At 38.4% G+C, this 68,492-nt stretch overlaps 8 protein-coding genes, 1 long non-coding RNA gene, 1 other non-coding gene and 2 pseudogenes across 17 annotated transcripts in view; 8 read left to right on the top strand and 4 right to left on the bottom strand.

Annotated features, from left to right (window-relative positions):
* LOC133745015 (uncharacterized) overlaps nt 1-7,462 on the top strand; it is a 9,329-nt gene extending 1,867 nt beyond the window's left edge. Inside the window, exons 3-8 of the mRNA XM_062173020.1 lie at nt 11-1,101; nt 3,470-3,527; nt 4,178-5,047; nt 5,845-5,886; nt 6,043-7,091; nt 7,273-7,462. Coding sequence (XP_062029004.1) covers nt 11-1,101; nt 3,470-3,527; nt 4,178-5,047; nt 5,845-5,886; nt 6,043-7,091; nt 7,273-7,395 — 3,233 coding nt within the window. The 3' untranslated portion in view covers nt 7,396-7,462. The remainder of the gene's footprint in view (nt 1-10; nt 1,102-3,469; nt 3,528-4,177; nt 5,048-5,844; nt 5,887-6,042; nt 7,092-7,272) is intronic.
* A 4,747-nt stretch (nt 7,463-12,209) lies between these two features.
* LOC133742307 (LEAF RUST 10 DISEASE-RESISTANCE LOCUS RECEPTOR-LIKE PROTEIN KINASE-like 2.5) lies at nt 12,210-13,373 on the top strand. The gene has a single exon (XM_062169976.1). The coding sequence runs from the start codon at nt 12,335-12,337 to the stop codon at nt 13,265-13,267; it is 933 nt and encodes a 310-aa protein (XP_062025960.1). The 5' UTR covers nt 12,210-12,334; the 3' UTR covers nt 13,268-13,373.
* A 1,925-nt stretch (nt 13,374-15,298) lies between these two features.
* LOC133745013 (uncharacterized) lies at nt 15,299-16,310 on the bottom strand. The gene is made up of 3 exons (XM_062173018.1): nt 16,163-16,310; nt 15,490-16,051; nt 15,299-15,347 (listed from the first exon to the last, which is right to left on the bottom strand). Exons 1-3 carry the CDS (start codon nt 16,308-16,310, stop codon nt 15,299-15,301), a joined length of 759 nt encoding a protein of 252 aa, XP_062029002.1.
* Nucleotides 16,311-21,701: 5,391 nt separating this feature from the next.
* Nucleotides 21,702-24,511, top strand: LOC133742308 (uncharacterized). 6 transcript variants are annotated; one of them, XR_009862499.1, is made up of 4 exons: nt 21,702-22,814; nt 22,980-23,063; nt 23,197-23,280; nt 24,088-24,511. It is a non-coding gene; the product is annotated as an uncharacterized LOC133742308 (long non-coding RNA). The 6 variants fall into 6 exon arrangements; XR_009862500.1 differs by having other exon boundaries at nt 22,969-23,063; XR_009862503.1 differs by having other exon boundaries at nt 23,202-24,511.
* A 383-nt stretch (nt 24,512-24,894) lies between these two features.
* LOC133745012 (LEAF RUST 10 DISEASE-RESISTANCE LOCUS RECEPTOR-LIKE PROTEIN KINASE-like 1.2) lies at nt 24,895-29,418 on the bottom strand. The gene is made up of 4 exons (XM_062173017.1): nt 28,132-29,418; nt 26,393-26,428; nt 26,021-26,281; nt 24,895-25,919 (listed from the first exon to the last, which is right to left on the bottom strand). Exons 1-4 carry the CDS (start codon nt 28,889-28,891, stop codon nt 24,988-24,990), a joined length of 1,989 nt encoding a protein of 662 aa, XP_062029001.1. The 5' UTR covers nt 28,892-29,418; the 3' UTR covers nt 24,895-24,987.
* On the top strand, nt 28,730-32,115 carry LOC133742305 (PR5-like receptor kinase; annotated as a pseudogene).
* Nucleotides 32,116-32,664: 549 nt separating this feature from the next.
* Nucleotides 32,665-39,698, bottom strand: LOC133744109 (LEAF RUST 10 DISEASE-RESISTANCE LOCUS RECEPTOR-LIKE PROTEIN KINASE-like 1.2). 3 transcript variants are annotated; one of them, XM_062172240.1, is made up of 4 exons: nt 38,895-39,698; nt 34,175-34,210; nt 33,803-34,063; nt 32,665-33,702 (listed from the first exon to the last, which is right to left on the bottom strand). In XM_062172240.1, exons 1-4 carry the CDS (start codon nt 39,667-39,669, stop codon nt 32,771-32,773), a joined length of 2,004 nt encoding a protein of 667 aa, XP_062028224.1. In that variant the 5' UTR covers nt 39,670-39,698; the 3' UTR covers nt 32,665-32,770. The 3 variants fall into 3 exon arrangements, with proteins under 3 accessions (XP_062028224.1, XP_062028223.1, XP_062028225.1); XM_062172239.1 differs by lacking the exon at nt 38,895-39,698 and adding an exon at nt 36,524-38,519; XM_062172241.1 differs by lacking the exon at nt 38,895-39,698 and adding an exon at nt 34,402-36,497.
* Nucleotides 39,699-40,996: 1,298 nt separating this feature from the next.
* Nucleotides 40,997-43,699, top strand: LOC133706534 (endoglucanase 25-like; annotated as a pseudogene).
* Nucleotides 43,700-47,467: 3,768 nt separating this feature from the next.
* Nucleotides 47,468-51,452, top strand: LOC133745290 (uncharacterized). Its single transcript, XM_062173347.1, has 6 exons — nt 47,468-48,343; nt 48,751-48,956; nt 49,383-49,674; nt 49,768-49,853; nt 49,929-50,020; nt 50,815-51,452. Exons 1-6 carry the CDS (start codon nt 48,059-48,061, stop codon nt 51,057-51,059), a joined length of 1,206 nt encoding a protein of 401 aa, XP_062029331.1. The 5' UTR covers nt 47,468-48,058; the 3' UTR covers nt 51,060-51,452.
* Nucleotides 51,453-51,958: 506 nt separating this feature from the next.
* LOC133706690 (kinesin-like protein NACK1) lies at nt 51,959-57,068 on the top strand. Its single transcript, XM_062132234.1, has 15 exons — nt 51,959-52,092; nt 52,479-52,785; nt 52,889-52,978; nt 53,075-53,175; nt 53,317-53,433; nt 53,534-53,615; nt 53,705-53,772; nt 53,875-53,934; nt 54,026-54,150; nt 54,340-54,538; nt 54,630-54,749; nt 54,831-54,923; nt 55,056-56,021; nt 56,115-56,440; nt 56,550-57,068. Exons 2-15 carry the CDS (start codon nt 52,518-52,520, stop codon nt 56,875-56,877), a joined length of 2,943 nt encoding a protein of 980 aa, XP_061988218.1. The 5' UTR covers nt 51,959-52,092; nt 52,479-52,517; the 3' UTR covers nt 56,878-57,068.
* Nucleotides 57,069-57,194: 126 nt separating this feature from the next.
* On the bottom strand, nt 57,195-57,268 carry TRNAV-AAC (transfer RNA valine (anticodon AAC)). Its single transcript has one exon. It is a non-coding gene; the product is annotated as a tRNA-Val (tRNA).
* A 608-nt stretch (nt 57,269-57,876) lies between these two features.
* Nucleotides 57,877-61,059, top strand: LOC133706536 (3-oxoacyl-[acyl-carrier-protein] synthase I, chloroplastic-like). The gene is made up of 8 exons (XM_062132076.1): nt 57,877-58,281; nt 58,843-59,201; nt 59,292-59,723; nt 59,854-60,027; nt 60,113-60,229; nt 60,388-60,489; nt 60,570-60,636; nt 60,763-61,059. Exons 1-8 carry the CDS (start codon nt 58,131-58,133, stop codon nt 60,828-60,830), a joined length of 1,470 nt encoding a protein of 489 aa, XP_061988060.1. The 5' UTR covers nt 57,877-58,130; the 3' UTR covers nt 60,831-61,059.
* The last annotated feature ends 7,433 nt before the right edge of the window (nt 61,060-68,492 follow it).

Here is a 68,492-nt window from a genome sequence, read left to right as displayed (position 1 = left end):
CTGCTGCCAGGTGTTTTTTCTGCAGGAACTATGATCGTCTTTTTTATTGGCTTCGGTGTAAAACAAAGTATTTCAGGGAATAATGAAAAGCACAATGAAGATGTCGAGGCCTTCATTCAGAAAATTGGACCTCTAGCAGTAAAAAGATACAAGTTCTCAGATGTCAGAAAAATGACCAACTCATTTGAAGTTAAATTGGGTCAAGGTGGATATGGTGATGTGTACAAAGGTAAGCTATTGAACAATTGTCATGTGGCTGTGAAGGTTCTTAAAGAATCCAAAGGGAATGGAGAGGACTTTGTCAATGAGGTTGCAAGCATTAGTAGAACTTCCCATGTTAATGTGGTCACTCTTTTGGGGTATTGCTTTGAAGGTAAGAAAAAAGCGCTCATATATGAGTTCATGCCCAATGGATCACTTGAGAAGTTCATATACAAAGACAGTAATCCTTCAAAAATCACTCCACACTTGGAATTGGAAAAACTCTTCCAAATTGCTATCGGGATAGCTCGAGGGCTTGAGTACTTGCACCGTGGGTGTAACACAAGAATTTTGCACTTTGACATAAAGCCACATAATATCCTTTTGGATGAGAACTTTTGCCCAAAGATTTCTGACTTTGGTCTTTCTAAACTTTGTACAAGGAAGGAGAGTTATATATCAATGTTGGAAGCTAGAGGGACAATAGGGTACATAGCTCCAGAAGTTTTCTGCAGAAACTTTGGAGGAGTATCTGTGAAGTCCGATGTTTATAGTTATGGAATGATGATTCTGGAGATGGTTGGAGGAAGAAAGAATGTTGAAGCTCGAGTAAGCCACACCAGTGAAATTTATTTTCCAGATTGGGTTTATGAGCAACTTGAGCAGGGGAGCAATTTCGGTTTGCTCAATGCAGTGACCGAAGAGGAAAAGGAAGTCGCGAGGAAGATGATCCTAGTGGGATTGTGGTGCATACAGACAAGGCCATCTGATAGGCCATCCATGAGTAAAGTGATTGAAATGTTGGAAGGAAGCATTGAAGCCTTGCAAATGCCACCAAAGCCAGTCCTATCTGCTCCTGTAAGAACATCACCAGAATCTTCCTCCTTATCAGTAGTATCTGTTCTCGATTAATGGATGTATATGTCTTTCATAGTTCAATTCCTTGTTTTTAAAGATCTTTCAAGAAATCTTTTCCCTTCACATTTTTCTTGATGCTCAGAGCTCTATCCTGTTTTGTACTTTTGATTCCGTACAGCAATTTACAACGAACAAAATCTGAAAGCATGGTTTGCTAGTTTGCTACTGTAGAAACTAGAAACATGTCCAAGGTTACTGTCATACATTTTAAGGGAAAACAAGCCTTTAGCAACATAAATAAAAGAAAGATTATAATATGTCACCTGCTAAGAAATTTTCTTTGATAGTAGATGAAAAGAAGAAGACATTGTCTTCGTAGATAAATCAGACGAAAAAGTTTACCCAGTGCTATTATTTGGTGTGGAAGACATACTAACCCAATTTAATGTCCCATAATCTGGTGAAGGTGGCAGAGAACCACTCTTTAGCAAAACAATAGCATCAGCTGATATACAATTTCCTCTGCCTTTTCTTTACTAAAACCATTGCTCTGGATCCTCTTTAGTTCAATTTCCGCCTCTGTTTAAAAATGCCTACACGATTCAAAACTTGTTTCCTTCTCAAATATTTCTTGGTGAACCAAATTACATTGGATTTTATACGACAACTTGCAACACAAGTTAGGGCGAACTTGAACTATAAAGCCCAGTCCAGTTTTTCACATTCCAGTCCAGGTTTGGGCCATAAAAATACAACACAAACGAAAAATACAATGGGCCAACACCACATTCATAGCCCAAAAGTAGACGACAAGATAAAGGACAGCTGAGCAACACAAAGCAAAATACCAGTTTCCGGCGAACCACGCACGCGCCGCCTCGCTGCAGGGGACGAAGCGAGGCCCATTGTACGTTAAGCAATGACCATCTCAACTCTCAACTTACACTAGGCCTCTTTTCTCATCTGTTCTCGGAATTCAATGAGCTCCGCTTGCTTAATTGTTCTGTGAATTCTATTTCTTACAGTTCTCGAAAGGTAAACCATCAAATTTCATTAATATGATTCTTTTGTTTTCAATAGAGGATTCGCCTCATAGCAGATAACAAATTAGATTTTTTTTTTGGGATAATTTAATTTGATTAATGATGAAAATACGTGTTTGAATTTTGATCATTTCTGGTCAATCTTCCACTAGCTTTAAGCTTGATGGAGTAGGAGGAAATTGTTAAGAACTTCCAACACTCGATTAGCTTGAGACTCCAGTCTAAGAGCAAGTCCACCGGAGGTCATAGTCATAGTCATAGTCAAGAAAAACCTGACTACATGACCTTCAGATGGATTTTGCTCCTTCCACCGTTGGTTTTTTGACTGGGCAAAACTCACCCTTTCTTGACTACAGCCAAGAAATAAGTCAAGTTCATGACTTTTTCCTTGCCCAGCCAAGGCTTGTGCCAGCTCGACCCACACCCAAACGTGGGTGACAGGAGGAGGAGAGAGAAGAGGTCAGGCGACCTCGGGGGCAGCAGCAGTAGAAACTGAAGCAGCAACAGCAAGCATACCCGCCTGGGGTTGCTTCGATCTCCACCTGGGGGCAGCGTCTGGGCGGGCAGAGGCGACGAAGCGGCCGGACGAGGTGAGGCGACCTCGGGGGGGCCGAGTCCTTGGCCGGAGGACGGAGAAAAATCCGGGTCGGGTCGGACCTTCGTCTGGTGCAGCTGCGAGAGAGAGAACCGGGGGGGGGGGGGGAAATGAAAAACTGAAAATTTAAGATCCTTTTAAACAAAATAGAATCTTTTTTTTTTTGCTATTTATGGAAAATTTTCAGATTTCAAAAATTCATAATAAATTCATACGAACTCCGAATATTGCGTTCCACGTATGCACGAGACCGTATCGACGATCTCTATAACTTTCATGAAGGAAGTTTTCCCAAATTATGTATGTGTAAAAAGTCGATTTTCGAGACCCCCTAAAATTATATAATAATGAATAGTGTTGACCGGGCAAGAAAAACAACGGGTGTAAACCCATGTCCAGTGGCAGTGAATAGTAACTTGACTGGTCGAATTATTGACTTCTCGACTTTGCCTTTTCTTAACTACGGGTGCACTTGCTCTAAGAGCTTGGAGTCTCAACACACCAAAAGTCAGCTGCATTATCATTAGTTGATTTTTATTTTTGATGAGAGTAAACATTACTATTATTCTTATGAGAAATGAGAATCAGCGTTATCATTATAAAGGTATTTTTTTTTTTTTGGCGGAAATCATTATAAAGGTATTTGAAGTACTTGGGTCAAATTTGAATTTGAAGACTGACGTGTCAATCGTCAATTTTGACAAATTTTTGCTCCAATCGATATGTTATATTTAAATACTATTTTATTATTTTTCAAAATATTTTATAATAGAAAGAAGATCTGAGAAAATCCCGAGCGCAGAAGATGAAGCGCAGCTGCAGCGCAAGAGGTATGCTTTCCTTTGTTCACTCTACTGCTTCTCCTTTGTTCTCGTCAACAATTTTATGGGTTTGTATCATTCTCAATCCAGAGAAACCCATCGAAATCGACCCGAAATCGAACCCATCGAAATCGACCCAAAATCCTCACTGCTTCTCCTCTGCCTTCTTCTGTTATCCCTTGCAATCAAATATTGTGTCAACTCGTCAAATTGAAACATTATCCAGCAGGCATCTCTTTGAAACATTATCCAGCTGCACTTCATTCGATCCCTGAGTGTTGCTTGAGAAGATGCAGTACCAGAAAACGAAAGAGAAAGAAAGCTCTGCAGGGGAAGAAGAGAGAGAGAAGGAAGAAAGAGGAATAATGATAAAGAAAGAAAGACAGATTGAATTGGACCTGTCAAATTTGACAGTAAATTTGAGAACTGTCAACCACGTGGGATCCATGTGGATTTGACCAATGGGCTGGAAAGGATTTCATCAGCCATTTCTTAACGTTTTATTGTCCATCTGTCATTTGACGGAGATGGTCTTAGTCTCTTAATAATTGACACGTTCCTTTTTTCTCATTTCCATGAAATTTGCTTGCTATTCTTGTTCAACCAATTGATAGTCAGCCTGTATGACTTTGTAGCACGATACTTTCCATGTATTTGAGCTCTTTGTTATCAACAATATCATTCACTCATCAAACACATATCTTTTCTCCATTTTCTTCTACCAATGACTATGTTTAAGCCTCATCATCTCTTCCGAAGAGCACCCCTCTTCTTCTTCTTCTTCTTCATCTTTTATTTGTTCAGGTTACCATCTCTTCACTGCGAAGACGATCCCCAATATTACACACGGTGCAACCAACCTTTCAATTGTGGTAACCTCACAGACATATCCTACCCTTTCTGGGGAGGACCCAATCGCCCCAAAGAGTGCGGTCGCTTAGGCTTCGAGCTCACCAACTGCGAAGACGAAATTCAATTCCCTCACATAGTAATAGAAAAGCTAGAATTTCATGTGTCCAACATCAACAGCCAAGAGCTCTTTCACACCATGACAATCGCTCGCTCCGACCTCTTGGATAGTCCTTGTACTGACCAACTCGTCAACACCACTCTCGACTACAACCGTTTCTCTTATGTCCAAACTGTTCGCAACCTCACCTTGTACTACGGCTGCCTCCCTCAAAACGAATCGGTCTTCAACAATTTTACGTGCACAGCTAAGGATAGAAATATTTCGTACTACGTGGATGATTCACTCTCAAGGGTTGATGTTCTGGGCCAACCCACATGTTCTACCAAAATCTTAGTCCCCATTTTTTGGGAGGGCTTTGATGTTTTGCCAGACAATGCAACGGAAGAAGTGGAAAAAGTTTTGAAGCGAGGGTTTCAGGTTGAGTACAGCGCGGATTGGGATCTCTGTAGGTTATGCATGAACTCTAATGGCACCTGTGGATCGAACTCAACGACGGATTCGTTTCTGTGCCTCTGCGGGGATCAACCTCACAGTTCTACTTGTCCAATATCTCATGGTACGCATATATGTTTGTTACTTATCTTCTTAGAATATGCTCAGTTAAGAAGTTCCAATTTCAAGTCTTCATCCAATTTCCTAAGTCTGACTCCTTACCAGAATCAATCTCAGTCTCCCCAATTTCATGTGTATGAGCCATGCCGAGAAGACAAGCTCATAAGTTTTAATTCAATGTCTTGTTTGGCCAACAAGTTTACGCACTTGTGAATGGCATGAATTTTTACGCTTCTTCTCTGTTTTTCCATCTGTCTCTTGAACATCCACCTCAATGAATCTCCTCCAAAGCTACTTAATATCTCTACATATATATGTGTTAAAACAATCATCTTCATAACTGTAGCCAATCAAACCTTTCCTGTACTCAAACTGCAAACCCACGCGAGCCTTAAACATGTCGAAATGATCCAAATATCTGCTACTCTTTTTGGATTTCTGATCAATAACAACCGTTTTGTGGAGTTGCAGCAACTGAGACAAGTGGTGGTTGCTGTGAATACAATAACAAGGAATTTGTCTCATTTTGCAGCAATAGCTCAAAACCTATGATATCGATGATGTTTCTGTAGACTGTAGTAACATTTTCACTTTTAGTAGTTCCTCGAAATTTGTAGAAATATTGAAATAATAGTAAAGATTCCTCGTTTCTTATGTAGTAGTATTTTGTTTAGACAGCTGTCTTTTCTCTAGTTATTTAGTAAGATCAGTGGATATCTTCAAAGATTATATTCCTTAACTTTATTTAAGGTTGTATACTTACATATTCTAAGAATGCTGCTTCTTTGATTACTCTTGCAGGCACCAAGTTCAACTGGGGAATAAAGATTGTCATAGGCGTAGGTAATATCAGCAATCCCCTTTTACTTCATCTGTTTGCTGTTTTACAATCTCATCTAATTATCAATTGCAAGTTTGCAACTTATTTCTTGAGAATACATGAAATTGTTCAACGAATCACCATTAATGACTGAAACATCTCGTTTTTTCTGCTGCCAGCTGCGACTATTGCAGGATCTTGTATTTTATTGTTTGTTATTCTCTTCCGTTGGACTTCACTGATTAGGGGAAATGACAATGAAGATGCTGAGGCCTTCATTCAGAACATTGGACCTCTAGCAGTAAAAAGATACAAATTTTCGGTTGTAAGGAAAATGACCAACTCATTTAAAGATAAACTGGGTCAAGGCGGTTATGGTGATGTGTACGAAGGGAAGCTATTGAATGGTTGTCGTGTGGCTGTGAAGGTTCTTAAAGAATCCAAAGGGAATGGAGAGGACTTTGTTAATGAGGTTGCCAGCATTAGTAGAACTTCCCATGTTAATGTGGTCACTCTTTTGGGGTATTGCTTTGAAGGTAAGAAAAAAGCGCTCATATATGAGTTCATGCCCAATGGATCACTTGAGAAGTTCATATACAAAGACAGTAATCTCTTGACAACCACTCCACACTTGGAATTGGAAAAACTCTTCCAAATTGCTATCGGGATAGCTCGAGGGCTTGAGTACTTGCACCGTGGGTGCAACACACGAATCTTGCACTTTGACATTAAACCACATAATATCCTTTTGGATGAAGATTTTTGCCCAAAGATTTCTGACTTTGGTCTTTCTAAACTTTGTACGAGGAAGGAAAGTATTATATCAATGTTGGAAGCTAGAGGGACAATAGGGTACATAGCTCCAGAAGTGTTCTCCAGAAACTTTGGAAGAGTGTCTGCTAAGTCTGATGTCTATAGTTATGGAATGATGATTCTGGAGATGGTTGGACGAAGAAAGAATGTTGAAGCTCGAGTAAGCCGCACCAGTGCCAGTGAAATTTATTTTCCAGATTGGGTTTATGAGCATCTTGAGCAGGGCAGCAATTTTGGATTGCTCAGTGCCGCGACCGAAGAGGAAAAGGAACTTGCGAGGAAGATGATCTTAGTGGGATTGTGGTGCATACAGACAAAGCCATCAGATAGGCCATCCATGAGTAAAGTGATTGAAATGTTGGAAGGAAGCACTGAAGCCTTGCAAATACCACCAAAGCCTGTCCTATCTTCTCCTGTAAGATCACCACCAGAATCTTCCACCTTATCAGTAGTATCTGTTCTAGATTAATGGATGCATATGACTTTCATAGTTTAATTCCTTGTTTCTAAAGATCATTCAAGAAAGCTTTTCATTTCACATTTTTCTTGATGCGCAGAGCTCTATCCTTTTTTATACTTTCGATGTTCTTGTGTAGGTACAGCAATTCACCACAAACAAATCTGAAAGCATTGTTTTGCTACTGTACATAAACATACACAAGCAGTGTAATGTACAGGATCTTATCAGAACCTCCAACACTGTAGACTGCATTTTTTAAACTTTTGCATTGAAGATACAAATGGTAGGATAATAGGACAATCAATTGTCCTGAATTGGTGGTTTCAGTTATGTGTACTTTTTAATTTTAGTTCAACCGGCTTGCTTACTTCAATAAGAAAAGAAGCCCTGTGCCCGGAGATGGGTTATAGCTTCAGTTATAACAATCACTGCATCCAAGTTTAAAGCTTAGCAAAAGTCGACCCCATCAATCGTACTATAGTCTACTTCGACAAAGGGAAATACAGGACAATCAAAGATGCTTCTTGTAGTCAAGTCTGTCATTCAATGTCCCAGATGAGAGAATATGAAACATTTCAATTGCAATGTAGTCTGTTTTGCAGGTTCTGTTCTGGTTGTCTACCTTGGTTGTGTTCTGAATTGTTTACTCTTCTGGATGAATTCAGAAGAGATCCGATTCCTTTTGAAGAGATCCGATTCCTTTTATATATGTAATATGGTAATCCTTGTAATATTATGGGTTTGCTTTATAAACTGTCTACTTGGTCAAGTAGAAGCTTTCACTCTTTACAATCAGGGCAATTAACCACAAAAGAATAGTCTTTTCCTTTCAAATCACAGTTTCCTTTGATGAAAGGGAAAAAACATGCTAGGAGGATTCGTGGTAAAACCCTGAACTGTTCAAAATGGGTCAATGCTACAGCCCAACTGAAAAAGCAAACAGAACCAAACGAAAGGTAAAACACCGCCACCACATTCCGACGAGCCATAAGGATGACAGAAGGAAATTACAAATCTTCAGTAGCGCCCGGGACATTAGATAACGTTGCGAGTACAAGGTAACCATTCAATTTGATTGGCCACAAAAGTAGTCTTTTTTTTGGTAGGATTCTCTGTTAAAGATGCATATACTTTGCTTACTTCAAAGATGAATGGGTACTCATTTTGTGTAATCTGCAACAAGATTTTTATGAATTGTTTGATACATTCATACATATCAGTACGATTCAAGTCCTCGACTTTGTTTTCTTGCTCGGTTGCTTATTTTCCTGCTTAAGCTTGGAGTAATTAAGAAAGAAACATTAATATTACATGCTTAAATTGTGATTTAGAGGTAGCTAGCTATATCTCACACAAGCAAAACCAGAACTGTCAAAATCTATGTTCTATGGCTTATTCTCTGACTCAGAGGTGAAATCCTTGGGATCTGCACTCCATTTCAATTCTGGTTTCGTTTCTTATTCAAGTCACAAATCGATTTATCATTCCTTCCTCAGAGATCAGAATATAAGCAACTTCAGGGAAAAATAGTACTAACATACAAAGTAAAGATTAAACCACCGTCTCGTTTCTGATACGGCAACTGAAGCTGACATAAAGGTGGTCGTCGGGCCTGATCTAGGATCAGTCAAAGTCTTTATAGTCTTTTTTGGTTTTGCTGTGAAGTCTTTATAGTCTTTCTGCGACAATATCACTGAGAAAAAGTTATTTCTTTATTTCCTTTAATTCCTCGAGGAAATTTCCAAGAACTCTGTTTAATTAATTAGTTGGTCCTACTCCTACCTCTTAGTCCAGATTCCACACTGTATAAAGAAGAAGTATCTAATTTGGTTTCTAAAGGCTGTTAAGTATATACATCATAGCCAATAATAATGAATATACAATACAGGCACTGCAAGTTAATATTCCTGAAACCATGTCATCTGCTCGTTTGTACCTCATTGTAGCTCTTCTCTCACTCTTGTTCTTCAACTTCCATGGAAGCAATGCCAACTTTTCAGCCTCAACAAATTGCCCCAAATACAATTGTAGTAAAGGCCCTGATTTTCACTACCCTTTTTGGAAAATTGAAGACTCCACCGCCGATCAATATTGTGGTTACCCTGATTTTGGTCTCAACTGCTCAGAGTCCGGAGAGCCAATACTGAGTCTCCCAAATAATGACTCCTACTGTGTGAAAGACATAAACTTTTTTGATTCCACCATCACCCTTGTTGCATCGACGTCGACTATCAACAATGCCCTAGGGCAAGACACAATATTAGTGTAGGCACGCTCCCATTGGATTTCTCCCCATTGGATGTACATGTGAACCTGAGCTTCTACTTCAACTGCTATTTCTTTCCTGATCCTGCTGTGCCTTCCATAACCTGCTTGGGAATATCTGGTACCAAAAAGTCTTATGTTTTCAAGGAGGGAGAGGAACCAGATGGGTTTGATTGGTCGGAAAAATGTGAGGAGAATGTGGTGGTGACTGTGAAAAAAACAGAGGAGATTACTAGTAGTATTGACGAGTTGTTTAATGCATTTGGAGCGGCCATGAACAATGGGTTTGTGCTTCATTGGGGCCGGGCTAAGGACTGTCGCTCCTGCGAGACTGGTGATGGGTTTTGTGGCTACAACTCAATTAAAGCTGAGTCTCTGTGCTTTTGCAGAGATGGTTATACCAGAAAAAATGGCTTCTGCAAGAAGAAAGGTATGCTTACTTTCGATCTTTTAACTTTTCAATTAAGTAACATGTTCTTAATCCTGCTTTAGCTTTTCAATCTTTGATATTCTGCTTGGGCCACTTTTTGGTTTCTGTTCTTGTTTGGGTCTTCTTGATGGGCTTGGGTATGTTAGTTGGGCTAGATGGCTTGAGGTCCAATGTGTAGGTCTGTATACCTCTCGTTTGACTAATTTGAGTGTTTATGCAACATTCCAAACTAATTGTCATTAGTAGAACTTTTTTTTTTTTTTTTTTCACAAGGCGCAACCCACCTTACAGCTGTGCTGCTGTGGTAAGCTCACAAACATATCCTACCCTGTCTGCATACTATGGGGACCAGTCACTGTAGAGTGTTCCTCTCCCGAGTCAGACCGAGTGTGTTACTAGCATCCAACTCCCGAATCTGTGGGACGTCAATGCTATTATGAATTTATGACTGAGAATGCAAACAAAGAAGTGGAGGGAATTTTGAAACAGGGGTTTCGGGTTGAGTATGCAGCAGATTGGGAGCTCTGTAGGTCTTGCATGAACTCGAATGGCACGAAGGGTTCCAATTCAACTTCAACAACGGATTATTTTATCTACCTTTGTGGGGATCAACCTTATAATCTAACTTGTCCAATTCACCGTAGTAAGTACATATGTTAATTCCTTCCCTTTAACTTTCCAAAATATCTTCAGGTTAGAAGATTCTATTTTCAAGCATTCATCGAATTTGGTCTCTATGTACAATGTATCCCACTTCACATGTCCGACTCCTTTTCAATCATCTTCACTATGAGCGTATGAGCCATGAGGAGAACACACAATTTTGAGTGTATGAGCCTCAAGGTCTTGTTTGGCCAAAAGGTTCAGGCACTTGTTAGACCTGGCATGAATTTTTCACGCTTCTCTGTTTTTCCATCTGTCTCTTGAACATCGACCTCAATGAATCTTATCCAAAGCAACTTGAAATTGAAAATAATACCTTTCCATGTGTGTTGAAACAATCATCTTCACAACTGTAGCCAATCAGGCCTTTCCTGTACTCAAACTGCAAAGCCACGCGAGTCTTAAACATGTTGAAATGGTCCACATATCTGCTACCCTTTTTGGCTTTCTAATCAATAACAAACCTTCTGTGGAATTCCAGCAACCATGAGACAAATGGTGGTCGCTGTGTATTCACTATTCAGTAACAAAAAAATTTGTCTCTTCTTGCAGCGATTGTTAGGATTGCGGCTCAATATCTAATTCCTTGTATGTTTTGGATTCTTTACTTCTGAAGGCTTTGGGTAAGCAATTCTAGTGGATCTAGGATTTATGGAGTTTTTCCTTAGAAGTAAAGGTTTAGGATTGAAGATCCTATTGGGAGTCGGACTAATCGTGAGGCTATAAATAGTCATTCAGAGTTATTGGTTTGATGTGTGCTTTCAGAGATTGGAAGACACCATTTAGAGAAGATGTGAGTTGAAAGAGACTCATTCTAGGAGGTGCCGTTGTGGGTTGAAAGAGACTCATTCTGGAGGGTGCCATTGTGACATCGTTTAGAGAGATCCGTGTGTGGATCAATTGAGTGTTCTGATAATTTGAGAGATTTTAGAGAGTTGCAAGCTTTGAGAGATCGGGTGTATTTGGGAATTCTCTATTGAGAATTTGAGTTGTGAGGAGAGAGGTTATTTGAGTGGAAGAACCAAAACGGTCTTCAAAAGTTTGTAATCTTCTTCTCGTTTAGTGGATCCACCATCATCATCACCCGGAGACGTAGGTTAACTGTTTGACCGAACCCTGTCAACAATCTTGTGTTTGCCTGCATAGTTTGTGATTACTGTCTTCATTCGGTTTCAGTCTTGGGCTAGGGAATTCGAAAGGTGACCCGAATTTCCTAACAGCGATTATCTCAATATCTGTGATGATCGATGATGTTTCTCTAGTAACATTTTTCACTTATTGTAGTTCTTGAAATTTGTAGAAATAATAGTAAAGATTCCTCATTTTCTATGTTGAAGTATTTTGTTTAAACAGCTATCTTTTTTCTAGTTACTTAGTATAGATGAGAGTGGATATCTTCAAGGCTTATATTCAGTACTTTTATTTAAGGTTTGTATACCTATATATTCTAAGAATGCTGCTTCTTTGATTGCTAACTTTTGCAAACACTAAGTTCAACTGGAAATTGAAGGTTGTCATAGGCGTAGGTAATATCAGCAATCCCCTTTTACTTCAGCTGTTTGGTATTTTACAAATTCATCTAATTATCAATTGCAAGTTTGCAACTTCTTTCTTTCTTGAGAATGCATAAAATTGTTCAACGAATCACCATTAATGCCTGAAACATCTCATTTTTCGGCTGCCAGCCGCTACTATTGCAGGAACTGGTATCTTAGTGTTTGTTATTCTCTTCCGTGGTATTTCACTGATTAGTGAAAATGACAATGAAGATGCCGAGGCCTTCTTTCAGAACATTGGACCTCTAGCAGTAAAAAGATACAAATTTTCGGATGTAAGGAAAATGACCAACTCATTTAAAGATAAACTAGGTCAAGGCGGTTATGGTGATGTGTACGAAGGTAAGCTATTGAATGGTTGTTGTGTGGCTGTGAAGGTTCTTAAAGCATCCAAAGGGAATGGAGAGGACTTTGTTAATGAGGTTGCAAGCATTAGTAGAACTTCCCATGTTAATATTGTCACTCTTTTGGGATATTGCTTTGAAGGTAAGAAAAAAGCGCTCATATATGAGTTCATGCCCAATGGATCACTTGAGAAGTTCATATATACAGACAGTAATCCTTTGAAAACTACTCCACACTTGGAATTGGAAGGACTCTTTCAAATTTCTATCGGGATAGCTCGAGGGCTGGAGTACTTGCACCGTGGGTGCAACACACGAATCCTGCACTTTGACATAAAACCACATAATATCCTTTTGGATGAAAACTTTTTCCCAAAGATTTCTGACTTTGGTCTTTCTAAACTTTGTACAAGGAAGGAGAGCATTATTTCAACGTTGGATGCTAGAGGGACAATAGGGTATATAGCTCCAGAAGTGTTCTCCAGAAACTTTGGAAGAGTGTCTGCCAAGTCCGATGTCTATAGTTATGGAATGATGATTCTGGAGATGGTTGGAGGAAGAAAGAATGTTGAAGCTCGAGTAAGCCGCACCAGTGAAATTTATTTTCCAAATTGGGTTTATGAGCATCTTGAGCAGGGCAGCAATTTCGGGTTGCTCAATGCAGAGACCGAAGAGGAAAAGGAAATCGCGAGGAAGATGATCTTAGTGGGATTGTGGTGCATACAGACAAGGCCATCTGATAGGCCATCCATGACTAAAGTGATTGAAATGTTGGAAGGAAGCATTGAAGCCTTGCAAATGCCACCAAAGCCAGTCCTATCTTCTCCTGTGAGATCACCACCAGAATCTTCCACCTTATCAACATTAAGTTGATATCTTCTCTAGATTACTGGCTGCATATTTGATTATTCACTACCTTGATATGTAAAGTGCATTTAAGTAATAATCTTTTCCCTTGTACATTTATCATTTTGTCAGAGCTCTTATCTCGTCTGGTACTTTTTGTTGTTCATGCGAGAAGTGAAGTAATTTACTTGCACAATATCAGAAGTTAGCTACTGTTCATTTAACAGTGAAATGGCGGCTTTGCCCTTCAATTGCAAGATGCTCTTTTTCCGATTGCTGCTTCTGAGATCTTCTATTTGTTTTGGTGTAGAGAGAGAGAGAGACTGAAAGGCAAAAAAGGAGTGATCGATCTGGATTTGTTTGAGAAAAGGCATAGAGATAGATAGAGACTGTGATAGGACAGGTATTGTTGGAGTTTGGGTAGATTAGAGAGAAGAAGAAGAGGGATCTGAGTTTGGGTTTGTTTTGGGTTGCTCGGTGGAATTGAAGTTTAGTGATCCTGTTGGAAGGGGGTGTGCAAGGAGAAGAGGTAATTGTTTATAGTGATTGATTGCTATACATAAAATTCTTCTTCTTTCTTAATCTGCTGTTTGAGTCTGGCTTACAGTGATTAAATTTATCTTTGTGAGTTGGAATGAATATGTTTTGTAGTATTTAATCATTTTGAACAACAAGTTTTTCTTTTGTTTGCTTCTGGTATGTTTGAATGAATATTTTAAGTTCCATCTCTGGCTTACAGTGATTAAATTTAGGGCTAATTACTGTTTAGTACCCTGTGCTTTTGGTCCAACATCAATTCAGTCCCCCAACTTCCAATTTAATCAAAAACACCCCCACACTATTATTTCTCCATCCAATAGGTCCATTCGCCAAAAATCAGTCAATTTCAGCTGTTTTGGTGCTGACATGGCGATCCAATTCAGCCCAGGTGGGGCCCACATCAAGGCGAATTGACCAAACTGACCCTGGATCTATCACAGCTCCAAGTTCTATTAAGCAGCCCATTTTCCCGCCAAAGAAGACCTAAATACTTGTAAAGTTGTATCCTCCCCCCCAAAATAATGTATTTGCAGAATGGCTTATCAAAGTAATGACATTTGACCTGTAAATGTTCAAAGTAACAACATGTACTTCAAAGGAACAAATCTACATTTTTAACCAACATGCTATTGACTTGAAGCACCAATTCTACATTTGATCTTATAACAACATCAAACTTTCTCTAAATCCAACAAAATAAGCAGCCCAAATGTTTAAAACATCTCAAATTAATGTTTGCATTTCAAATAGCTCTAATCATCCTCCCAAAAAATTAGAGCTAGCAACCTAGGTAGCATACACCAAGGTTGCACAAAAAATGTTAGGGCTTGCTTATCATTCCCCAAACTTCCTCCTACTTTCCCCCGTGCTTGGAATTCTGCCTAATCCTTTGAGATGATCTAGAAGGTGTTGGAGTTTGGCCTTTTGATGCTTTACTTGATGTCGAAGGCCTCGTGGTTGTTGAGGTAGATGTGGCAGCAGCAGCTTTGGTGGACTTGGATTTTGTGGCGGCAGCAGCAGCTTTGGTAGAGTCAGCAGCAGCTTTGGTAGAGTTAGCAGGGGCAGCAGCCGCAGCTTTTCTAGATGCCTTCAATGCAGCCATCTTCTTCTACACTCACAAAAAAATCAGAAACAAGAATATAATTTTCAACACATACATATCAAAAGCAAAGCATCACTAGCCGAATCACAGACCTATTCATCAACAAATCCATACAAAGTTAATCGGGGCCAAAATCCATGTTTCATACCCTTTGATATTCTACCACTTTTAGATGGTTTTTCCTCAAGTCATTCTTACTCAATGGTGGCTTTCTTCCAGGTTTAGGCTGCAAAAAAATTATGGGATCAACCTTAAAACAGAAACATAAACAAGCTGCACAGAAACATAAACAAGCTGGCCCATAAACAAAATAATTTGAAAAAGTACACTAAACATATGCAGAAAAAAAAAATCAAAAATTACCTGGGCTTTTTGAGATGAACTTCCTTCTCCATTGTTGAGTTTCCTTTTCTTGTTCACATTTGCAGCTTGCTTATCTTTTGGTGGAAGATGTCGGTGACATGTCTTCACGTTGTGGCCAATTCTTTGACAATTGCTACACTTCAACGACCGCTGAACTCTTCCAAGCTTTGTTCCCTGTGCAGCCAACTTCTCCGATAAATCTCTAATCCTCTTTGTTCGTGGCCTTCCGGGCTGTCTAGAATACTGTGGAGGCAGAATTGGTGGTTCTTCACTCCTAGTCCACATCTCCATTCCGTTAACCGGCTTGATCAAATTGCTGTAAATGTTAAGGTACGTCTTTTTTAAGTAGCAATCTGCAACAAAGTTTTCCGGATCTGCCCTGTTGTGGTATATTGCTGAGACCGCGTGCTTGCATGGAACACCACTTAAGTCCCACATTCGGCATGTGCAGGTCCTTGCCGTAAGGTTGACCACATTCTTTGTTCCTTCAAAAGTCTCCACCTCCACTTGGTCACCACCATTCCCGATAGAAATGCAATCTGAAGCAGCCTTCATTTTGTTCTTTTCTAGTACTTTTCTAGGCTTGGGGCACAGATTTCCCACCATTGCTTGCATCTTATCCTTTCTGATTTGGTTTCTCTTCATTAGCTTCACTCTCATTTCCTCGAACATACTCACTGGTGGTTTTGCTCTAGCATCAAAAATGAACGAGTTGAAGCTTTCACATAAGTTGTTGATCATAATGTCACACTTCGACCAAGTCTCGAAGTGTGCTCTACACCAATGCTGTGGAGGCCTATCCTTATCTACAAAACAAGCAGCAGCAACCATTAGTCTTGATATGGGTCAACTTAGCAAAAAAAAAAAACAAAAACAAAAACAAAAAAATCAGCAACTTTGTAAACTCGAAAACTTACGTGCCATCCATTTGTGCGCTTCATTATCCAAAGCCTTCATCTCCTCCATTTCCTTTGCAAAGTAAGGAAGTGTAGTTGACTTTGCACATTTCCACATTTGATCCTTTAGTACCTTTCCCGGAAACAGCTTCGTAAAATTTGTCCACATATGGCGCGCACAAAATCTAATCTTGGCCAATGGAACTACTTCTTCAAAGGCAGGGATTAAACCCTTTTGCTTATCGCTGATGAAAGTCCAACCTGCTCCATCCTCAAGTATACTCAAGTCTTTGCACAGAAGCTCTAGGAACCATCTCCACTAGTCTTTGCTTTCCATCTCCACCATTGCGTAGGCAATCACCCATGAAGTGTTGTTGGCATCAATGCCAACAGCTGTCAAGAGCTGACCCCCATATGCAGACCTCAAATGGCAACCGTCTAGCCCAATCACAGACCTACATCCCGCTTTAAATCCATTTTTTAGAGCTCCAAGACAGATATACATCCTCTTGAAGATTGGAAGGCTCTCTCCCTTGCTGAAATCACATTTTATGTCAACGGTTGTAGAAGGGTCCACCCTTTTCAGCTCATTCGCATAATCTCGAAGTCTGGCATATTGCTCCATGATGGTTCCCTCCAACACTAAAAGGGCTGCTTTCTTTACTCGATAAGCTATCTGATTGGAGACCCTTACTCTAACTTCTGAAGACATAGTTTGAGCCAAGGATTCTGTAACCGAAAAAAAAAAAAAAAACCAAAACAAGGATCGGCAACCATTGAAGCAAGCAAAACAAGCAAGAAACCATTTCCAAAATTGAACAAAACAAAACTGGACCATTTAAAACTGAAGCAGTAGCTGGTTAATTACTCTAAAAGAAGACCTAAATACAAACATGAAGGCTTAATCACTCTAAAACTGAAGCATTAGGTGGTTAATTACTCTAAAACTGTACAGTTGATACAAACATGAAGGTTTTAATCACTCTAAAACTGTACAGTTGAAACAAGCTTTTCACATAAGAACCTATGAATGGCCAAAATCATATAACACCTGCAACTTGCTGCAACCAACCAAAATTTGTAAAAACCAAAAAAAAAATGGAAACAAGGAATTGGAAGGCACTATAATTTCGAACTTGCAGCAACCAAACTTGTCAAAAAAATTAGAAAACTACACAACAAACAGTAACCAAACAAATTTCCCAAGAGATTGGAATGGATACCTGGCTTCCAGCCACTGTTCAGCTTGATCCTTTCCATGAAACGCTTAGTTAAATACTTAGCACTGAGCATGCTGTTATCAAAGACTCTCATGCACTTGTGTTCCGGCTCATAAGTCTTGATCATAAGAGATTCCTCATGTTGCATCCTAGATGCATAGAGCTCGAATGGACAGTCTTGGGACTTGCATATAGCCCTCACCCTTTTCCGGTCATTTTTGATAAAATATACCTCCCAACCATCTCTAATAGCCCTCTCCCTTATAGCCTCTCTCAAAATCGCAGCGCTGCCAAATATCATCCCTTTCTTGAAGACCGGGTCCTTCATATCTGTTTCTGGATTAAACTCAGGGAATGGTACTTCCTCTTCACCATCAGAATCCAAAGCAGGCCGCAATCTCTCTTCATCGGACTCGGCTGATCCAAACATATCTTCATGATCTTCAAACTCTTTCCCACTTTCCATCTCCAAAGGCAGAACAGCTTCTTTACTTGGTCCAACCCATTCACCATTGTCATTAACCTCAAACCCTATATCAGCTTCCTCGAACCAATCGTCGTCATCAACACCATACTGATAATATTCATCATCTTCAGCAGCGGGTACGTATTCATCATCCTCATCACTCTCACTGCTATCCACTTCATCTTCTTGTTCAGGATGGAACCCAAATGATTGCATATAATCTAGAATATCTATATCTTCAAGCATCTCTTCATCTAGACCACTTACACCATCAACACTGTTTGCTACAGGACCTACCTCGGGGTACATCTTTCCTTTACCCTTATCTTTTGGATCTGTTTCAGCCACTTTGCTGCCTTGAGTTGGGATGGAGACTTCAGGTTCTCTGATGACTATAGCCAGCTTTGGTTCCTCAATAATCTCCTCAATCACACATGTAGCCTTCTTTCTCGGCTCATCAGGGAGCTCTTCAATCACAACTCCAGTAGATCCGGACTGACTAAACATATCAAAACCAGCTGGATATATATAGATTTCATCTTCACCCGAGCTCTCATCACCTTCATGAATATGATCCAAGTACACAACAACCAATCTCACTTCGGGTACACAACATAGCATAGTGCACACATCCGCATCCGAATCTATTTTTGTCAAAGCATCATCTTTTGTTCCTATACTCCACCAATAATCAATCCTAGTACCTGCATAATCTGGGTTCAACCCTTGGACCATGTTATCTAACTCAGTCAACGACATCCTATCCTTGTCAGCATAATCATAGAAGGATATCTTCCCACCAACGTACTTGTTTCCAAGTATGTTACCCCCATGATATATCTTCATTGTGAAGTAATCGGGGCCATCTGCATGGAAAAAAAAAACACAATAGCCTGTCAGTTATTACCCAACAATAGGACACTTATAAAAACACTGCTAAGTGGGCAAACAAGACAAAGAAGGACCACATCCAACAACAACTATATCAAAACCATAACTACAACAATATTAAAACCCTCATTCATTATCCCCAACAACTTTCACATGCACCACCTTACTTTAATCTCCTACTTTAAGGGTCAATCCTTCACAAACAGACAACAATTCGTACTTTAAAAAGTATTAGTGGTATACAATTGCAGGCTATTGTTCACAATTATTGTGATTCAATAAGTATGAAACAAAAAGTAGAAGCTAAATCTATATGCGACAAAAACAGGAGTCAGAATAGAAAAGCCATGTTTCTGGAAAGGGTAACTTTGTTGTTTTATATTGTACTTTGTTGTGTCGGGATTAAAGCACGTTTCTGCAACCTGTAAGTTAGAAGATTTCAAAACTTCTAAAACCCATATCAGATCAGATTGAAACCCTAACCTCAAACCCTTTTTTCCCATATCAGTAAAGCATGCTGGGATTAAACTTCTAAAACCCATATCAGAAACAGAAATTGTAAACCCAGGTTTCAAATTTCAAATATCTCATACCCTAACCTCAAACCCCTTTTTTCCATTTCTGAAAGTTTCAAATCCTTTAAAAAATTCCAAACTCTAAAACCGTAAACCTTATTCCCAAGTTGGAAGAATTCAAACAAAACCCAGAAACCATTTTTCCCCAATTTCGAAACATTGAAACACTAAATTTCAAAACTTAAACCAGAAATTATTTAATCCCTCACCACCGTAATGCAAAACACTAAACCCACACTCACCGTAATGAGGGATGTCATCTCCATCCTCCGTTTTTCTGGGTATCCAAACATCAAGCGCACCATCAGCCATGTCGAAACCTTCTCCAGCTATCAATCGACCGTCTCCTTCTAGTTTTTAGGGCTTCGCTTTCAATATATAGCCTTCTCCTTCTTCACCAACCATCTATTGCTTGGGTGTTCTCCAAATTTTGGGTTTCTCCAAAGGGATGCGATTTGGGGCTTTCTTTAGGGTTTCAGATCGCGTAATGAGGGAGGCAGGAGCCGTAATGGGATTTGGGGAGATCGTCTATGTGTTAGATTAGAGCCAGGGTCAGTTTGGTCAATTCGCCTTGATGTGGGCCCCACCTGGGCTGAGTTGGATCGCCATGTCAGCACCAAAACAGCTGAAATTGACTGATTTTTGGCGAATGGACCTATTGGATGGAGAAATAATAGTGTGGGGGTGTTTTTGATTAAATTGGAAGTTGGGGGACTAAATTGATGTTGGACCAAAAGCACAGGGTACTAAACAGTAATTAGCCCTTAAATTTATCTTTGTGAGTTGGAATGAATATGTTTTGTAGTATTTAATCATTTTGAACAACAAGTTTTTCTTTTGTTTGCTTCTGGTATGTTTGAATGAATATTTTAAGTTCCATCTCTGATTATTTGAAAAAGGTAAGAGGAAAAGAATAAAACAAGGTCCGAATGTTGTGGACTGCAGTTTAAATTTTTTATTTTTTATTTTTCTATTATTTTTATATGCTCTTCTTAGATTTGGACTCTACTTCCAGATAGAGGTGAGCATATAGACTCTTGGTTAATCTTGAAGATGACATACCGGACAATGCATATCACCAGGTTGATTGTAATATTTTAGTGGTAGGATTTAAGTGTGCCACTGATATTATGAAATGATGTCAGAGATCCTACAAACTAGAGCCATGCCACTGATATTAGAATTTCCAAGCCAGGTTTTGTTACTTATTTTTCATTTGTGGTATTCTTTTTCTCGGTTTGAAGTAGTAAAGTTCCTCTGTTCTTGAAAACCAAAGAAAATAGTAGCAGAAGTTGTGGATAGCATTTGAACTTTAGTGATGGTAATTAACTTAAAAACTTTTATCAATTTTTGTTTTGTTATATCCTGTTTGCTCTTCTATATTGGCTTAATCCTATTTGTTTTGTTATATCCTGTTTGCTCTTCTATGTTGACTGTGAACATGATATTGGCTTAATTCTTTTTCGTGAGTGTTTCCGAAGAGTTAAACATGAGCAACAGAGAGAGAGAGAGATAGTGTGAGAAGCAGAGAAAGAAGATGCACATTTTTTTTTTCAATAGAAAAGGGTAGAGTGAAGATTAAATTTTTACAGAGATTAGGGGATGTGTATCTGGGAAGTAGCAGTACTCCGGAGCTTTTGCCTCTTAATTTTCCCTCTTTGGAAAAGATCTGAGCTTCATGTATTTGTCTAAAAGTTTGTACATTGTAGATTTTTGCACAAATATGAAATGGGATTATAAACTTCTCTTTTCTTCAATCCAACAAAAATCCCTTGTTGTTAAGGTACTAGAGTGTATGACTGCACATTACAGCTTATGTATCTGTCCCTTCCAGTTTTTGTAGCTTCTCTTTCTAACCGTCTTACTTGAGAGCACAAATTTTCAGTTCCATTCTTTCATGTGGTCGTGTTATGGATACTGTTTCAACATGCTATTTTCTACCCCTCCATTTTTGCCACATTTAATTATCAAACAAGCTCTATTTGTTTCCAGTAATTCATTGTGAAAGCTGAGTAAAAGGTTTCTTTGATTGGTTTAAAGGCGTCATGGATGATATTGTAGTGTCACCACCATGTGAGTTTAAAAGTGCCTTCTTTTACAGGAACCGTCACTACTAATAATCCACTAATGAGATTTGATGATTGTTGCAGCAAGTAATAGAAATGCCCACCTACTTGATAACCGCCTACAAAGAAGGAGATGTAGGATCTGCACTTAATACCATGTTACAGAAACTGCAACATGCTAAGAATGGGGTCGATGTTGTCTTAGAAAGTCAGGTATTCACTAACCAAAATTACCATTTATACAAAAAATTGTTGATGGGCTATTAACACTAATTGTAACCATATCTCGTATTTATTGTAATTGTGACAGATAAGGACACATAATTGTTTTCGGACTTGGTTAGGCCCTCACAACCGGTATTTCTCTCCCAACATTTCCCATCAATTTCCTGCTCTTTGTAAATTTTTGGAAATTGAGTATGAATTTTCCTTGCTCTCGATTTTTGTTTGCAGATTTTGAAGAAATTTTATAAGCAGTGTGATCCTGGTCAGTGCTTACTGTATCAGTCTCCTTTTCTAAATTTTATTCCTTGCTGAATTACTATTTGTGCTGCACAACTCAGCAAGCAGAAAAACGACTGAAGCAGCATGTCATTGCAATTCTTGCACCACTTTTTGTATAGATAGAACTGCAGCAAGCAATGTGTTTGGAGAGACTCCATGGCCAACTTTTGATAGACTAACACCTTTTGCATATATACACCCGGAGCAACTAGAACAACTATTTTTTGGAAAATGCTCCAGCAGCAGCTGTAACCAAGTTTACATTAAACTAAGATAGCCTATTTGTTGGCAGCTGCTATCTATATTCATCTTTTGTTTTAGATGATATGGAGAAATGATATTGTACTATTTTGTCGTTTACATTCTCTGTCCTTTTCAGTTTAGTTCTATACTAACAATTGAAGGTGATGAACAAGAGGAAGTAGGAAAAGGCACTATGGAGTAAAGGGAAGCCTTCAGTTCAGAGACAAAACTCAAACTCTTCCCTAATTTGGTCTCTAAAATTGGTTTGGGCAAGAGCTAATTTGGTTCCTAAATTAGGTGAGAGTTTTAAGAGAGAGATCGAGATTGATTGTCTTAGGGATAAGGTTTGGATTCATATTCTGTTATTGGATTTGAAAACGCTTTTGATTTACGCGAGGGTCTTATCTTCTGCGAATTTGATAAGGAAATGGTGAGCTCTTCTGGATCCAGTGACGCCAATATGTTCGATCCGGTTCTCCAGAAAGAGTTCCCCGAGAATGATCAGTCGGAAGCTCGCTTTTTTTTTGGTTGACGAGATTGATTGGGATAGGGTTAGGTTTTGGAATTCAATTCTGTTTTTGCGTTTGAACGATTTTCATTATATGCAAGGTTTCCATCTTCCGCCAACTTAACCCAATCGGAATCAAAGTCCTTCTCTTTCCGACTCTCCTCTACTCTCCACCCAATCCGGCCAATCCAATCGTAGAGGTATGCCCTGCAATTCAATGCTTTGCAGTACCTTGAATTTAATCTTTGATTCTAAAGATGGTTACCGACTCAAAAGAGCCATCCATTTTTGCACTGGTTAATTCACCAATTAAATATACACACCCCTCTGAATTTCTTGAATTGTTTCTGCAAGCATTTCAAAAGGATATCTAATTGGGCTAGGGGCACTTCTTCGTTTAGAAGCAATGTCTCAGACGGGGTGTTCACCCTAGACACTTAGTTTTTTGAGTAAGTTCTACTCTGGTTTATATGTGGTTAATTGTGTTTCTGTTTCTATGCATCAGTAACTCATATTGTCATTGGTTTATGGGCTTCTATTGTCTCTATTTTTGACTTTATTGCCTTGATCTTTTATGTACAGCACAGATATGGCATGGAGGCCATCTACTTTGATGCAGGTGTAAGGAACTCAAGACCACACCAATTGTAAATAAGAGCATTGGATGTATGGCTACTCTCTCTATGTCTCTAATATAACAGATTTTGGTGAAGCTTTTCCAGTTTGAAACAGCTCCTGGAAATCAGTTATGTTTTTTGTTTCATTGCCATGCGTATTGTAGTTTAAATGTTGCTTTCGTCTGAACTTTCCAATTTGTGTTCCCTGCATATACTACCATGCTCGGGCATCTACATTCTAAATTTAATGCATTGAAAAATTTTAAAGTGAGACTGGAGCAGTCATTAAACAAAGTAGAAAGATTTGAGTTTGACTGTGGATATGCAGGTAGTGTTTGTATAATTGAAATCAGGAGATTTTGTTGCTTATAAATGAATAAATAAATGGCTGAGATTTTATTGCTGGTGATCATCACATATTTGGGAAACACATTGTTTTTGTTGTTTTTTAACATACATTTGAACCACCTTGATGATTCTCCCCTTCCTTACATTATACACATGACATGCACTGTTGATTCCTTATATTATTTGGAAGAGTCAGGTCTAGCTGTATGACTACTATGGTTTGATTCCTGCTGGATACACTTCAAACTTTTAGTTCAGTTACTACTCATGGAACTTGAACATACAGCTCCCTTGTTATGGGCATTGAATTTTCCTTGAATGATTAGCCTTTAGTTTAGGTTTTGTTAGAGAGCTCTTCATAACCTGAACTTTGTTTAAGTTTCTAATATGGTTATCTCAAGAACTATTTTTTTTCTTTCTCTATTTATCTGCAAACTTATCATTACTTGCTACATATTCAACTGGTATCTATTCTTATTCCCTTCTACTGCTTCTTACTTTGTCTTAGCTAATTAGGTGACCCTTTGTGAGGACGTGAAAGCAGTAACTTAAAAGGATGTGGAGTGAAAACCAACAACTGCTGTGAATAAGGAACCAGCCATAGATGCGGAGTTGGAACCAGCTAAGGTGGTGAAATGGGAACCAGCAAAAGATATGGAGTTGAAACCTGCTAAGAATGTGGAGTTGAAACCATTAGAGGATAGTTATACAACGTGAGTGCAATTATACTACCCGCAGCAAAGCGCGGGATCTCTAACTAGTAGAACCTAGTACAACGTGACAGCCATCTGCATTTTATAGAGTTTTGCAGTCTGTTGGAAAATATCAATTATAAAAATCATGACATGGCAATCAGGCAACGTAGTCTGTTTTGCAGTTTCTGTTCTGGTTGTCTGCCTTTTATGTCATTATAAGAAATTTTTTGTTATGAATGCTGTTATCTATTTTTTTTTTTTTTTTTGCTAATTGTGAGTTCTGATTGTTTACTCTTACTGATGAACTCACATAGATATGATTCTCTCGTTGAAAAGCAAGAAAGATTTTCTATCAGCTTTCATTTTAATAGCAGGTGACAGGTTTACAAAGTTACCGTCATATGTTATAAGAAAAAAAAAAAACAATTTCTTCACTGGATGGCTTGCTAATAAGAAACTTGTATAACAAATAAAGCAATGAATCTTTTACAAATAAAGCAATGAATCTTATAAACAAAACAGATTAGTCATGTAGCCCAACTTCGCTATACATGGACCTTAAATCCTTAATTAGCATACCTCTTCAGATCTTACACAGATTAGCCAGTGGAAAGTTCAAATGAAACAAATATTTACATCTCATTCAACAAATCACATGTTTAATAGATGAAAGGAGAATGACAATGGTATCATAGATAACTAGAAGGAAAAGTTTAAGCAGTGCTATCATTTGGTGTTGAAGACATGCTAACCCAATTTATTGTCACAGAATCTGGTGAAGGTGGCAAAGGACCACTCTTTAACAGCACAACATCATCAGCTGAAATATCAATTTCCTCTGCCTTTTCTTTACTAAAATCATCACTCTGTATCCTCTTTAGTTCATTTTCCACATCAACCATAGAAGGTCTCATGTCGGTTTCATTTTGCAGGCACCGAAACGCTAATTCCGCCACTGCATTGATCATTTTTCTTACTTTAAAGTCCGATTCATACCCCACGGATGGATCCACTAGCTCATGCAATGCATGTTTCTGAATCTTGTTGATAGCCATGTTTGACAAATTGATCTCCTGTCGATGCCTTGTGATATCAACAGCAGGCAAGGATGATATGAGTTCAACCAGGACCACACCGAAGCTATAGACATCACTCTTCATAGTAAGCTGGTAGCATTGGTTATAATCAGGATCAACATAACCTGGAGTTCCTTGTGGAGCAGTTGATACATGGGTGACATCCGTGGGGAAGAGACGAGATAGTCCAAAATCTGCTACTTTGACACAGAAATTGTTGTCAAGAAGAATGTTAGTGGTTTTCACGTCACGGTGGATGATCTCAGACGCATGAAGATAGGACAATGCACTTGCAGTTTCTACGGCAATGTTGATTCGAGTATGCCATGGCAGTGCACCGGGTTTTGCTTTTCCACCATGAAGATGATCAGCAAGAGTTCCATTGGGAACATATTCGTAGACAAGGAGGAGTTCACGGCTGTGACGAGAGGTGCATCCATAGAGTAACACAAGGTTTCGGTGGCGTAGGCGAGCTAAAATCTCAATTTCATTCAGGAACTGCTCAACTCTCCTGCAATTGGTTTCATATAGTCGCTTGACAGCAACTGCTCGCCCATCACGGACTTTTCCTGTTTGAGAAAACCATATATAATGAACGAGGTTCGTATTATAATGGTTAAAACACAACTTTGTGATCTTGAAGATAAAAAATCGTTAAATATTAGTTTACCATAGTAAACTCTGCCAAAGCCTCCACCACCAAGTTCTTTAGATGAATCGAAATAGTTTGTTGCTTGTTCAAGTTCATTGTAGGTGAATACATGAACTCCAGTGTATGCACTTCCCTTCTCAGTATCACTTCTGGAATAGCTTTTAGAATAGATGATTCGAGATGCGTAGGATGATGGACCACATTGATTTCTGTTGCGGCGTCGCCATATAAAAAAAATGAAGCACATTACAGCTATAGTTCCAATAACCGAGCAAAGGCCTGAAGACAAAATGGCGAGCTCACTCTAAGAAGTAGCAAACTTTCAATTAAGAATCATATGAGCTTGGAGAACATTAAACAGCTGAAGAATAAAGGGTTTGCGGATATTACCTAAGACAACCTTCAATCTCCGGTTGAGCTTAGGGCCTGCAAAGCAATCAAAGAAGCAGCATTCTTAGAATATAAGTATACAAACCTTAAATAAAAGTATGAATATAGGCCTTGAAGATATCCACTCTCATCCATGCTACAGAAAAAGTACTACTAGATATCCACTCTCATCCACTCACATATCACAACTCTGATTGCTTCAAAACTTTTTCCACTTCTTCCGTTGCATTGTCTGGCATAACATCAAAGCCCTCCCAGAAAATGGGGACTCGGATTTTGCAATAGAACATGTGCTTCATTACAGCTAAGATAGAGATGAGCTTCTGTTTGATATCTAATTTGGGTGAATTCCCTATAATATGGGTTCAAAATGACAAATTGAAAGCAACTGTGATGCAATATATAGTCGTAATTCGAAATATCAAACATGCAGGCAGACTAATAACCAAGTAGGTGGATTTTTCTGGAGGAAAAGAGAGGTATAATTTTGACTTCTACACATGCATTTTGTCTCGGAAATTTCCCATCGGGCTATATCTAATTGAGGCATGCATGCTATATATATTTTGTGTGCAGCACACTTTACTGATCTCATTGATAGGCATGGGAGTCCCTTATTCTGTATGTTTATATATGGAGGAGTAGGGCTATAAATGACTGGTCAAGGGTCCATTGTTGACGTCCATTTGGAATTTGTTTAAAAAAAAATTTAAAAAAAGTCTAAAAGCTAATCATGTTCAAGCAGTGTTCAACAACCATTTCAAAAAAAAATATGTTCAACAAATGTGCTAGGCAACTAATTAAGGCAGCTACGCAAGAGGCATGCCATATCATAAGTAGATCAGTTACAAATCTTGCCTGGACAATCGAACTAATAGTATTCTAATAGAGGTTTCTATTATAACAATCAACATCTTGCTTTTTTTTTTTTTTTTTGTTAATAATATTCTTTCAATTATCTGTCTCTATCTTCTTAGTCATTCCATGTATTTTATGGAAGTAAATTAAAATAAAATGACATAGACATTCTAAATAAAGATTAGACCCCTTAACATTACGTAGTTAAAACATTTATGTTTGTTGAAAGTTGGAAGAAACAAGTAGAGATGGAATGGTATTTACACAAGAACCTTAAACTTGAAAATAGTGAGTTATTGCTAAATAGAGTAAGGGATAGGTATAACGTTTAAAATTTAAAACCCCCCTTTTTACATATCGTGGTATTGTGTGATTAAGGTTACTAGGCTGGATAAGCATGGAGTGGGACTATGTGGACATCCAGGTGAAGAGATTAAACAAAAGTTGATGACATTTTACTTTTTTTTTTTTTTCTTTTTTTTTTATCATAAAGAGATATTTATGTTATGTTGAATACACTGAGAGTCTTTAGATAAATAAATAATAAAAAATTAAATTAACCAAAATCTAAATCGCAAGTACTAGAATGCGATTTCTACGAAGTTAATTATATATTTCACTCTCCAAACTTTAGTCTACAAATGCATTGCATTCGGCTCTAAAGCCCGCGTAAAAGTGTAACTCAAACGTAGGGCAAAGGAAAAGTCAACTAAAACCTAAACCTATACAGACATTGGACCTAAAGCCATCCAGCCCAATGAACATACCCAAGCCCATCAATATGGACCCAAACAAGAGCAGAAACCAAACAGAAGGCATACCAAAACTGGGCAGATTTTAAAGTAACGAAAGGATTAAGGAACAAGGAGCATACGGCATACCTTTCTTCTCGCATAGGCCATCACTATATTTGCAGAAGCAGAGAAACTCATCAGCTTTAGTGGGGTTGTACCCACACATACCACCACCACTCTCACACGAAGCGCACTCCTTCGCCGTGGTCCAGTTAAGCACAAACCCCTGCTTCATAAGCCCTCCAAAAGCACCAGTCAACACATCAATATAAAGCTCCTTACTCTTCATCACAGTCACCACCACATTCTCCTCACAACTTTCAGACCAATCAAACCCACCTGGCTGCTCTCCCTCCTTGAAAACATAAAACTTTTTGGTACCATCTAATCCCAAGCAGGTTATGGGAGGCACAGCAGGACCAGGAAAGGAAGTGCAGTTGAAGTAGAAGCTCAGGTTCACATCCAATGGGGAATAATCCAATGGGAGCGTGCCTACACTCATACTGTGTCTCGGCTTAGGGCATTGTTGATCGAAGACGTCGATGTAAACAAGGGTGATGGTGGAATCAATAAAGTTTATGCCTTTCACATAATAGGAGTCATTATTTGGGAGACTGAGTATTGGCTCTCCGGACTCTGAGCAATTGAGACCAAAACCAGGGTAACCACAATATTGATCGGCGGTGGAGTCTTCAATTTTCCAAAAAGGGTAGTGAAAATCAGGGCCATTACTACAATTGTATATGGGGCAATTTTTTGTGGGTACAAAGTTGGCTTTGCTTCCATGGAAGTTGAATAACAAGAGTGAGAGAAGAGCTGCAAGGAGGTAAGAGATAGGTGATGACATGGTTTAGAATATTGTGTTGTTATGCTTTGGCTATGGTATATGCTTAATTAGTTTATAAATAGACTTGATTGATGAGATTAGACTGTTGTGGAAATTTGTGTGTGAATAGAATCTTATGCATTCAAGTTAGTTTATTAATTGTGATGTTGATGGGTTTTGTGATAATGCATTTTGAGGACTGACGTGGAGCTGGGACTCTAAGTAAAGGTTAAAGCTTGGAAATATCCTCATGTATGAACTGAGAAATTATGAAATGAGACTGATTCAGCTCAAAGACTAAAGACTAAGACTTGGAGACTTTTGAGTCATGAGTCATTGTAGATTAGGCAACATATTACATCAGCTTCAGTTGCATCAATTATATTAAGGGCGTGTGGCATTCATGTTCAGTTGATTAGTTTACTCAATTTTCTGTCATTAGTGCATTGCTCAAGTCCTATTTTCTCCTTTAATAAGTGTTAAGAGTGTTGAGATGAGAAATTAGGTACAGAGTCTGAATAATCAAGGCGTTTGGCGATCTCTGAGTCAGAGACCAAGTCACGGCCCATAGAATTTGTCAATTTGATAGTTCATGGTTTGGAGGTGTGAAACAACCTTAACTTCTGTACTACTGTACTGTTAGTTTCTTGTGGCTTCAATCTTTAGCTAAAATACTTTTCAGAAGTAGGGAAACTTCATTAGCTCAGAAATTGACTAAGAAAAGTAAGGCAGGACCTTGGAAGACTTGTATATATCATGTGGAAACTGATTAGTCTTTCATATACTGAAGCCAAAAAAAAAAAAACACAGAAATGTTTTGTTTCAATCTTTGAATACTGTCCGTGTATATTCAAATAACACAATCAGATAGTGTGTAATGAATTCAACAATGTTCAAATAGCTATTGTTTTGGGCTTGTGAGTAAATACACTGACAAAAACCTGAAGAAAGAAACAGCTAGGAGTTAAGATGCCTGGTGTAAATAGACTGGAGCTCCTTTCCCACTTCATCCATTAGTTGAAATTTCCGGCCGAGAACTAAAATATGTAGTTATAATTGAACGGGAGGGGCTCCAAGAGAATGGGGAGCTATTCTCAAATGTCCCACTTCACATGTCTGACTCCTTTTCAATCAACTGCACAATCAGCGTATGAGCCATGAGGAGAACATCCAATTTTGAGTGTATGAGCCTCAAGGTCTTGTTTGGCCAAAAAGTTCAGGCACTTGTTAGACCTGGCATGAATTTTTCACGCTTCTCTGTTTTTCCATCCGTCTCTTGAACATCCACCTCAATGAATCTCCTCCAAAGCTACTTGAAATCGAAAATAATACCTTTCCATATGTGTTGAAACAATCATCTTCACAACTTTAGCCAATCAAACCTTTCCTCCAAAGCTACATGTACTCAAACTGCAAAGTCACGCGAGCCTTAAGCATGTCAAAATGGTCCAAATATCTGTTACTCTTTTTAGCTTTCTGATCAATAACAACCCTTCTATGGAGTTGTAGCAACTATGAGACAAGTGGTGGTTGCTGTGAATTCAAAAACAAGGAATGTGTCTCATTTTGCAGCAATTATCTCAAAACCTGTGATGATAGATGATGTTTCTGTATTAGCATTTTCACTTTTAGTAGTTCTTGAAATTTGTAGAAATAACAGTAAAGATTCCTCGTTCATATGTAGTATATTTTGTTTAGACAGCTATCTTTTTTCTAGTTACTTGGTATAGATGAGAATGGATATCTTCAAGGATTATATTCTTTACTTTTATTTTAGTTTTGTATACTTATATATTCTAAGAATGCTGCTTCTTTGATCGCTTTTGCAGTCATGATTAAGTTCAACTGGAGATTGAAGGTTGTCATAGGCGTAGGTAATATCAGCAATCCCCTTTTACTCCAGCTGATTAGTATTTTCAAGCTCATCTAATTATCAATTGCAAGTTTGCAACTTCTTTCTTTCTTGAGAGTACTTGAAATTGTTCAACGAATTACCATTAATGCCTGAAACATCTCATTTTTCTGCTGCCAGTTGCTACTATTGCAGGAACTGGTATCTTAGTGTTTGTTATTCTCTTCCGTGGGATTTCACTGATTAGAGAAAATAACAATGGAGATGCCAAGGCCTTCATTCAGAACATTGGACCTCTAGCAGTAAAAAGATACAAATTTTTGGATGTAAGGAAAATGACCAATTCATTTAAAGATAAACTGGGTCAAGGCGGTTATGGTGATGTGTACGAAGGGAAGCTATTGAATGGTTGTCGTGTGGCTGTGAAGGTTCTTAAAGCATCCAAAAGGAATGGAGAGGACTTTGTTAATGAGGTTGCAAGCATTAGTAGAACTTACCATGTTAATGTTGTCACTCTTTTGGGGTATTGCTTTGAAGGTAAGAAAAAAGCGCTCATTTATGAGTTCATGCCCAATATCACTTGAGAAGTTCATATATACAGACAGTAATCCTTTGAAAACTACTCCACACTTGGAATCGGAAAGACTCTTTCAAATTTCTATTGGCATAGCTCAAGGGTTGGAGTACTTGCACCGTGGGTGCAACACACGAATGCTGCACTTTGACATAAAACCACATAATATCCTTTTGGATGAAAGCTTTTTCCCAAAGATTTCTGACTTTGGTCTTTCTAAACTTTGTACAAGTAAGGAGAGCATTATTTCAATGTTGGATGCTAGAGGGACAAAGGGTATATAGCTCCAGAAGTGTTCTTCAGAAACTTTGGAAGAGTCTCTGCCAAGTCCGATGTCTATAGTTATGGAATGATGATTCTGGAGATGGTTGGAGGAAGAAATAATGTTGAAGTAAGCCGCACTAGTGAATTTTATTTTCCAGATTGGGTTTATTAGAATTTCGAGCAGGGCAGCAATTTCTGCTTGCTCAATGCAGTGACTGAAGAGGAAAAGGAAATTGCGAGGAAGATGATCTTAGTGGGATTGTGGTGCATACAGACAAGGCCATCTGATAGACCACCCATGAGTATAGTGATTGAAATGTCGGAAGGAAGCACTGAAGCCTTGCAAATACCACCAAAGCCTGTCCTATCTTCTCCTGTAAGATCACCACCAGAATCTTCCACCTTATCAACATTAAGTTGATATTTTCTTGATTACTGGATGTATATTTGATTATTCACTACCTTGCTATATAAAGAGCATTTAAGTAATAGTCTTTTCCTTTATACATTTATCACTTGTCAGAGCTTTTATCTTGTCTTGTACTTTTTATTGTTCATGTGAGAAGTGAAGTAATTTACTTGCACAATATCAGAAATTAGCTACTATACAAAACCCTATAAAACCTACAACACTGCAATCTGCATTTTATAGAGTTTTGCAGTCTAGTTTGAAAATATCCTTTTTAAGAAATGAAAATTATGACATGGCAATCAGGTAATGTAGTCTGTTTTGCAGTTTCTGTTCTGGTTGTCTACCTTTTTAAGAAATGAATTGTTATGAATGCAGTTATCTACTTTACTTTTGCTAATTGTAAGTTCTGAGTATTTACTCTTATAGATGAACTCACAGATCTGATTCTTTCGCTGAAAAGCAAGAAAGATTTTCTATCAACCTTCATTTAAGTTACTGTCATATGTTCTAGGAAAAAACAATTTCTTCACTGGATGGCTTGCTACTAGAAAACTTGTATAACAAATAAAGCAATGAATCTTTTACAAAGATTAGCCAGTGGAAAGTTCAAAGAAAACAGATTAGTCATGTTGCCTAACTCCGCTATACATGGACCTTACCATACCTCTTCAGATCTTACACAGATTAGCCAGTTGGAAGTTCAAACGAAACATATATTTACATCTCATTCAACAAATCACATGTTTAATAGATGAAAGGAGAATGACAATGATATCATCGATAACTTGAAGGAAACGTTTAACCAGTGCTATCATTTGGTGTTGAAGACTTGCTAACCCAATTTATTGTCACAGAATCTGGTGAAGGTGGCAGAGGACCACTCTTTAACAGCACAACATCATCAGCTGAAATATCAATTTCCTCTGCCTTTTCTTTACTAAAATCATCACTCTGTATCCTCTTTAGTTCATTTTCCACATCAACCATAGAAGGTCTCATGTCAGTCTCATTTTGCAGGCACCGAAACGCTAATTCCGCCACTGCATTGATCATTTTTCTTACTTTAAAGTCTGATTCATACCCAAGGGATGGATCCACTAGCTCATGCAATGCATGTTTCTGAATTTTGTTGATAGCCATGTTCGACAAATTGATCTCCTGTCGATGCCTTGTGATATCAACAGCAGGCAAGGATGATATGAGTTCAACCAGGACCACACCGAAGCTATAGACATCACTCTTCGCAGTAAGCTGGTAGCATTGATTATAATCGGGATCAACATAACCTGGAGTTCCTTGTGGAGCAGTTGAGATATGGGTGACATCCGTGGGGAAGAGACGAGACAGTCCAAAATCTGCTACTTTGACACAGAAATTGTTGTCAAGGAGAATGTTAGTGGTTTTCACATCACGGTGGATGATCTCAGACGCGTGAAGATAGGACAATGCACTTGCAGTTTCTACGGCAATGTTGATTCGAGTATGCCATGGCAGTGCACTGGGTTTTGCTTTTCCACCGTGAAGATGATCAGCAAGAGTTCCATTAGGAACATATTCATATACAAGGAGGAGTTCACGGCTGTGCCGAGAGGTGCATCCATAGAGTAAGACAAGGTTTTGGTGGCGTAGGCGAGCTAAAATCTCAATTTCATTCATGAACTGCTCAACTCTCTTGCAATTGGTTTCATAAAGACGCTTGACAGCAACTGATCGCCCATCACGAACTTTTCCTGTTTAAGAAAACCACAATGAACAAGGAGGTTCATATATATAATGGTTAATACACAACTTTTTGATCTTGAAGATGAAGGATGTTGATTATTAGTTTACCATAGTACACTGTGCCAAAGCCTCCATCCCCAATTTCTCTTGATGAGTCGAAATAGTTTGTTGCTTGTTCAAGTTCCTTGTAGGTGAAGACATGAACTCCAAGGTATGCACTTCCCTTCTCAGTATCACTTCTGGAATAGCTTTTAGAATAGATGCTTCGAGATGCATAGGATGATGGACCATATCGATTTCTGTTGCGGCGTCGCCATATAAAGAAAATGAAGCACATTACGGCTACAGTTCCAATAACCGAGCAAAGACCTGAAGAGAAAATGGTGAGCTCACTCTAATAAGTAGCAAACTTGCAATTAAGAATCATATGAGCTTGGAGAACATTAAACAGCTGAAGAATAAAGGGATTGCGGATGTTACCTACGACAACCTTCAATTTCCAGTTGAACCTAGAGTCTGCAAAGCAATCAAAGAAGCAGCATTCTTAGAATATAAGTATACAAACCTTAAATAAAAGTTACGAATATAGGCCTTGAAGATACCCACTCTCATCCATGCTACAAACGAAGTACTACTACAGAAATGAGAACTCTGTTTTCTGAAAACTTAACAATTACTAAACAATGAAAATGTTGCTACACAAGTACCATCATCACAGGTTTTTTCATGAGGTCTATCACTGCAAAAACAGACAAATTCATTGTTATCGAATCCACAGCGCCCACCGCTCATCTCACAATTGCTGCAATTTTGTGCAGTCCAATTCAAAACAAACCCCATCTTCAAGATTTCAGTATAATTCATTTTCAACCAGGTATTCACACCACCAGCCTCATGATAATCCAAAGGTAAAACAACCGAAGACTTGCATGAGTCTAATAATGTTTGGTTCGTGTACTGCAATACCTCTTCGTGAATAGTAGCAAAAGAATGAAGTGTGGAATTGCTTCCACATGTAATAGAATATGTAAGCATGTTGTTCACAGGTTCTTGGGAACAGTTGTAGAACAAGGAAAAATCAACATGATTGGAACTATAATTGAAAGGTGTTCGATCGAGGATGAAGCTGTGTAGAGGAAGGGGACATTCATCTTCATACACAGCACCATTGGCCACGAGAAACGAATGGTTTGAGTAAAAGATTTCTTTGATGATATAATCATCATCAGAAATAGTAAGTGTTGGATTTTTGTCCTTGCAAGCTAGCTTGAAACTAGGATAGCCACAATAGGATTCTTGTTGATCCGAAAGCCAAAAAGGGTAGCTTATATTCGGACCATTCCCACATGTTTGAGGCTTGCAAGCCTCGTAGTAGCTAGAGTCTACAGAAAAGGCTAGACTGACTAAGGTTGTGAAGATGATACTAAAAACACATAAATGGAAGGGATTCATTTTGGGGTTCATGATCCAGAAATTGAGAGAAAAACAAAGAAGAAAGAAAGCAGGTAGTGAATTTGTGGAAAGAAAGGTGAGCAAGTTAGCATATAGTGGGAAATTTCTTGGTGGTAGGTATGCTTTGGTTTTTGTCTACTTAGAGTTTGAAAACAAGAATAAAGAATTAAGCAACAGCAAAGACTTTGGTGACGTTTCATATGGCAAAGGATGAGCAACTATGTCGAAAATGATTACAGCTTCAGACCTTCTGGTCCGAACTTGGCCAAAAGAGGACCAAAACTTTGGCAATAAGTTTCTTCTTCTTTTTTGAGGTATAGAATAGAGTGACGGTGAAATGTGTGTTATGGGTGGACGACTTAGCTTTCGGAGTTGTGGTTGGTTAAACCGAAAGTGTACAAAGGATAGGGACTTTAGGGTTTTGCATGCCTGAAAAGTAACAGAGGAAAAATGTTGATCCAAGAATGGATGATAGAGACGTGCACAGAATCGAATTAATGCTTGTGCTAGAATTGTTATCATTTATGTTCAAGAATACACGACTACAAGTTGGGCTAGGATTGGGGTGGGTTAGGCCCAGTACAGAATAGGGCCCAAGCCCAGCTCTTATGAGGTTTGGGTTGATGTGATTGAAGTGTGGATGGAAGTGTGAACCCTCTTCTCTCCAAGAGACGCCAGATTGAACGTGTTGCTTCCTCCTCCGTTGACCGTTGACTTGTTCTAAGAATTGAGGTGATGACCAGTCAAACCAGCATCAAGGATATCTGGTGTCTTTGTGTACTTGGGAGGGGGTTATTAGCGAAATGTCTTTGTATTTTAGATGACTTGGGAAGCCTAATTTATTAAGATATAATTTTCGTAAAGGATTAAACCCATTGCATCCTAAGACCAAGCTAATTAACTTCATAGGTTTAGTAACTGTAACTGGATCTTTCCACAGCAGAGCCAAAACCCTATTTTGTTTCCCCCATCCAAAGCTAAAACCCTCATGATAAGCTAAACCTCTGAAGTAGCCAAAAGCTATAAAATTCTTAGATTTTCTAATCAATACAGTGAGAGAGCAGTTAGAACTTAACTAATGAACCAACTAGCAACTGAGGAAGGTCATATGCTTAAAAAATTCAGATATTTTAGGCTACTTAATCATTTCTTCTAATGCGGGCTGGGTTTCATATATAATTGAAGTGGTCTAACTTTGACTAATTAATCAAGGGTTCCTTACACGTACAATGTGCAAATTCAACAATTACATACTATCCCTAATCTTAATCCTACCAAGTCCTTCAATAATTATGAACATGGATTTTTCTAATGCATATATAATCATCTAGCAAACAAAGTTAACCAATCAAACCCAAAATAAACAGATGTGCGTACCATGAGCAATTGGACAAGTACTAGAATTGGAAGGACGATCCCCGCAAAGGCAGAGAAACGAATCCGTCGTTGCGTTCGATCCACAGGTGCCATTAGAGTTCATGCATAACCTACAGAGATCCCAATCCGCGCTGTACTCAACCTGAAACCCTCGCTTCAAAACTTTTTCCACTTCTTCCGTTGCATTGTCTGGCATAACATCAAAGCCCTCCCAAAAAATGGGGACTAGAATTTTGATAGAACATGTGGGTCGGCCAGGAACATCAACCCTTGAGAGTGAATCATCCACGTAGTACGAAATATTTCTATCCTTAGCTGTGCCGTCTATTTTGCACGTAAAATTGTTGAGGACAGTTTCATTTTGAGGGAGGCAGCCGTAGTACAAGGTGAGGTTGCGAACAGTTTGGACATAAGAGAAACGGTTGTAGTCGAGAGTGGTGTTGACGAGGTGGTCAGTACAAGGACTATCCAAGAGGTCGGAGCGAGCGATTGTCATGGTGTGAAAGAGCTCTTGGCTGTTGATGTTGGACACATGAAATTCTAGCTTTTCTATTACTATGTGAGGGAATTGAGTTTCGTCTTCGCAGTTGGTGAGCTCGAAGCCTAAGCGACCGCACTCTTTGGGGCGATTGGGTCCTCCCCAGAAAGGGTAGGATATGTTTGTGAGGTTACCACAATTGAAAGGTGGCTTGCACCGTGTGTAATATTGGGGATCGTCTTCGCAGCGAGCCCAGAAGAAGAAGAAGATGATGATGATGATGATGGGTGGTGATCTTAGGAAGAGATGATGATTATTAGGCATGGTCATTCGTAGAAGATCATGGAGAAAAGAAAAGGGTGAGACCATGAGCTAGCTAAGATAGAGATGAGTTTCTGTTTGATAATTAATTTGGGTGAATTCCCTATAATATTGGTTCAAAATGACAGATTGAAAGCAACTGTGATGCAATATATAGTCGTAATTCGAAATGTCAAACATGCAGGCAGACTAATAATCTGGTTTGACGTCCAAGATAATTAGGTGGATTTCTCTGAAGGGAGAGGAGCTAGACGTATAATTTTGACCTCTACATATGCATTTTGTCTTGGAAATTTCCCATCGGGATGTATCTAATTGAGGCATATGCTATATATATTTTGTGTGCAACTCACTTTACTGACCTCATTGATAGGCATGGGAGTCCCTTATTCTGTATGTTTATGCGTGGAGAAGTAGGGCTAGCTATGACTGGTCAAGGGTCCATTGTTGGCGTCCATTTGCAATTTGTGTTTTTTTATTAAAATAAATAAATAAAAAAGAAATGTCCAAAAGCTAAACATGTTCAAGAACCTTTTAAAAAAAAAAATCATGTTCAACAAATTTGCTAGGCGACTAAGGCAACTAGGCAAGAGGCATGCCATATCATAAGTAGATCAGGATCGTTACAAATCTTGCCTGGACAAACCAACTAGTACTAATCTAATAGCAGTTTCTATTATAACAATCAACATCTTGCTATTTATTTATTCTTTGTTGATAATTTTCTTTTGATCCGTCTTGATCTTCTTAGTCATCCCATGCATTTTGTAGATGTAAATTAAAATAGTAGTTTTGTATATGTGAGATTATGACCAAACACAAAAAGGACCTAGACATTCTAGATAAAGATTAGACCCCTTAACATTATGTAGTTAAAACATTTATTTTTGTTGGAAGAAACAAGTAGAGATGGAATAGTATTAAAAAAGAACCTCAAACTTGAGAATAGCGAGCTATTCCTAAATAGAGATGGAATGGTAAATCGTTGTTTAAAATTCAAACGCCTATTTACATGTCGTGGAATTGTGTGATTAAGGTTGTTACTAGGATGGATAAGCATGGAGGGGGACTATGTGGACATCTAAATGCAGAGATGTTTTTAATGAAAATTGTAATTTATCATAAATTTCATGTTGAATGCACTGAGAGTCGTTAAACTAATGGTCAATGAAAACTAAATTAACAAAAATATAAATCTAAGTTAGTATGCGATTCAACTTCTTAGAAGCATAATTCACACTCCAAGTTAAACGTAAAAAGAGTCTACAAATCCAAGTCACATTACCTCATTAGTTTGGAAATGTATTCGGCTCTAAAACCCGCATAAACACTAATGTACGACTGTACGTAACTAAAACGTAGGGCAAAGGGAAAGTCAACTAAAACTGAGTAAAACCATAGACATTGGACCTAAAGCCATCCAGCCCAATGAACATAAGCAAGCCAATCAATATGACCCAAACAAGAGTAGAAACCAAACACGAGCCCATACCAAAACTGGGCTATATATTGTCTTCGGCCCAAGCAAACCACTAATCTCAATAGTTAAAAAAAGGATCAAGGTAACCATACCTTTGTTGCAGAGGCCATTGCTTGTGGTACCAATACTACCATCTTTGCAAAAGCACAGAATCTCTGGCGCAGTGTTCTTGTAGCCACAGAACCCACCATTAGTCTCACAGGAACCGCACTCCTTAGCCATGGTCCAGTTAAGCACAAACCCATCGTTCATGGCCACTCCAAATGCATCAACCAACTCGCCAATACTTCTAGTAATCTCCTCTGTTTTTTTCACAGTCACCACCACATTCTCCGCACAATATTCCGACCAATCAAACCCATCTGGTTCCTCTCCCTCCGTGATAACATAAGACTTTTTGGTACCGTGCGATCCCAAGCAGGTTATGGGAGGCACAACAGGATCAGGAAAGGAAGTGCAGTTGAAGTAGAAGCTCAGGTTCACATCCAATGGGGAGTAATCCAATGGGAGCGTGCCTACACTCATAGTGTGTCTTGCCCTAGGGCATGTTTGATTAACAACGTCAATGTCAACAAGGGTGATGGTGGATGTAGTAAAGTTTATGTCTTTAACAATGAATGAATCTTTTGGTAGAGTCAGTATAGGCTCTCCAGAATCTGAGCATGTTAGACCAAAACCAGGGTATCCACAATGTTGATGGGCTGTGGAGTCTTCGATTTTCCAAAAAGGGTAGTGAAAATCAAGCTCGTTATCACAACTGTATATGGGGCAATTTGTGGAGGCCAAAAAGTTGGCTTTGCTTCCATGGAAGTTAACGAAGAAGAGCAAGAGAAGAGCTATGAGGAGGTAAGAGGTAGGTGATGACATGGTATAGAATATTGTGTTGTTATGCTTTGGCTGTGGTATATGCTTCGTTTATATATAGACTTGATTGATGAGATTTAGAGTGTTGTGGAAATTTGTGTGCGAAGAGAATCTTGTGCTTTCAAGTTGGTAAACATTGGTCATTAGTTTATTAATTATGATGCTTATGGATTTTATCATCTTGCATTTTGAGGACTAATGAGAGCTGCGACTCTAAGTAAAGGTTAAAGCTTGGAAATTTTGGAAATTTCCTCATGTATGAAGTGAGAAATTATTAAATGAGAATGACTCAGCTGAAAGACTAAAGACTAGGACTTGGAGACTTTGAGTCATAATTCATTGTTGATTAGGCTACATTTTCAGCCTAAATTGCATAGATTATATTAAAGGCGTGTGGCCTTCACGTTCCTTTGATTAGTTTACTCATTTCCTGTCATTATTTCATTACTTAAGTCCTATTTTCCCCTTTAATTAGTGTTAGTGTGTTGATCTGAGGAATTAGGTATACAGACGTATGAACTGAGCTGTATATATTAATCAACGCGTTTGGTGACCTCTGAGTCAGAGACCAAGTCACGGCCCATAGAATTTGATAGCTCATGGTTTGGAGATGTGAAACAACCTTAACTTCTGTACTTTTGCTGAGGAGTTCTGTACATCTGTACTGTTATTGCTTCAATCTTTAGCTCAAGTACTTTTCAGAAGAAGGGAAACTTCATTAGCTCAAAAATTGACCAAGAAAACAAAGGGAGGACTTTGGAAAACTTGTATATTTCTTGTGGAAACTGATTACTCTTTCATACAGTGAAGCCCAAAAAAAAAAAAACCACAGAAATGTTTTGTTTCCATCTTTGTTTACTATCTGTGTATATTCACATGACACAAAAGCCCTGTAATGAATTCCACTATGTTCAAAGAGCTATTGTTTTGGGCTTGTGAGTAAATATAATGACAAAAACCTGAAGAAAGAAACAGCTAGGAGTTAAGATGCCTGGTGTAAATAAACTGGAGCTCCTTTCCCACTTCATCCATTAGTTGAAATTGCCGGCCGAGAACTAAACTATATAGTTATAATTGAACGGGAAAGACTCCAAGAGAATGGGGAGCTATTCTCAAAGTTAGTAGAATTAGCATAAAACTCTTATATAATTCAAGTATCCCTTGTGCTCTTGATAACGTCGAAATATTTTGTTCTGAAGCCAGCATGTTCTGTTTTATCAAGGATGTTAACTGTCAATGAAAACCATAGTTGTCCTTCTTTTGAAAAAATGATTCCATTGTAAATAACAACAAAAAGTAAATGTATGCTATGAAATGGAACATTATGATCTCTTGGGTTCTATACAATTGACGAAGGAGACCTCATACACAAAACTAATACAGATTGAGAAGGGAAACACTTGAGCAGTGTCGTCTTCACAATAATGTCATCTTCACTAGGTTACCAGTCAACTGCAACAGACCAAGAATCCGTGATGTTTGTCCATACAGTTTCAGAGGCACGTCGTATGCTTCCTTCAGCAAGTCGCTGGAACTCTATAGAAATTGACTTCAATCTTGTTCCTCAATCTGGCATCGCCTATGATTCACTGCCTTCTAGTTACTCCAAGTCCTATGATTACGATATTGTTATTAGAGATAGAAAGATCTTCAAACGTTGTCTTTACATTTCTGCCTCAATAGTTAGTCTTATTGTAGCTCTAATTTTGCTGCTACGGTTTTTGCCTCACAAGCATCATCACCATGGTCCTTCAAAGAATCTGACACTTGCATTGAACCAAGCTCTAACCTTCTTCGATGCTCAAAAATGTAATCTACCATCACCATTATACAGTATCTTACTAGGAGCAATTACATATAAGATAATTGTCATAATTTTTTTTTTACCTGATTAACTCATTCTAGAATTCCATTTTCAGCTGGGACTTACCCCAAAAATAGTCCAATAAAATTTCGAGGGGATTCAGGATTGCAAGATGGGATTTGACCAGTAACCACGCAAATCTTGTGGGCGGTTTCTATGATTCTGGAAACAACATGAAGTTCAGTTTCTCTACAGCTTATACCATGACCTTGTTAAGTTGGACTGTGATTGAATACCACCAAAAGTATGCTGATATCAGTGAGCTTGACCATGTCAAGGATATAATCAAATGGGGCAGTGATTATTTGCTCAAAGTCTTCGTTCCTCCAAATGCAACTTCAGATACCACATTGTATTCTCAGGCAAGCCTTATGATTCATGAACATCAATTTTGTATCACAATCTTTTCTCGTGAATACGATAGTATGGGACTATAGTGAGAGTGCTCTTTACTTATTTCAGATTGGAAGTGCAAACAGTGATGGCACGACTCCTAGTGATATAAACTGCTGGGAAAGACCTGAAGACATGGATTATCAGAGACCTGTTTCAATTTGTGATAGCACAGCTACCGATTTAGCAGGGGAAATTGTTGCAGCATTATCTGCTGCTTCATTAGTATTTAAAGACGACGACAGTGTTTACTCAGGAGAATTAGTGAAAGCAGCTGGGGAGCTATTTGAGAGTGCAACTAAAGACCCTAATAATCAAGGAACTTACACCAGGGTTGAAACTTGTGGAGGAGAATCTAGAGACTTTTATAACTCATCTGGTTATAAAGATGAATTAGTTTGGGGAGGAACTTGGTTATTTTTTGCTACTGGTGACATTTCATATCTGCAATATGCCACAGACAAGTTTCAGGCTGCAGTTGATGATGAAACAAGTTCTGATAAATGGATATTCGATTGGAACAACAAGCTTACTGCTAACATGGTACAGTACTTTACTAATTGCAATGAATCATTCTTGAGTTTACGTGCATTAATTAATATTCTACTTTGATCAGTTGAATTTAGATACAATAACTAGTTGGTACATATTGTAGGTGTTGCTAACGCGTCTTCAATTCTTTCATGATCTTGGCTACCCGTATGAAGCTTCTTTAAAGGCATCATCCAACATGACTGGCTCGCTTATGTGTTCTTATGTTTCTCGTCGAGTCTTCAGCATGACACCAGGTATGTATCAAATCAAGTACAATCAATGATTTTGGTGCATGTATTGATGCAATCCAAGACTACTGGCATGCCTTAAAATTTACTACATACAATAGGTGGGTTGGTCATCCAAAGGCCTGATTATGGGGCACCTCTCCAGTTTGCTGCAACAGCATCTTTCCTTAGTAAATTGTACAGCGACTACCTTGATCTTCTGCGTAGTTCTGGTGGCAGTTGCAGCACTGGTGAATTTACCGTAGAAATGCTGCAGAATTTCTCCTTGTCTCAGGCAAGTATTACATATAATGCTAGATAATGCAGGTTCAAACTGCAAGTTGAAATGCAATTGAGTCTTATTTTGCTTGTTTATTTTGTTTTTAGGTGAATTACATTCTAGGAGATAACCCAATGAATATGAGCTACATTGTGGGCTTCGGGGACAAGTTTCCGAGCCAAGTACACCATAGAAGTGCATCAATCCCTTGGGATGGTCAACATTACTCGTGTAAAGATGGATATAAATGGCGAGACTCTAAGGATCCAAATCCGAATGTGCTGTTGGGAGCCATGGTAGGAGGACCAGACCAGTTTGACAAATTTATAGATGAGAGGGACAAGCAAGAGTTCACTGAGCCTAGATTAACAAGCAATGCTGGTTTAGTTGCAGCTCTCATTGCACTTCATGATCCTCCTCATACTAAGAAGAGCAAGAAGAGAGGCAATTATGATCCCACTAAATTGGGCATAGACCAGATGGGTATTTTTGATAAGATTCACTAATTACTGACTACTACCCCCTAGCCCATTAACGAATAAGAGAAGCCCTGGTAAACTTGTTAGGAAAACAATAACAATGACTTGGGAATGTTGTATAGTTTTTGTGTGGATAATGAATCATTCATTGTAGCAAAGATACATAAACTTGCATCTTCTTATCAACTTTTTACTTTTTGTTTGTTTCAATATGAAATTATGTGACAACTAATAAATGACATGACTTAACGTATCATTTTACTTTTATTATTAATAATTTTTAATTAAATTTAACTCTCTGCATTTGTACATCTAATTACTAATGCAAGAAAGATTGTCGACTTGGTCCCTTTTGATCCTTTGAATGTCTCACTGGTGATGCAAATCATCCTTCGATGCTTTTGGAATATGCTATTTGGACAAGACTCAGAACTCCATCTACACCAAACCAAGGAGGTAGTGGTTACTACTTACTGCCACTGTGGTTTGGCATTGTCTCCAACAAAAATATAGAAACCTATGAAATATATATATATATATATACACACACACACAGATCCTATCCAGAGCGGAGCTCCGCTTTGAAAATTAACGTGTGAAGTTCGAGTTTTTGGTCACTTTTCTGTTGCATATCCACATCTCGACCGTTCATTTTTTAGGTACTAGTGTATAGATCGTCTCTGCAAATTTTCAGCCAAAATGATGATCGCTAAGGCTTGATAATTTCCTTAAAGCTAGTACGGTTCAGGTTGACAGATTCAGTCCGTCCATTGGTTTAAGCGAGTTAGATATCTTAACGATCATCATTTTGGCTGAAAATTTGCAGGGATGATCTATACACTAGTACCTAAAAACTGAACGGTCGAGATGTGGATATGCGACCGAAAAGTGACCAAAAACTCGAACTTCACACATTAATTTTCAAAGCGGAGCTCCGCTCTGGATAGAGTCTGTATATATATAGATCCTATCCAGACCCTATACCTAAAAACTGAACGATCGAGATGTGGATATGCGACCGAAAAGTGACCCAAAACTCGAACTTCACACGTTAATTTTCAAAGCGGAGCTCCGCTCTGGATAGAGTCTGTATATATAGAGCGGATCTATATATATATATATATATATATATATATATATATATATATATATATAGGGTCTGGATAGGATCTATATATATACAGACCCTATCCAGAGCGGAGCTCCGCTTTGAAAATTAACGTGTGAAGTTCGAGTTTTGGGTCACTTTTCAGTCGCATATCCACATCTCGATCGTTCAGTTTTTAGGTACTAGTGTATAAATGATCCCTGCAAATTTTCAGCCAAAATAATGATCGTTAAGGCATTGATAATTGCTTTAAAGCTAGTACGGTTCAGGTTGACAGATTCAATCCGTCCATTGGTTTAAGCGAGTTAGATACCTTAACGATCATCAATTTGGCTGAAAATTTGCAGAGATGATCTATACAGTAGTACCTAAAAATTGAACGATCAAGATGTAGATATGCAACCGAAAAGTGACCGAAAACTCGAACTTTACACGTTAGTTTTAAAGTGGAGCTCCGCTCTGGATAAAATATCTCTCTATATATATATACATATATTACCTACATCTACTCATATGTCATGCATTTTGGGTTCTTTTTTTTTTTTTTTGGGTCATGATCTTTATTTTGTGTTCAAACTTCAAAGTAGATAAGAATTGGGCATAGTCCACTTCATTGTCGTCCTATGGGAGTCATCAATCCTATTGCTACCTCTCTACCACTAACTTAAAATCCCTTGGCCCTCCACTTTAATTGATTAAGATTTGGGACATTTCACATGTAATTTTCTCTCTTTTTTTCCCAGGCCAAACAGATCATAAGGCCAGGACAAAACCCAAATGGGAGTGGGGAAATTTTGGCATAACAAGTAAATGAAAAGAATGGAAACATTTCTACTCATGTTGGTTTCGTGTAAATGCGATTGAGTGTATTGGACTGGATTAAAACAACGGATTAAAATGATTGTTTAAATCCGGAATCTAATTTACTTAATTAACACGAAAAACATCATTCGATTTGATGTACACAGATAAAAAACGATTATTACAATTCATTATCAAAAAATAATTCAACTAAAAAACAAAATGAAAACACAAACTCACATCTAAAACATAGCCAAGCATTTTTGTCTCTTCGTAATAAGCAAAGGGTATTAAGAATTGAGAAGGAAAATTAATTAAGTTATCCAATTAGATGATCGACCATCTGTGTTTTTAAGGTTTTGCGTGTAGCAGAAATTGGCAAAGCCAAAATGGTGTTTTCTGGGTGGAAGGTCCACACGGTTTTAGAATGAGGTTGGTGATGAAGATATACTAATATTGTTGCACATCTTAATTATAATTAATTTATCAAACAGTTTTTAGAAAAGCAGTTGCACAAGATTGAATAAGGGTCTTCTTTTGCCGGCTCTTATTTTTATTTTCTGCGTTTAAAGAGTCATCATACAAATGAATATCTGCTAAATATATGGTTCAATTCATTTCCACAATTTAGAATGAACTTTTTTATTTCACTTTGCCAAAAGCTCTTGTTGCTCAAAGTTGACAGAGTCTAAATCAACCATTGGAAATTGAATGGTCGAGATTGCCAGCCGACCAAGTATTTGATAGAATGAACTATAAGAGGCTATTATAGATCTTATTCTTATAGCCAGATATTTGGTAAAGCAAAGCATCAAAACTTTTACATAATCTAAGTATTAATTCCCTGTACTTAGTAGGAATTCACAACTTTGCTTGTGAGTTGTGATGACATGACAGATTTTCATTTATGCACTCATGGGAAAAAGAGGAAGACAATATCCCCTATTCCTATTCTACTCGGGAATATACCAACACTTGCAGTGCTATCACAATGTTGTGGGATCAAATCGTTTGAGAGTTACATATGCGTAGATGAAAATAAAGAAGATAAGACAACAACACATTATATTTAAGAATTTCAACGCCAGAAATTAATTCTAACACCATCATAAAATATAATAAAAAATGATCGAATTTATATTAAAATTCGGTACACTAAGTTGGAAACAAGGGTGGACACTTAGAGACTAATTCAAGAATCATTTTAGGGCAATAGTCTTCTAATAAGTGAGATAAGTTTATTTGAAATAGGGTATTCTAAATTAAAATCTCATCCAACAAGACTATTGGAGTTTGGAGATATAAGTAGTTAATCCATCATTACAGGGTAGAACAGTTTCAAAAATGTCATAAATATTTTGAACTCTTTCAACCTCTTACCAAACTTGAGAAGAAAATTCATGACCACTTCAAATCCTTCACTCAAACCAGCCTAATTATTCAAAACTAAAATTGGAATTACCATAATACATTTGACTTTGTACAAAAATTTACACTAACACCATCGTTTACTAATAATGTTGACCTGGTCAGTAATTGACTAAAAAAATTATACTTAATTACCGGAAGAGGATTCAGAGCACCGACGTGCACTTGCACTAACATGAATAGATGGTTAGATTGCATTAAATAAACCTTTTGTCTTTTAAAAATAAGGTTGATAATAAATATTAAGGGTTGAGATTATTTTATAAGTGTTGGGTTATTTACACCGTCGGTGCATTGAATAATTGCTGTTAATTACCTGAAAATCGTTGGATTTATACTCAAATCTAATTTAACACAATTTTGTTACTCAATTACTGCACAAGTTAACATTATTATAACCGTAAAAATTTCTGGTGATAAAATTAATTAAATTCATGAAAAAGAAATGTGTCAGAGTGTTGGCAGGTAGTTCTCTCCTTGATTAAACATGTGCACGTCCGGCCAGCTACTCCTTCTGTGTCTCGTGCCAATTACATTTTCCATTTTTACCTCACTGTAAATTTTGCAAAAATCCCACCTTCACAGCTAACCCACCAATCACAAATCACCAACCAAGCTAGCAACTACTTCACAATTCATATCACCTATTCTCTTCCCCCAAACTCTTTTAATATTTTTCCTTTAACACCCACAAAAACAAATTCACTCACAAAATAAATAATAATTATTATCTATCTTCGTCTCCATTTATAATACTCACTCTGGTTCAAGCTCCCAGCTTTCCTTGACGCTTTGTTTCTTCCTTCACACAAATCCCATTCGGCTCTTGTTTATTACGCACTGCTCTGTAACTCTGTTCATCACCCTTGTAAATTTCCGATCCAAAGTTTCAGTCTTTTTTTCTGGGTTTGTTTGATCTGATCACTTGGGTACAATCCTCGATTCAATTTTGGATTTTGAAGATAGAATTTGGGTTTGCTCTGCTGGTTTTGGTTAACCCAGAAAGGGAAAGATAGTAATTTGCTCTTTCCTTTTATAAAACTTTGACAAAGCTTAAAAACCTCAACCTCACTGAGCTCTCTGTACCTTTTCATTTGTTTTCTGAGTTGGGTTTTTTATCCATTTCTCTAACTTGGGGAAATCAGATAAGTAAAGAAAAGGGTATAGGGTATTTGTTGGTTTCTTGCTTAGTGATTGCAATTTCCTCTGTTTTTGTGGTTACAAAAACGGAGGTGTTGGTTCTGATTTTCTCGAGCTTAAAGTTTTGAGCTTTGGAAAATGTTGAGTACAAGATTACAGTTTGGAAATGTTAGTGGAGAGGACAGGTTTGACATTGCTGGGAAAGCAAGGAAGAGATACAATCAGCAGCAAAAGCAGGCCAGGAAAGCAAAGAATGATGCAAACCAGAGCCCCAAAGAGAGCAAAGTTGTGGTTTCTGAGATCAAAGAGACTCAAAATTCAATTGCAAAGCCTTGTTCTGATCCCACTTTAACGCCAAGGAGTAATCTTGACAGGTTTTTGGAGTCTACTACGCCTTCAGTTCCAGCCCAGTATTTCTCTAAGGTTGATCATATGTTTATGCTTATTTGTTTTTCTTTATGTTTGGATGCTAATTATGTGTGTGAATGTTGACAAAAATGAATTTTGTTATTGGGTTGTTGAAATTTGAGAAAATAATAGGATGCAATCACCAAAGCCGTGATCAAATGAGTACATGTAGGACTATGGTGTAGAGAGTGTGAATTTTTGGTAGTGGACTATCGGAGTTTTGGTAGTGGACTATGGTTTCGATGACTTCTGGCTTGCGAAAATGATGAAATACACTTGCTAGTACAATTGTTTTGTCATCTGGAAGAATATGGCCAAAATTTTGTTACTTTTCTATTAGATGTGTTTCTATTAATAAAGCGTTACTGATTTGTGGTGTCGCTGAACGATTGTTTGTTTGAACATTGTGGTTTTGGGTGCAGACGACAATGAGAACTTGTGATGCGGAGTGTCAGCCTTACTTCGCTTTGAATGATCTTTGGGAATCGTTTAGGGAATGGAGTGCTTATGGAGCAGGAGTACCATTAGTCCTTAACAAAAGTGATTCTGTTATTCAATATTATGTTCCTTATTTATCCGGTATCCAATTATATGGCGAATCTGCTGTGAAGTCAAGTGCAAAGCAAAGGTATTGAAACCTGTCTGTTTGGATTTATACATTTTGAATGCCAGAATTATGTGATATGTAACTTCTTTAAAAATACCCACAATACCCATGAACAAACTTTGTCTGAAATAAAGTGCATTTTCATTCTTTATTACATGCAGAATCATGGTGCTGCACTGTCATTTACAACATTTACTGCTTGCAACTTTGTGTTGATTATGGTCTGCTTCATTTTTACAGAATCTCATTGTCTTGAATTTGTGCCTGTTTTTATTCATCTCTCCCATTCTTCTGCTATCTTTTTATTCTATGTCTATCTCTTTTCTGGAAGGATTTTCCTCATGAACTTTTGTCGTACATAGGCCTATATGATTCTTTAGAATCTAGATCCCTGTGTGGTATGGTTTATTGGCACGTAACTGGATTTTGACTTTGGCATTTGAGTAGGCAAGTTGGTGAGGACAATGATGATGACGACATTTTGGATTCAAGTAGTGATGCAAGCAGTGACTATGAAATTGAAAACCACATGAAGACTACTAGGGAGCAGCAGCATATTCTTCACCAATTAAACAATGAAGTTTCTAGTAGAATGGACGGGTTGTCCATAGGTGATGAACACCCCATATTGCAAGAAGGCTTTTCTAGTGATGATGGAGAAGCTGGGACTTCTCAAGGCTTGCTTTTTGAGTATCTTGAGCGGGATGCTCCATATGGCCGTGAACCATTGGCTGACAAGGCTAGTTTTTTTTTTCTTCTTAGTATAGTACATTTTTGGTCTGAACTCTGCATCAGCTACCTTATTTTTGTTTTGATGTTGCGATTTTGACAGATATCAGACCTTGCACGCAAGTACCCTAGGTTGAAAATATTGAGAAGTTGCGACTTACTGCGAGGCAGTTGGATGTCAGTAGCTTGGTAAGAAAAACTTGATCTGTATTACTATATTGCCAAATATGGACCAAAATTCATCTGCCCAGGTTGAATTTGTAGGTATCCCATATATCGAATACCTATGGGTCCAACGTTGAAAGATTTGGATGCTTGCTTTCTGACATATCATTCTCTTTCAACACCCATGAAAGGTAATTGCTAATTTTCAATAGTCAGTATTTGTGGTGTTTTTCCAACATTTTTTTTTCTTAACGATAAATTACTTTCAAATCACTGGATAATCTCACCCTCATAAACTTTTGTCCTTATTGAGCTCAGCTTTAGCCCATGTCATCTTCTTTTCTAAAACACATTGTTGATGCAAAAAGCATGCCATACTGGCTATTTACCAGAAAGAAACTTTCTCAAGTATATCACCCTTGGTACTACTCTTGCAACAAAATGAGTGGAAATTGAAATGAAGTTTTCATGCATCTTGGTGGTATACTGTTACTAGATATCTAGGCATTGCTTTTGTTTGGCACACCAGCAACTGCTTGATAAATAACCAGTGGATACATGTCCATTTGAGTTTTATTTACCGTCAGTTATGGTCACTTCTGTGTACTTGTACAACTTTGATTGAAGCATTGCATTACCAACCACTGGCAGGGTGGTGAGGGTGTCTAGTTGGGGTGGGGAAAAGTTTAGTATTTTCTTTTGTTATGGCCTGAGGTAGGCTTCCATGTTCATTCATGTGTTGTAATGCTTGGCAAAATTTACAGCCTTGGTAATCATTTCTGAGAGTTACTAATATAGGAAGTATACGTAATAGTGGGTGTGGTATGTTTTTATTTAAGGCTGGCATTGCTCACCAAGTGTAGATGCCTCATCTCTCACCTAGTAGATCATTAGTGCCATTTTTAGACACATTCTGCTATGATTGAGACATCGATGACATTTATTTTGTCTTGCCATTCCTAAGATAGATTTTCCTTCTGCGCAGGTAGTGGAAGTGACCAAGCTCCAGTGATGGTGTATCCCAGTGTGATGGATGGTGTCCCAAAGATTTCGTTACGTATTTTTGGATTGGCTTCGTATAAGCTCAAAGGATCCTTGTGGGCACAAAATGGAATAGAGTGTCAACTGGCTGATTCCCTGATGCAAGCTGCGGACAACTGGCTTAGCCTGCTTCAGGTCAATCACCCTGACTTCCGGTTCTTCGCTTCACATGGCATGTACTGCAGGTGAAAGCAAATCAACAGTTGTTTCATTGATGCAACTATGCTTACCTTCATCGACGACAATGCTGAAGAAGTAACTGGTGGATTTTGATGGAATGCCCTCGAGAGGGGTCTTTCAAATGTCAACTTACAGAAATAGAAGATGAAAAATGGGCAAAAGAGAAGGGAAACAAGAAAAAAAGAAACAGTGAAAAAATCTTAGGCTTGGAGGAAGCAGAATAAGGTTTTAAAAAGGCCCAATATAGATGAGAATATGATGTGAGTGGTGTATGACACAGTGCAAAACAACTCTAGAATATGATCCTCAAGGTTTGTAATGCCTTATTTGTCAGACATCAATATTTCCATATATTATATGTTTATATCATAAGAAAACAGAAAAAAGGAAATTACTTTATCATTATGGGGTGCTTTTTCTTCAGTCTTCATGAAATGTTTAAAATTTTGTGCTGTTTCAAGTCAAACTCGCTTCATATTGCATCAAAAGATTGTTAACTTGGATAAAACAGTAACTTTCGATTTACTTCCTTAAATAGTAACTTAAAATAACCCAAATTTGGGCGCTCTTTTTATCTGAAAAGGAACCCAAACCCAGAATTGAAGGGCCAGGTTGTCTCAATAATTGAGAGTCTTTGTTGCTTTTTGTCCTCTTGTGCTGGAAGAAATGAATACAAAAATAAATAAAACCGTTAAGACCCAAAACTCGGTCTGACTCGCCGCGTCGACTCAGCCAAAACGTTATGGAGTAACCGCAAATCCAGAAATAAATAAATAAATAAAGCCAAAAAAAAAAAAACCAGCAAGAAAAAAATAAAAAAGGAAAAACTAGCCGTTGGGGGAAGCCCCAAATTTCAAAACTTGATAATAATAAGGTCTGATATAGATCCAGGCCAAATAGCTTTTCATCATTTCTCTCTCAACTCTCTCTCCCCTTCTTCTTCTTCTTCAAATTCGAATCGCAAATTCAAACGCTCCCTCGATTTCTGCAAATTGGTTCTGAAGTTTCTTTCTTCCCCTAGGTCGGCGGGCTTAGTACTCCGGTGAGTTCTCTCCTTTTCGTTCTAATCGTATCGATTTTCAGTTTGGTGTAGGAAAAATCAAATCTTTGTTGTTCCGAAATTATACAGAATTGGAAAGTTTTTTAAATTCTGAGTGAATCTGCTTCTAGACTAAACTTTTGTTTTCTATAAATTCTTGTAAATCTGATCAGATGATCTAGTCTCCGTATATCTTGGGCATGTGAAAATTGATGCTTTAAATCTGAATTTTGTTTACTACATTTCTAAATATAGAATTTTATATATTTCAAGGCGGGCTAAATTTTTGAAATTTGTGTTTGGGGTTCAGTTTATTTAGTTCTAATTGTACTTCTCACTATCAGATTGGTCCATGATTGACTTTAACAGTGACTGTTTTGGATTGACAGGCCCAAAATTTGGTGCTGTTTTTTGGAAATTGAGAAAAGATGACGGTCAGAACTCCTGGAACCCCAGCTTCAAAAATTGACAAGACACCAGTGACAACTCCAGCTTCGAAAATCGAGAGGACACCAGTGTCAACTCCAGGAGGGCCGAGAGCAAAGGAAGAGAAGATTGTTGTGACCGTGCGTTTGAGGCCTCTGAGCAAAAGGGAGCAATTGGCAAAAGACCAAGTTGCATGGGAATGCATCGATGATAACACCATTGTATCGAAACCTGTGGACCGCTCAACTCAACAGGCCTCATTTACATTTGGTATGTAAAAACACTTGCCTGTGTCTCTTGTGATGGTTCCTTCCTGTTATTATCATTATGATTGTGTAGATTATTAGTTCATTGGATTGTGTTTTTATGGCAGATAAAGTTTTCGGTCCAAATAGTATAACCGACACTGTATATGAGGAAGGAGTGAAGAATGTAGCCTTGTCTTCTTTGATGGGCATCAATGGTATGTAGCGGTTATCCTTTGATTATTATGCTAGTGTTTCTTTTGTAATTTTTTATACCTGAATTGAACTATAATTTTTCTTTTGTGGCAATGCAGCTACTATATTTGCTTATGGACAAACTAGCAGTGGGAAGACGTACACAATGCGAGGAATAACAGAGAAAGCTGTCATTGATATCTACAACCATATAATGAATGTGAGCTTATTATTTATTTGCAATGATATATGTATGGCTGTGAAGCTTGATGAAAAACATGTGTACTTAAGAACTTGTGAAAGTCATTGAAGAGATTGTAGCTTCAAAACTAATCTGGGTGCTCTTATCGTGTGGCTGCAGACTCCAGAGAGAGATTTTAGAATAAAAATCTCCGGACTTGAAATATACAATGAGAATGTCAAGGACCTGTTAAATGCTGAATCTGGTCGTAATCTAAAGCTTCTAGATGATCCAGAGGTACTATATTAGCATTTTATTTGCTTTTCCAATGAGATTTTGAATGAATGTCTTCCTCCTTTGACCTTCGCTTAAGTTCTAGTATTTTCCTGAAACACAGAAAGGTACTGTGGTTGAGAAACTGGTGGAGGAAACTGCAAGCAATGATCAGCACTTGAGACACTTAATCAGCATTTGTGAAGGTAAATCCTTGGACCCTTTGACTTGAGTCAGATTGTTTCATCTCCCAATCTTTTTGAATAGAAAGTAATGCATTTCCTTGTTTGTGTAGCTCAAAGACAAGTTGGTGAAACAGCTTTAAATGATAATAGCTCACGGTCACATCAGATAATAAGGCTGGTTAGTTCATTGATCATAGTATCTTTGATGTTCCTTATTAGATCACAGATTTTACTTTTGTTCTACAACTAAGAGATTGCAACCATATTGTTTCTCCTACAGACAATTGAAAGTACACTCCGTGAAAATTCAGATTGCGTGAGATCTTTTGTTGCAAGCCTGGTAAAGATAAAACAAAAACTTGTCCTGCAATAACCAAGTTGATTTGGTTATTCCTTTCTTGTTAATAACTTTCAACATCAACCTTCTGCAGAACTTTGTAGATCTGGCTGGAAGTGAACGAGCTTCACAGACACATACAGATGGTGCTAGGCTAAGGGAAGGTTGCCATATCAACCTTAGCCTGATGACACTTACAACTGTTATCAGAAAGCTCAGGTCAGAATCTATAGTTCTATATATCTCATATTTTGCTATTCCATGAGCTAAACAGAAGAATGGTAAATGAGATTTCTGATTGAACACCCAACCATTGGCTATCTAATGAGCCTAAGGAGATCATGTTATTGAGATATAACCTTATAGTCAGTTTTTCCCGTATTTCTGTTGATTGTATTGTTTCTGCAGTGTTGGAAAAAGAAGTGGCCATATACCCTACAGAGACTCAAAGCTCACTCGCATATTGCAGCATTCTCTTGGTGGGAATGCACGCACTGCTATCATATGTACCTTGAGTCCAGCAATGAGTCATCTTGAACAATCTCGGAATACTCTTTACTTTGCCACCAGGGCAAAGGAAGTCACAAATAATGCACGCGTGAACATGGTAATTATTTGTCGCTCATCAGAATCTTCCGGTTTCAATTTTACCTAATGAGAATCCAAAGTGAATATATCTATTTAAATGCTTTTGCTAGGTTGTTTCGGACAAGCAACTAGTGAAACATTTGCAGAAGGAAGTAGCTAGGCTGGAAGCAGAGCTGCGCACCCCTGCCACCCCAGATCCATCGAGTGAAAAAGATTTGAAAATTCAGCAGGTAATAAACTGCCACTAAAGGTGGTCTTACATTCTTTTCTTTTTCATGTATTATAAATGTAACATTTATGGTTATCGCCAGATGGAAATGGAAATTGAAGAATTGAAACGCCAGAGAGATATTGCTCAATCTCAAGTAATTGAACTACGCCAAAAGCTCAAGGAGGATCCGCAGGTCTATATTCCATTCTTCCTTCAAAAAAAAATTCCATTCTTCCTTTCTCTCTCCCTATTCCCCTTCCTCCCCCCAATATAATTAGAAACTAAACTGACAAATTCTAAATTTCTTATTGTATATCAACTTCAGGTTTCAAATCCATTGGAATTACCCCATCCTTCAGTGACTTCAGTGAAGAAATGTCTCTCCTACACTGGTGTTCTATCAACAAAACTTGATGGCAAGGAGCTAGGCCGTGGTGATAAAGCAAGAAATATAAAGTTGAGGCAGTCTATGAGGCAATCATCAGCTGCTCCTTTTACACTAATGCACGAAATCCGCAAACTTGAGCACCTGCAAGAGCAGCTAGGAGATGAAGCAAATCGAGCCCTGGAAGTATTACAAAAGGAGGTGGCTTGTCATAGACTAGGCAACCAAGATGCAGCTGAAACAATTGCTAACCTGCAAGCAGAAATAAGAGAAATGCAGTCAGTAAGATCAGTGCCAAAAGATGTTGATGTTGGAACTGTGGTTGCTACCAACAAGAGTGTCAGTGCTAATCTAAAGGAGGAGATCACAAGACTTCATTCACAGGGCACCACTATTGCAAATCTTGAGGAACAGCTTGAAAGTGTTCAGAAGTCTATAGATAAATTGGTGATGTCTCTTCCTAGCAATTTTGAACAATGCAATAATGAAGCATTCACCAAGTCTAAGAAGGAGTCCAAAAAGAAAAAGTTATCACCTTTAGCTTCAAGCAACGCTGCCAACCTGCCAAATTTTATCAGATCACCTTGCTCACCTCTATCAGCTTCTCGTCAAATTGTAGAGTCTGATGAAATTGAAAATAGAGTTCCTGAACATGATGATACTTTGTTCAGTGATACCCAACCAGAGTCTGATAAGGGGACTCCCACAAAGAGTGAAGATTGTGGAGATGTTTCGTCAAAGGAAAACACTCCATATAGGCCTTCTAGTTCTGTAAACATGAAGAAAATGCAGAAGATGTTCCAAAATGCAGCAGAAGAGAATGTAAGAAGCATAAGAACATATGTAACAGAGCTCAAAGAGCGGGTGGCCAAACTGCAGTACCAAAAGCAACTTCTAGTCTGCCAGGTATGTCAGCATTCCTTCTGGGTATGATATGCATGTTTTTTATGTTAACCTTTTGAAGAAATCTCATTGCATATCATATTGTTATGTTTCTAGGTTTTGGAGCTGGAAGCAAACGAAGCAGCTGGGTATGATATGGAGAATGATGAAATCACATGCGAGCCAGAGGAGCCCCAGGTCCCATGGCAGATAACTTTCAAGGATCAAAGGCAGCAAATCATTGAGTTATGGGATTTGTGCTATGTCTCTATCATCCATAGGACACAGTTTTATTTGTTATTCAAGGGAGATCCAGCTGATCAAATCTATATGGAAGTGGAGCTCAGGCGATTGACATGGTTGCAAGAGCATCTGGCAGAACTTGGTAATGCTAGCCCTGCTCCTCATGTGGGAGACGAGCCAGCAGTCTCTTTGTCATCAAGGTTCGATATCTTTCTCTTCTCTTTTACGTGGGAACTTGTCGATGTGTAATACCTTCATTAGCTTGTGGTGCAAGATTTTAAAAGTGTCCTGCATTTTTCTTTCATGCAGTATCCGAGCACTAAGGCGTGAAAGGGAGTTCCTTGCCAAGAGGGTAACCTCACGTTTGAGCGCAGAGGAGAGAGATGCATTGTACATCAAATGGGATGTTCCACTCGAAGGGAAGCAGAGGAGGATGCAGTTTGTGAATAAGCTCTGGACTGACCCTCATGATGCCAAGCATATACAGGAGAGTGCTGAGATAGTTGCAAAGCTTGTTGGTTTCTGCGAAAGCGGCAACATGCCAAAGGAGATGTTTGAGCTGAATTTTGCACTTCCATCTGATAGGAGGCCATGGATAATGGGATGGAACCCAATTTCAAACCTTCTTAACATGTGAGAGAGAGTACATTTTGTTGTAAAGTACTTCACATTCTTTAGATTGCTGTACATGTAAATTGATTTTCGAGTTTTCCTACGAAATGCTCTCCTTCATTGTCTGTGCTGTGACTCACTGATCACACTGTGTGCATGGTGATGATTTGGAACTCATTAGTTTACATTTTCACATCTCAATAAAGAATTGATTCATTTCTTAAACATCAGTCTCAATACCTCGCAAGCTCTCTATCTCTCTTTTTTATCATTTTGTAGTAAAGCCAAGATATGAGAGGGAAAAGGGGGAAAAAAAAAGTGCAAAATTGAAAAGGAAAGACGTGGCTTCGCCCGGGTTCGAACCGGAGACCTTCAGTGTGTTAGACTGACGTGATAACCAACTACACCACGAAACCATTTGGCATATAGGGACCTGAATAGCTATATAAAGTATATAATAACATGAGAAAATATGACCCAGATCGAGACTTGGACAGCTGGACGCTGGATTTTTTTTGACTTTTAGGGAAAAGGCCCATGAAAGAAAAGAAAATTGACGACCAAGCAACAACGCTACAATGGTTGCTGGATCTAGTAAACTTTGAATTGGCTTTTGTATCAATGATTATAGAGGTGTGAGATAGCTCTTAGATATCTAGGGATTTTCCAATAGGGTTTTATTCGGAAAATGTTTTCGGAAAATGTTTCGATAAAATCATAAACCTCAGTAGCTATATTCCTTGTATAGAATTGATCATATAATTAATATCTTCTTTAGTAATGTCGGCTGAAGTCTCGAGTTTAAATATTTGTCAAAAATTGCTCCGTGCAATGATAATTAGATTTAGGAGGCGGCATTATGGCACGAAACGCACATTGTTGCATTGTAATAAACCACCACAAGAACAGGTAAGCATTAAAATGCAGAGGCATCCAAAGGACCATGCCCCATTTAATTATGTGGGAATTCAAAGTGGTTGTTTGTGGTAGTTAAGCGGCTAAAAAGGAAATGAAACACAACATCTTTTGCTTTCATCGCCCAAACCACAACTTTGTTCCCCAAAACTGACTAATCATACCAATGAGATTATGGCGGACTTCCCAACCCCATTTGATCAAAACCCAACAATCAAAACAAAACCATTTCTTTGTTAGCTCCTTGTCTTCTAATAAAGCCCTCCCTCACTTTGCTTGTATATCTATTAACCCCCTCATCACGTTTTCAACAAGTATAGAAACTGTTGAAGAGGAAGCAGAGAAGGACCAAGAGGGTTGATCATGGCTGCTGCTTCTTTTTGTTCTTCCGGTGTTCTGTTCGGAGCAAGAGAGAATGGAGCTTTTCTGGCACAGTTTGATGGCCTTAGGCAAGTGGAGAAAATGCATATGCCTTTAGCTCCCACCAAGCCACAAGGGCTTGTTTCTACTTCAGGTACTTAGCTAAATTAGTGCGTAGGAAAAAAACATGGATCAACATGACATTGATGGTCTAGTTTATGAGTTCATATGCTTTTTGTATACCGAAGTTCTCCTAAATGAGTTGTTAATGTTGGAAAGCAGCAGCTAATTTGAAATATGCTTACTTGCTATACTATGTGAATACATACCCTTTCTCTTTTATGGTTGTGCTAGTAGTACTATATGTAGCATGATGTGTTCTTAACTGTGAATCTGGAATTCTGGATATACAAACAGGAATCGCTTCGTCGGTGTTAACCTATAACATGCAAGTAGAAAAGGAACATTTTTTTTCCATATAATTAAGGTTGAGACTTTAAGCTACATAGAGCTAGGCCCTGTGTTACAGTATATAATGTGAATCGGTTATGCATTGGATGCTTTAACTTCTAAATATAAGTGTCTGTATAATAAAGACTTTTCGGTTCAAATTGTCGTCTTTGTGATTTCCGGGGGCCTTACATTCGGTTAAGGATGAGGGGAGTGATTTTGACTCAATTGGGTTTTCAGTTCTAATTTAGTTTTCCATCCTCAGAACCAAAATGCAGAACAATCAAGGCCATGGCATCCCCTGCTGTTTCTGCTCCCAAAAGAGAAACGGACCCCAAAAAAAGAACTGTAATAACAGGGCAGGGTCTAGTCTCAGTTTTTGGAAGTGACATTGATACTTTCTACAATAGACTCCTGCAGGGAGAGAGTGGGATCACTCTAATTGACAGATTTGATGCTTCAAGCTACTCAGTTAGATTCGCGGGACAGATTCGTGATTTCTCTTCTACAGGCTACATTGATGGGAAGAATGATCGCCGTCTTGATGATTGCTGGAGATATGGTATAGTAGCCGGCAAAAAGGCCCTTAAAGATGCCAACCTTGGACCTGAAGCCCTTGAATCTGTGAGTCACATTCATTTCATGTTGTCATTTTTCACACATTGCGACATTGAGCGCTTCACCTAATTGATTTGTGATATATATGTTTAACAGTTGGACAAAACAAGGATTGGAGTGATAGTTGGGACAGGTATGGGAGGCTTAACAGCTTTCAGCGCCGGAGTGGAGTCTCTTGTTCAAAAGGGTTACAAGAAGATTAGTCCATTTTTCATTCCTTACTCCATTACCAACATGGGGTCAGCATTGTTAGCAATAGACACCGGGTTAATGGGACCAAATTACTCCATCTCTACCGCTTGTGCCACTGCAAATTACTGCTTCTATGCAGCTGCAAATCACATTAGAAGAGGTGAAGCAGATATCATGGTAGTTGGAGGGACTGAAGCTGCAGTCATGCCTGTAGGTGTTGGAGGTTTCATTGCTTGCCGGGCCTTGTCTCAGAGAAATGATGAACCCCACAGAGCTTCAAGACCATGGGACAAAAATCGTGATGGTTTCGTTATGGGAGAAGGCGCTGGTGTTCTGGTAATTCAAAAACATCATACATTATTTTTCTCTAATGTGACTTCATGTACTTTAGTCCCGACATGTGAAATACATAACATTGTATCTGATATGTATTTCACCTTGGCTTTTTTATTGTTTCTTGTACTAGATTATGGAGAGCTTGGAGAGTGCATTGAAAAGAGGAGCACCTATAATTGCTGAGTACTTGGGAGGCGCTGTAACTTGTGATGCTCATCACATGACAGATCCTAGATCAGATGGACTTGGAGTGTCATCTTGCATAACCAAAAGTTTAGAAGATGCTGGGGTTTCCCCTGAAGAGGTAACAGCACTTGTCGAATTCTAAAGAAGCATGTCATTTATGGCTATTCTAGATTCTGATTTAATGTGACATTTATATTTCACAGGTGAACTATGTGAATGCTCATGCAACATCCACACTAGCAGGAGATTTGGCCGAGTTTAATGCCATCAAAAAGGTCTTTGGGAAGAACACATCCGAGATGAAGATCAATGGAACCAAGGAAAGGCACCCGAATGTCATTCACATATTTACTCTTAAAAGGATTTGTTTCTATTTGAACACTAATTTTTTACACTTAAAAACTGAGGTTCCTTAATATTCAAACTTATCATGCAAAAATAGTGCATTATAATGATCTTCTTATTTTTCTTGTTGCAGTCCATGATTGGACATGGTCTTGGGGCTGCTGGTGGATTGGAAGCCATAGCAACCATCAAAGCAATCAACACTGGCTGGCTTCACCCAACAATTAATCAAGATGTATTGACTTTAGTTCATTTCAAATACTAAGAGTGGTATCTATAATCTATTCAAATTTGTCTAATGCTTTTGGTTTACAGGACTTGGAGCCTGCTGTTACAATTGACACCGTCCCAAACGTGAAGAAGAAGCATGAGGTTAATGTTGGTAAGTACTTTTAAACACTCTCATCAAGATACCTAGATTAAATATACAAGAGAAGCTGTAAATGTGAATCTCCAAGCATTAAAATATCCACTGTTTTCTTGACTGACCAAAATCTTCAACTTGCAGCCATCTCAAACTCATTCGGCTTTGGAGGGCACAATTCTGTGGTGGTCTTTGCCCCTTACAACCCCTAAACAGCATTCAAGCCATGAAGTAAAGCAGTAATTTCCCATCACCTTTTCTCTAATTAGAACCTCATTGATTCTGGGATGTTCCATTTTCTCTGAAGCATACTAGAGGCTATGTCAGTATGAGAATCAAGTGCACTGTGAGGAGTCCAAAAGCCCATGTAGCCCTTTTCACCATGTGCATTTTATCTCATCATGATGATCTTTGATGAGACCGGATTTTTTTTTTTTTTTTCCATTGAATAATACATAACATCCATTTTCTTTGTGTTTCTTGTCCAATATTTGGGCATATTTTCTGATTATCAATGCAGCTGAATTTTGTATTAGACAGTTACAAACATCATGGGCTCATTGTAGAAACAATTGTGGGCTTAAATAAAGCCCTTGTTCTTATTGGGCTCTGATAATGAACTAGATGTTTGTCTAAAGACTAAAATTTTCTTGATCTTTCCTTCATACTTTCACTTCTTTCAAGGACCGGTATTAGATACAACATTTTTCCGATACTTCTTTTAGTAGGTTTTACCTGAAGTTTTCGTATAATTTTCATCGATATTTGATATTTCTGCATTTTAACGCTTGTGATATTTCACTAAAATCAATGTCAATGTGCCTTACCATTCAGATTGAAATACCAACATTTTTCCTTCGTACTCTGTTGAGAGCAATTTAAGTTGGTCCTTATCCTTATTAGTTAGATTCCATTTGAAGTTTGTTTATTTCCTCCATAACAGCAAATGTTATTTCAATTCTGCAGTCCATGAAATGATGAAATGACCAACGTCAGAGCTGAAGTTATACGTTACCTCCTTAAATATATATGCATTAAAACTTCCAGAACTGACTTGCATAAGTAGTTTTGAGGCATAATATTCTCTACAACTGGTTGTTGCAATATGACTCTTATGTTTTCTACAATTATATATATCTACTACCTCAATCACTGAAATTTAGGTCAACAATAACAAATCTATAATGTATAGAGTATAGACAATAACACAATCATTTTCTTAGAACAAGAAATTTACCTCCTTTCATAGAACGATTAAGAAAGACAATATTCATGAAAGTGATCTGGGAACTAAACACGTACAGCCTAAAAATGGACTTCAAGTCTTCAGGAAGACATACCATTTACTTTGACTCAAATCATGAACACTAAATTCAGTCAGTATAATTATTCCTTTCTAACAAAAAAAAGATCCCCATGGCTCTAGTGTACAGCCATCATTGAGTAATGGGTTTGTTGCCTTTTACTTTTCTCTACAGATGGAATGTCACTCTCCAAGCTTATAGTTTAATGATACAGAAAGAAAGTTAATGCAGAAACAGCGCACAACTTGCTATAGACAAAGGTTTTGTTATTGATTTCACTCTAATTAAAAGTTCTAGCCAGGTGAAGTCTCTCCTCAGGTTCAATCTGTGGATCGTATTAGCCCCCTGATTAAATTAAGCGATCGAGCCTTTATGCCGACACTGAAAGCTCATTAGTAATTTTCCCACTTGCTTGGTGCTGATTACTGTTGTGGCTGGTGAATCAGTGAATGTGATCAACACCTATAAGCACATGGACTAGATGTTGACCCCCTCTATTCATCTCTATATATATTAGTATAAGTATGGCTGCCTATTAGGTTTAATTATCTAGCTAGCCTTGTTAGTTGTAATTAATAGGCAGAGGGGATTATTTAATCCTTCATTTTCTGGTTTTAAAAAACAGTTCATAGTCCTAGTGCCCTTGAAGTTGAAGCATCATAAGCTTTAGTATAATGGGCATAATGACTTTGTTTTAAGAGTTTAAGAATATGCCTCTTGACAGATTCTCAGTTTACTACAACAATTCTAAGCTATCTTGTCTCGTCTAACTTTCAATCATTGGTTTAAGTCATCCCTTTTTTTGCATATATATGAACCAATTCAGTATGCAGTGGAGATTATCTTATCTGCAGAAGATAAGAAAATATTCCAGGTTCCAAGTGTTCTTCAAGCAATTTGAAAGGGCCTCATATTAAAACTATGATATTATAGATTCCTTTAATTTCCTTCATGGATATTTTAACAAGAAGAAAGCCCAGAAAATGAAGCATAATCTGCTTGCAGCTTCACTAGGATTTATTTTATTAAATAACAATTTGAGTAGTTGAAGACTATATCCTATACTAAGAAATCCTCATAATGACCAATGCTCCATAATAACTTGGATCTTTTGAACACTATATGTCTATATATAGTACAAAGTTCCTGAAAGCTCGTATTTTTGCTGAGCATGATAGTAAGGAAACAATAGATGACCCTACTAAGCTCATCATCCATGGCAATCAAGGTTAATATTGATTTTGTATCATACAATTCAATAAAATTCTTCTCAGCTCTATAAAATGTGCCCATTAGTCATTTCTCACCTCTGCAAATACTGCCAAACTCACTTTCAAAAATCAAAACCAGACATAAACAGGAACCAATATTTTTTTGCTTTCTTATAACAAAGAAGAGAAAAGTAAATGACATGCAGATTGAACTGGAGGATATGGCCGGGCAATCAAGAATTTAAGAATTGCAGAAAATAAGATGAGCAGATTTTTTTTCTATTTTTCTTTTTTGGAATAAGAGCTAGGTGAGCACCTGTTCGTGTTCTGTCTATGTCATCAATCTTCATTTGACCATAATATTGGGAATTAACATGGTTCAACAACTCATCATGTTTCATCTTCACACTGTTGGTAGGTAAGCCAACACTTGAACTCTTCCACCTCCTTCAATAAACAAACAAACCTTGAAATGGGCATGTTTAGGTACCAATATAAATAGCAGCTAATTTGGATTACACTCAAAGTGCTTTGATTAAGTATCCCATGTTTCAGAAAAAGCATAATTAAGCTGAAGAATTAAAATCAGCTTCCTGGGCATGCTTGTGAGATCTTCTGCTAACATCACTAATGGTACAGATTTTCTTAAGATCTCAGCTTTGGATTTAATCCAAAATTACCATAATCTCTATTGGCATGGGGGAAAAAAATCAAGGAACTTTTTTGTTCTGTTGGCACTAGTAAGTGGAAGAATACAATTGTATATTCCAAAATTTCTGAAATTATGGTAGGCCTTGTAACCTAGCTAGTGCTTAAGTTTTATATACTTTTACAAGATTGGGTTTTAGATTATGAACCTCCTTAAAAAATTTCACCCTTTGGAACTCCAAATGGGTTTTTTCCTTTTCTGATTTTTCAATTGTTATAGATAAAGGCCTTTCCATCTGGGATAGGAAAATGCCATGAAGCTTATCAGTGAGTCTATTATGATATTCTGTAATGTAGGTGTCCATGGGACCTAATTCAAGCACTTAATTCATTCCCAATAGGTTTTGGATTGACCAATTAGAGAAGGGTAACATGAAACTTGACTTGATTATTGGGATATAATCATGGTTGACCAATCTTATAGTACTAACATGACATATTTTTCCAAATATATATTGGGAAGTTTTAATTAGGAGGAATCTTTGCTTGGTTAATTATTAAGTTTTATATGTCTGTTTATTTTCATTCATGGCGTTGCTTGATTAAACAAGTACGTACTCCTTAATTTGAACATATACCAACTTATGTTGTGGCTGCTTTAGACGCGTGCTTAATTGAGCTTTATGAGGAAGATTGCATATATGGAAGAGTATGAGATCATTTATCACTTTTAGATCAGATCAAAATGAGTTATGGAGGTGGATTTCTCAAAGTGTATAAATCAGAGGTGTAATACAAGTCGATCTCATAAAAGTATGAAGTAGTTAAGATGAACACATTGCTAATATCGATATCGTCTGATGATGGCTGAAACATACAATGTATTGGTATATATAACGTCGATGTTGAATATGCCATATCATCTGGAATAAACTCTCATGTATTACCTATTGAACAAAGCTGATGCTCCAATCACTTTCAAAATAATTTTAATGATTGCTTGATAGGGACAAAAGGGAAGGAGGAGTTAAGGTCCCAAATCCAAGTGTAAATAGTAAGAAAGCAAAATGGGGGTCTGGAAATTTCTGTTGAAGGAATATCGATTTAGTGTGCCTTATCAAACTAGGAGTAGCAATAGGAGAGAAGGTTCTAGATTTCCCAATCCTACACGGATTGGTATTCCTTGTAACATTAGAACTAGTACTTTGTAATCCCTATATATAGGGCTCCTATTCTCAATAATAATACACATCTCTCTCTACAATTCTCTCTCGAATCTATTTTACTTAAACACGTTATCAACACGAGTTCTAACCACAAAGCAAAAACCAAAAACCCGAAAACCTTTTTCACCAAAACTGCCGCAGCACCTAGCCCCTTGCTAGCCCGCCTGCTCCTGCAGCCCTCTCGGTCTGCCTACCTGCGTGCCTACTGCCCCAGCAGCCCCTAGCCCGTGCTAGCCAAGCCTTCGCTGCAGCCTGCTCCTTGCGCGCCCAGCGCTACGCGCCCCTGCGCTCCGTGCTGCCCGCCTACGCGCTCGTGCGTCTGCAGCCCCGCATCGCTGCACTGCTGCTCCTGCAGCTCTGCCGCACATCTGCTGTTCCTGCAGCACCTACGCGCCCCTGCGCACGCATCCCTACTGCCCCTGCAGCACCAACGCACACCGACTGCACCTTTCCTCTTTCCTGTGCACGTCCGTCTGTTTGCAGGCTCCGAAACATCTAGTTCGGAACCTCGGATCAAAATATTTTCTTCATCAAAGTTGTTCATCTCTGTCTCTTCCATCTGACCTCCGAATTTCAGCCTTATCGGAGTTATTTTGAGACCAGTACAACAATCAAAGTGAAAACTGTTCAGAAGAGAATTTGCTCCGAATTTCAACAAGCTTGACCTTATAAACATTCGCTGCACGCCTCTACTCGGATTGCTTCGCTCCATCACGCCTGCATCGACACGCGCGTGATCCAAATACAAGTAAGTATTCAAGAGTAAGTTTTGAAGTTCCTATAATTCAAATATTTCTTCTTTTCTCGGGGACTTGAAAACCTCCCTTCTTCTACATCCCACCTTTCTTATAACGTGGGTTCGATTCTTGAAAAGCGGAATCGTGGGGATTCACGCAATTAACGAACTAAGAGCGTTCGTAAGACTTCGGACTAAGAGCGTCCGTAAGCATCGATTTAACGAACTAAGAGCGTTCGTATGCTACGGACTAAGAGCATTCGTGAGCATCTATTTTGACCATTCAAACATCATTGTTTCGGTCTAATCCAATTGTTCTTGGAAATCGATTTCTTGGTAGCATAGCTCGGAAATCTTATTTATATTAGTTTTCGTGGAAGCATTGACTCCGAAACTAACTTGTTCTTGTTTCATCTTTCACGATGTCAAACATGAACAAACTCGATTTTGTTCCATTGGATTATGCAGGCAAAAGGTACTTAATTTGGGTCACTGATGTCGAGGTCCACCTTATTGCCCGTGATTTATTGCATACAATCCAAGAGCTTTGTCCTATAGAAACAGCTCCAGACCCTCAAACTGAGAAAGATAATTCCAAGGCACTTGCCTTCATGAAACGTCACATGGATAGTGACCTACAGTTTGAGTTCATAAATGAGGATAGCGCCATAAAGCTTTGGCATGCGCGTCGCGAACGATATGGCAATGTTCGTGACTCCATACTTCCGAATACAGAAGCAGAATGGAAAGATATTCGCTTCTCTGAATTTGACACTGTCATGCAATTTTATTCGGAAGCTCTCAGCATCAGAGCAATGATGCGTCTTTGTGGAAAAACAATCACAGAAGACCAGTTGATTGAGAAAACCCTCAATACCTTCCCCGTCTATGCTATGAGGTCCTCTGACTTACTCCGGACTCATGTAAATGCAAGACGAATCACAAGTTTTCAACAGCTTATTGAAGCTATGGCCACTACGAAAAGACGTGGCAATGAACTTGTGCAAAGAAGATTTGATAGGCTTCAAGATAGCTATCAAGAGCATCGTCCTATGGCTAGAGAAAGTCGCCATCGACGTCATGATCCATACGATCGAAATGCTCAAGAAGGTAATCGCTCAAGGCGACAATCCCACGACCGTAGGAGGCGTGATTTTGAGGGACATAGGGTTGGAAACCATGGAGCCAACGTTGGCCATGTGCACCATTTTCCAACGCCACCAGTCCTAGGGACTATGCATATTGCGCCAATGCGCCTCAATCAAGGGAGAATCCTCTTTATGGTGTCTATTTCTGATATGGAACGTCTGATCAATGGACCTGAATTTGCAATATACCTACGGAGGTAGTCGCATCATGTTGATCAAGACTTCGAGTTCACAAAGACTTTAAATCTGGCGATGAAGACAAAATGCCGCAGATTTTTATAGTCTTTATTTTTTCCAAGAATTATGTAATGGCTATTATGCCTTAAATCAATAAAATGACTTATTGTATTAACTTTTTCCCTCTAGGCGTACTCAAGAGTACTTGTGATGTCTAGGCAAGGTTTGATCTGAGAGAACGGTTTTAAAAGTGAGCAACGCTCCACCAAAATCTCGCCTTACCTTACCTAGTCACAACTAAATTGAAATTACCGAACGGATTGAGTGACTACAACGATTAGGCATTTATGTTGGATATGATTCTCCAACGATCATCCGCTACATAGAACCCTTGACAGGCGATCTCTTTACCGCTAGATTTGCGGATTGTCACTTCGATGAGACAGTCTTCCCGTCGTTAGGGGGAGATAAGAACATCAATGTTCAACAGAAACGACAGGAATTGTCGTGGTCTGTCCCCACTCTGTCTCATCTTGATCCCCGAACCGCACAGTCCGAAATTGAAGTGCGGAGAATTCTCGATCTTCAGAACGTAGCAGAATCGATGCCTGATGCGTTTTCTGATATCGCTAAAGTGACGAGATCACACATACCTACTGCAAACGTGCCTGCAAGGATTGAAGTCCCTAAAAGTAGAGGACATGACGCCAACTCAAGAATGCATGAGCATGGCGCCAATGTCCCATCTCTCAATGATGGTGACGCTATGGCTAGGCCCACGGCTCCTGCCAGGAAGCGCGGGAGGCCCATAGGTTCGATGGATTCTCGCCCAAGAAAGAAAGCGAGTTTGGCACAGAATAATCCATTAATCATCGATGTGAATAATCCATCTCATGAGAATATTCCGGATTATGGTTATGTCCAAGAGACATCATTGGGGGACGCTCCAATGTCAGAACCAACTCCAGAGAATAGAGAGATCTCCATAAATTACACTAGTGTACATGAGATGATGGATAGAAATTCTATGGCGATTGATGATGCATTTGCATATCATATTGCAAAAGGAATTATAGAATATGATGATATCGAACCTCGCTCTGTTGAAGAATGTCAACGAAGAGCAGATTGGCCTAAATGGAAAGATGCGATCCAGGTTGAATTGGATTCACTAACAAAGAGACAGGTATTTGGGCCTGTAACGCAGACACCCCCAAGTGTAAAGCCTGTTGGCCATAAATGGGTATTTGTTAGAAAGCGTAATGAGAAAAATGAGGTGGTAAGATATAAAGCCCGCCTTGTGGCGCAAGGTTTCTCACAACGCCTTGGAATCGACTACGAGGAGACATATTCTCCCGTAATGGACGTTATAACGTTCCGCTACCTTGTCAGTTTGGTAGTTTCCGAAAAACTTGACATGCAGC

The sequence above is a fragment of the Rosa rugosa genome, chromosome 4 (assembly GCF_958449725.1).
Source record: "Rosa rugosa chromosome 4, drRosRugo1.1, whole genome shotgun sequence".
Classification (NCBI taxonomy): Eukaryota; Viridiplantae; Streptophyta; class Magnoliopsida; order Rosales; family Rosaceae; genus Rosa; species Rosa rugosa.
This window is presented reverse-complemented; position numbering and strand designations above follow the sequence as displayed.

Excerpts from the sequence above, each read along its gene's own strand:
- LOC133745290 (XM_062173347.1), top strand. The coding sequence starts at position 48,059 with ATGTTGAGTACAAGATTACAGTTTGGAAATGTTAGTGGAGAGGACAGG. Across the intron at positions 49,675-49,767 it reads GTGAACCATTGGCTGACAAG|ATATCAGACCTTGCACGCAA; the intron begins GCTAGTTTTTTT and ends CGATTTTGACAG. Across the intron at positions 49,854-49,928 it reads AGTTGGATGTCAGTAGCTTG|GTATCCCATATATCGAATAC; the intron begins GTAAGAAAAACT and ends TTGAATTTGTAG.
- LOC133744109 (XM_062172239.1), bottom strand. The coding sequence starts at position 37,370 with ATGGTCTCACCCTTTTCTTTTCTCCATGATCTTCTACGAATGACCATG. Across the intron at positions 34,211-36,523 it reads TACTTGTCCAATTGCTCATG|ACTCTAGGTTCAACTGGAAA; the intron begins GTACGCACATCT and ends ATTGCTTTGCAG. Across the intron at positions 34,064-34,174 it reads GAAATTGAAGGTTGTCGTAG|GTCTTTGCTCGGTTATTGGA; the intron begins GTAACATCCGCA and ends TTTTCTCTTCAG.
- LOC133745012 (XM_062173017.1), bottom strand. The coding sequence starts at position 28,891 with ATGTCATCACCTATCTCTTACCTCCTTGCAGCTCTTCTCTCACTCTTG. Across the intron at positions 26,429-28,131 it reads TGGCCTATGCGAGAAGAAAG|GCCCTAAGCTCAACCGGAGA; the intron begins GTATGCCGTATG and ends ATTGCTTTGCAG. Across the intron at positions 25,920-26,020 it reads CTTTGGCAGAGTTTACTATG|GAAAAGTCCGTGATGGGCGA; the intron begins GTAAACTAATAT and ends TTTCTCAAACAG.
- LOC133706536 (XM_062132076.1), top strand. The coding sequence starts at position 58,131 with ATGGCTGCTGCTTCTTTTTGTTCTTCCGGTGTTCTGTTCGGAGCAAGA. Across the intron at positions 59,724-59,853 it reads GAGAAGGCGCTGGTGTTCTG|ATTATGGAGAGCTTGGAGAG; the intron begins GTAATTCAAAAA and ends TTCTTGTACTAG. Across the intron at positions 60,230-60,387 it reads TGAAGATCAATGGAACCAAG|TCCATGATTGGACATGGTCT; the intron begins GAAAGGCACCCG and ends TTCTTGTTGCAG.
- LOC133742307 (XM_062169976.1), top strand. The coding sequence starts at position 12,335 with ATGACCAACTCATTTAAAGATAAACTAGGTCAAGGCGGTTATGGTGAT.
- LOC133706690 (XM_062132234.1), top strand. The coding sequence starts at position 52,518 with ATGACGGTCAGAACTCCTGGAACCCCAGCTTCAAAAATTGACAAGACA. Across the intron at positions 52,786-52,888 it reads ACAGGCCTCATTTACATTTG|ATAAAGTTTTCGGTCCAAAT; the intron begins GTATGTAAAAAC and ends TTTTTATGGCAG. Across the intron at positions 56,022-56,114 it reads AGCAACTTCTAGTCTGCCAG|GTTTTGGAGCTGGAAGCAAA; the intron begins GTATGTCAGCAT and ends TTATGTTTCTAG.
- LOC133745013 (XM_062173018.1), bottom strand. The coding sequence starts at position 16,310 with ATGTGGACAAATTTTACGAAGCTGTTTCCGGGAAAGGTACTAAAGGAT. Across the intron at positions 16,052-16,162 it reads AGCGCACAAATGGATGGCAC|ATAAGGATAGGCCTCCACAG; the intron begins GTAAGTTTTCGA and ends CTTGTTTTGTAG. Across the intron at positions 15,348-15,489 it reads CCACCAATTCTGCCTCCACA|ACATGTCACCGACATCTTCC; the intron begins GTATTCTAGACA and ends CACAACGTGAAG.